This window comes from Phocoena phocoena, chromosome 3, assembly GCF_963924675.1.
Source record: "Phocoena phocoena chromosome 3, mPhoPho1.1, whole genome shotgun sequence".
Taxonomy (NCBI): domain Eukaryota; kingdom Metazoa; phylum Chordata; class Mammalia; order Artiodactyla; family Phocoenidae; genus Phocoena; species Phocoena phocoena.
Genome location: NC_089221.1, coordinates 168,525,087 through 168,586,026, shown reverse-complemented (window position 1 = coordinate 168,586,026; position 60,940 = coordinate 168,525,087). Strand labels below are relative to the sequence as shown.

The window sequence follows — 60,940 nt, the reverse complement described above, 5'->3', positions numbered from 1 at the left end:
ACAGGGGAAGGGGGCAATGATCCATGGATGACAGGTTCTAGCAGAGCTAAAGGATTGTTTGAACAGGAACACCAAAAGGAGTGAGATGGAAAGGAAAGAAGTGTGGGTCAATGAGTGGAGTGTTTGAGAATACGGAAAGGGATGCAATTTCTGTACACGTCAAGGTCTAAAATAAGACCATGAGAGCTGGAGGCTGAGGTAGAGGGGAGGGCGAGGTCATTGGGAGAGAAGAGTTAAAGGATTTGAAAGTCACACACCTGGAAGGATCATCAAGCTCCATGGTTCTCCATCAAGGGCGAGTCTGCCCTCCGGGGGACACTTGATCACATCTATAGACATTTTTGGTTGTCACGCTTAGGGGTGGTGGGTTTTCTACTGGCGTTGGGTGGGTAGGGGTCAGGGGCATTGTTCAACACCCCACAATGCACAGGGCAGACCCCACAAGCAAGAACGACGTGGCTCCAAATGTCAACAGTGCCAATGTTGGGAAACCCTGGCCCACGTGGATCCTGAAATCACTAAGAATTACGCCCGGGGGAGTTTTCAAGAAAAGAACCAGGAGGGAAAATAGTAAAGGAGGGGGTGACCTGAGGGTTGACGGACAAAGCAGCAAGGACAGGTAGTAGAGAGAATTGTTTGACGGCCTGAGACTCGAAGCTGCAGAGTTTGAGGGGAGAGTTAGGAGCAATGATGGGGCAAAGACACCCACTTCATCACAAGAGGCACAAAAGTGCAAAGAGCTGGAGAGAAAATAGCCACGACTTAAGAGCTTCCGGTCCTTGGGAAAGAGCCAGGCATCTGTTAGGGCGAGAAGGTAAAGAGAGTGATCTCTGAAGATGTTGAGAATACAGGGAATTTTGCTTATGAAGGACCATGACTTCTGGCACAACGGAAGCATCTCAAGATTTGAGGAGGACCATTTAAGAAATGAAAAGGCACGCCATTAACTGGAAGAAGGTATTTGGAATACATATATCTGACAGAGGGCTTATTGCCAGAACACATAAAGAACGCTTACAACTCAATAAGAAGAAGACAAGGGAATTCCCTGGGGGTCCAGTGGTTAGGACTCCACGCTTCCACTGCAGGGGGCACGGGTTTGATCCCTGGTCAGGGAACTAAGATCCCACAAGCCACCTGGCACGGCCGAAAAAAAAAAAAAAAAGACAAACAAAACGGCAAAGGGTTTGGAACAGATACTTTGCAAAAGAAGACACAGAGGTGGCCACAAGGCACATGCAAAGATGCTCAGAAGCATTAGTCATTGGGGAAATGAACAGGAAAACCACCATGAGATATCACTACACCACCTGCTGGAAGAACTAAGATTTTAAAACAGTAACTCGTCCATACAAAACGATATTGAGGACGTGGAGCAACCGGAACTCTCAGACGTTGCTGCTAGGCATGGAAAATGGTGCAGCAGTTTCTTCCCAAGTTAAATACACTTTCCATATGATCTAGCCATTCCACATTTGGTATTTACCCATGAGAAGCAAACATGTATGCTCATACAAAATCTTTTTTTTTTTTTTTTTGGTAAAGTTCAGTTCTCATTTCTTTTTCTTTTTTGGCCACGCCATGGCTTGTGGGATCTTAGTTCCCCGACCAGGGATTGAACCTGGGCCCTTGGCAGTGAGAGTGCAGAGTCCTAACCACCGGACTGCCAGGGAATTCCCTCTTTTCTTTTTTTCCCCCACACAGTCTTATACACTAATGTTCAGAACAGCTTTATTTGTAATAGCCCCAAACTGTAAACAACCCAGATGTCCAGAACAGATCAACTCTGGTACATCCATACAATGGAATATTATTCAGCCACGAAGAGGAATGAATGAATCAATGAATATACACAAAGGCACGAGTGAATCTCAAAAACATCATGCTGAATGAAAGAAGCCGGTCACAAAAGACTACATACTATATGGTTTCACTTATATGAAATTCTAGTAAAGAGAAATCTAATCTAGAGTGACAGGAAACTGCATCAATGGTTGTTTGGGGATGAGGATGGGATGGGGGTTGACTGCAAAGGGACCCAGGGGATTCTTTTGGGGGTGATGGAAATATTCTCTGTATTGATTGGGGTAATGGTGACACCATGGATTTGTCAAAACCCATCAAACTGTACACTTAAAACGGATACATTTTATTAAATGGATATTATACTTCAATAGAGTTGACTTTAAACCAACTTGGACAGGGAAGGGAGAACGTAAAAAATAGGGATGTACAGAGTTCTGGTCTTTGGGTGATGGAGTCGTGGCCTCATTGAGAAACTGGCAGAAATGGGTCAGGGGTCCGATGGGCTTAGCTGACGGTTCTACTGGCATTTTGAGGCAGTCATCTGTGAATATCTAGGGCAGCTTACCAGGAGCATATGGAGAAATGGGGCTCCTCTCCCCCCACTTAAAAACAGTGTTTTGCTTTCACTGTATTTTTAATTCAATTTCTGGTATGTCATTCCATTTTTCCATGTATGGCAGTCATTTAAATTTTCTATTTTAAAATAAATGTATTTAAATGTTTTAAATGAGGGGATTTAGAATAAAATTATTCACGATTGTATAGCTGGCACACATTTGAATGACTTAAGTTTAGAAACCCTCATGGTTTCCCACCATTTTTTATTGTGTTCCTGTCATGAATACCGAATTTTAAAGGCTTGGTCTACCAGATGGACTGCATTTTTGAGCCTGTGTGTGTGTGTGCGTGTGTGTGTGTGTGCACGCATGTGTGTGTGTATAGGGGGTAAAGTAACAGAGAGAGATTTTTATGATGTACCTAATCACTTGACCAGAAGAGGATTCTCCCCAGTTATGCAGTTATGAAACGTTCAGATCCTCACCCAAGGCCCCAGGAAATAAGTAGTGGGGTAGAGATTGAACCCAGGACTCTCTCCCCTTACTCCACCACCCCTTAACTATTTTTTATTAATTAATTAATTAATTTTATTTTTGGCTGCGTTGGGTCTTCGCTGCTGTGCGCAGGCTTTCTCTAGTTGCGGCGCGCGGGGGTTACTCTTCGTTGCGGTGCGTGGACTTCTCATTGCGGTGGCTTCTCTTGTTGCGGAGCACAGGCTCTAGGCACGCGGGCTCAGTAGTTGTGGCTTGCGGGCTCTAGAGCACAGGCTCAGTAGTTGTGGTGAAAGGGCTTAGTGGCTCCCCGGCATGTGGGATCTTCCCAGACCAGGACTCGAACCCGAGTCCCCTCCATTGGCAGGAGGATTCTTAACCACTGCGCCACCAGGGAAGTCCTTCACCTCGGCTTTTAAGAAAGCACAACATGCTCATGATATGACCCACAAATGCATAAAAAGAAGAAAATAAAAATTACCTGAACCCCTGCACTCACAGACTCTTAGCATCTAGTCTAGGGGTGTGTGGTCCCACCCACATACATTTGCAACAATGAGATTGTGGTGTCAGCATTGTCTTATTACCTGCTTGTTTCCCCCCTTACAAATTACATCAAGGGAATCAAATGGTGCTATCTTGGGATGTCCAGGATGTATTGACTGAGAAGGGACATGGAGGAACTTTCTAGATCTTGGATGGGGTGATGGTTACTCGGGTACACACCCATCTAAAAAAAAATTCACTGGGCTGTACAGTTAAGATGTTTGCACTTTACTGAGTGTATGTTTCACTCCAATAATTTTAAAAAATACACCATGGGACTCTTTCCATGTCAATAAAAATGCACAACATCATTTTCATTGCCGACACCCCATTTAAATGCCCCTCCCCCTCACAATGGCTTCCCAACGCAGCTGATGCTTCTAAAACTGATGGCTGGGAATTCCCTGGCGGTCCAGTGGTTAGGACTCTTCGCTCTCACTGCCGAGGGCCCAGGTTCGATCCCTGGTCGGGGAACTAAGATCCCGAAAGCCAGCCAAAAAAACAAAACAACAAAACAAAACAAAAAAAGAAGCTGGGGCTTCCTTGGTGGCGCAGTGGTTGAGAGTCCGCCTGCCGATGAAGGGGACACGGGTTCGTGCCCCGGTCCGGGAAGATCCCACATGCCGCGGATCAGCTGGGCCCGTGAGCCATGGCCGCTGAGCCTGCGCGTCCGGAGCCTGTGCTCCACAACGAGAGAGGCCCACGTACTGCAAAAAAAAAAAAAAAAAAGGAGCTGATGGCTGATCTCAACAGCTTGTGCACCTGCCAGATTCGTTCTTCTGCTTGATCCATTCTCTTCCTTGGACCTGTGACTGCCCCCACCCCCAGCCCTGGTTCCCTCTTCTCACTCCAACCTGTTCCTGGGGCAGGGTGGAGAAGAGGAGATCTCACCTTCTCCCATGCTCCCTGAGTGCCAGAATTACAGAACCGTCGGCTTCCTGGAAATCTCCACTTGGATATCCACAGGCTGCCCTAACTCACCAGATCCTAACCCAGTGGTTCTCAACCGGGGATACCGGGCAATGCCTAGAGACCTTTATGGTCGACATGATTGGGGGGATGCTACCGACACCTAGTGGAAGGAGGCCAGGTGCATGGGATGACCAGCCCCGACAGCAAAGAACTATTCAACCCCAAATGTCAGTAGTGCCAAGGTTGACAGACCCTGCCCTAAACTAACTCACCATCTTCCCCCAAACCTACATCCCCATCTCAGTAAAATGCACCTCCATGCACCCAATGGCCCCAGCCAGAAAGATCTGAAGCTTCCCTCCTCTCCTCCACCATAGTCAACCCACTCCTGAATTAATTACGTAATAGTAGCTGCTACAACGAACAAATCCCAAAATGTTTAATGACTCCGATATGGTGGAAGTTTGTTCCTCGGTCATCTAAAATACAAAATGTATGTTCCTGATTGGCAGATGGCTCCCTCCCCAGGCTCCTTCTGCAGTTCTGCCATCTTTATCAGGCCACTGCATTCAGCTGCAAGAGCTGGTGGAAGGGGAAGCGAGGGGAGAAGTCGTACCTGCTTCTAAAGCTCCTTGGCTTGGAAGGGTCATACATCATCTCCTTGCAAGGCCCACTGGTGAACTCATCACATGACTCTTCAGATGCAAGGAATGCTGAGAAATGCAGTCCCAGGATGGAAAGGTGTGGCAACCACCCTTTGAGATGATCTCCAATGATGCCCACCTCTTGGTATTCACCCCTGGCATAGTCCCCGGCCTCACACTGAGTTGTGGCTAGCCTGTGTGGCCACTAGAATACTGTGGAAGTAACAATGTCTGACTCCCAAAGCTAGGTTGTTAAGATATTACAGCTTCCACTGTGCTCTTTTGGATCGATTGCTCTAGGGGGAAGCTGGCCACCATGTTGTGAGGACACTCAATGAACCAAGAGGTCTACACGGGGAAGAACTGAAGCCTCCTGACAGTAGCTAGCCATCCAACTTGTCTGGCATCCAACTTGCTAGCCATGTGAGTGAGCCATCTTGGAAGTAAATCCTCCAACTAGTTGACACTTTATTTATTTAGTTAGTTTTGGCCGTGCCTCGAGGCATGCGGGGTCTTAGTTCCCTGACCAGGGATTGAACCTGGACCACCGCGGTGATAGTGCCAAGTCTTAACCACTGGACCACCAAGGAATTCCCAAGTTGAGCCTTTAGATATGACTACAGCCCTGGCTGATAGTTCAACCCCAACTTTAGGAAAGATCCCAAGTCAGAACACCTAGCTAAGCTGCCTGTAGGTTCCTGACTGACAGAAATTATGAGATAATGTTTATTTTTAATGATAATGTTTAATGTATTGTTATTATTTTAAGTCACTAAATTATGGGGTAATATGTTACACAGCAATAGGTAACTGCTAAAGGAGAAGTATGACTTTTGGAGAATAATTGATCCCACAATCTGCAAGCCCTGTCTGTTCCTCCTAAACGTTTCACAAATCCATCCCCCTTCCCCTATAGATTGTACCTCCACCATATTTCTCTTTTGAACGGCTACACCTGCCCTGTCACTGATCTCCCTTTGTAGAAGATGTCTGTCATGTCTTTTTATTTTTTGTGGGTTTTTTTTTTCTTTTTTGGCTTTCCAACATCCAATTATTTCTTTTGGGAGGGGGGACTTCATTCCTTGTAGCAGTGTCCACCGTGGTGGCTGTGACCTCCTAGCCAAATTGCCCCTAATGCTCAGCCTCTGGAAACTTCTGCCTATTTTTTTCCAAGATGGAGATTCCAGACTGACACAGATGCTGGGAAACCTCTGGTGTCTACAAGATTCCTCCGGGTTTTTTTGGTCCGACACTTTGCACGTATGATATCTTTTAATAAAAAAAAAACCAACCCAAGCAGAGAAGGTAAGAGAAAGGGGGGCTCAAAAGTGAAGGGTGCAAGCTAGAGAAGCACATGAACACCCACAGAGGCCTTTGTAGCAACTAGGTCATAATAATAACAACAGCTCGCCCTTAACAATTTAAAAGGGTTTTCACCTATAATTCTCACAGCACCTCTGGGAAGGGCCTTATTATCCCAGTTTTGCTGTGAGAACTCTCCAAATACAGGTCCATTTCCACAGAGTCAGCCATGCTTCTCTGGTCCTGCTTTAAATATCTCCTATTTTCCCACCTCTTTAAATTTACACGGCTCCAAGTGTTACTGCCTTGATATCTGTGTAGTTTAGGACAGAAAAAAAGATGCCTCTGCTTCAGAGCATTAACTTGCAATGTTTCAGTAGATAGGTCTTTGGTAGGATTGAAAGGGCCCTTGGAAGGATTTCCCCCTTTCCCTTGTAATCGACATTAGATTATGATGGTGTTTCTCGTCATCATTTGCTATCCTGCGTGTTGTATTACCCGGTGATGCTATCTGTACTCCTCAGGTCCACTTCCTTAGCGGTTAGCTCCCCTTGTCAGCTGCCTTCTTTCTGGGGCACATTTGCCTCTTCTCCAGACAAGATTCCCTTTTTGCTTAAGACAATTTCTGTTGCTTTCAACCTACAACCCTGGCTGGTACATCTGCCTCCGCCATTGCCTCACATAACCCACTGTCCACCCATTAGCCATTCCTTCACTGACTTAATAAATGTTTACTGAGTGCCTACTATGTGCCGAACACTGTTCTAGAAGCTGAAGTATAGCTGCGAAAAAAGTGGAGAAAAACCCTTGTGAAATGGAGCAGGACCTTCCCCCCACCCCATGTCCTCAGCCTGCCTTTTGTCTGTAGAAAAACTTTAGCCAAAGAATAAGCCTAATAAGAGAAGTGAGAAAAATGTAGAAGCAAAGGAAAACAGTTCAACAAGACCAAATAATAATAGTTTAGTCATTAAAGTCAAATAACAGTTCAGTCCTTCCTAAAGGAGGAACCTTTAGTTCCTTCTCAAGGGCTATAGATACTATCCTGAGCCATGTCCTTTGAGCTGTTTTGCAGATACTGAAACCACCAGGTGAAAGAAGTTAACTACATGATGACCAGACTGTAGCCATGACATAAGCTGCCAGGATTCTGAGAACTGGCCTCAAGGAAATGGGAACAAACCCACCGTGGAACTGAAGACGAACTGTGCTTAAAACAATCCAGATGACACGGATCAGACCACCGCAGGACCAATTTCAAGATGACTGTGCTGTTTCTGCATGTAGCCCTCTCCTGCCTATACCCCCCGAAACTCCCCTCTAAAAGCTCTTGCCCATTGATTGTCAGTGGGGAGTTGGCCTTTGGACACGAGTCTGCCCTCTCCCCTGGGATGCCAGCCTCCAAAACTTTCCTTTCCACCAACCTTGGCTTTCGAGTGCTGAGCAGCCGGACCCCACTTTCGGTCACACTTGCTCTGGTGAGCTTACGTTTTTATCAGGAGAGACAGACAGTAAACAAAATGAGCAGTCAATGTATCAAATGGGAGCGCTTCTCAAAGTTCAGTATGCCTGCGGATGGACTGGGGATCTTGTTCCAATGCAAGCTCTGAGTCAGTAGGTCTGGGTGGAGCCTAACAGTCTGTGTGTGTGTTTTTTGTGTGTGTGTGTGTGGTACGCGGGCCTCTCACTGTTGTGGCCTCTCCCGTTGCGGAGCACAGGCTCCGGACGCGCAGGCTCAGCGGCCATGGCTTACAGGCCCAGCCGCTCCATGGCATGCGGGATCCTCCCGGACCAGGGCACGAACCCGTGTCCCCTGCATCGGCAGGCGGACTCCCAACCACTGCGCCACCAGGGAAGCCCCAGTCTGTGTTATTAACAAGAGCCCAGGTGATACTGATGCTGCTGGTCGTTGAAGCACACTTTGAGTAGGGAAGGATGAGACTCACAAGTTCTGTAAAGAAAAGTAAAGCAGGGAAAGGGGGTGCAGTGTGCTGGGAGATGATGGTGGGGCTTGTGGTCACAAATCAGGTGTCAGAAGGGGACAGTGAGTATGGACTCGATGGAGGTGACGGGGGTGCCATGGGGATGTCTGAGGGAAGGGCATTCCAGCCAGCAGGAACAGCCAGTGCAAAGGCCCTGAGGCTGATGTGTGCCTGACTGGTTAGTGGACTAGCAAGGAGGCCAGTGTGGCCACGGTGGAGTGAGCGAGGGGGACAGAGGTAAGAGGGGAGTCACGGGGCAGGAGGGGGCATCTATGATCGTGTAGAGAGTTGCAGACTATTCTTAGGACTACAAGTTGAGCCACAGGAGGGTTCTTAGGATGACATGTGCTCATTTAAGTTTTAAAAGGACTCCTCTGGTCCCTGGGGGGAGAACAGTTTGCAAGGGAACAGGAATGGAAGCTGAGAAAAATGGGAGGAGGAGGTGACTGCAATTGTCCAGGTAGGAGATGATGGTAGCTTGGATCAGGGAAGCAGCATGGACTGGTGAGAGGGGGCTGGGTTCTGGGTAAACTTGGGACATTGAACCAACTGGATTAGCCAACAGATCTGGGGAGAGAAATCAAGGATGACTCTAGGTTTTTTAGTATGAGTGTAAGGCTGCAGGAACAATGCACAGGGGCGAGGAATAAGATTAGTAACCCATCTCAAACATTTTGAGGGGCCTGATTAGACCTCCCCGGTAGATGCAGGGAGGAAGGTCTGGGAGAGAGAGAGTTGTCTGGGCAGGAGAGAGAAACACAGGACGCATCTGGTACACAGGTATTCAGAGCCAGGAGACTAGATGAGATTACAGAGCAGATGGATGGAGACAAAGAAGATCAAGCCCAGGGGCTCTCTTCAAAAGGCAAATCTGATAAGGGAAAAGAATCTGAAAAAGTATATATATATATATATACACACACACACACACACACACACACACAGACACACATATATACATAGAAAATATGTATAACTGAATCACTGTGCTGTACACCTGAAACTAACACAACATTGTAAATCAACTATACTTAATTTTTTTTAATATTTTTTAAAAAAAAGACAAATCTAGGAGTTCCCTGGCAGTCCAGTGGTTACAATTCAGTGCTTTCACTGTCGGAGCCCGGGTTCGATCCCTGGTCGAGGAGCTAAGATCCCACAAGCCGCGCAACATGGCCAAGGAAATAAGACAAATCTGATGATTGGTAAGATTAAAAACAAATCACCACAAGAAGATACCCACGAACAAAGGACTGATTCAATAAATTAAAGGTCTTCTTCATACAGATGGCTAACAAACACATGAAAGGATGCTCAACATCACTAATCATTAGAGAAATGTCAATCAGAACTGCAGTGAGGTATCATCTCACACTGATCAGAATGGCCATCATCAAAAAATCTACAAACAATAAATGCTGGAGAGGGCGTGGAGAAAAGGGAACCGTCATGCACTGTTGGTAGGAATGTAAATTGATACAGCCACTATGGAGAACAATATGGAGGTTCCTTAAAAAACTAAAAATAGAACTATCATATACCCCAGCAATCCCACTACTGGGCATATATCCAGAGAAAACCATAATTCAAAAAGACACACGCCCCCCAATGTTCATAGCAGCACTATTTACAATAGCCAGGACATGGAAGCAACCTAAATGTCCATCAGCAGAGGAATGGATAAAGAAGATGTGGTACATATATACAATGGAATATTACTCAGCCATAAAAAGGAACGAAATTGGGTCATTTGTAGAGACGTGGATGGACCTAGAGACTGCCATACAGAGTGAAGGCAGACAGAGAAAAACAAATACCGTATATTAACGCATATATGTGGAATCTAGAAAAATGGTATAGATGATCTTATTTGCAAAGCAGAAATAGAGACACAGACATAGAGAACAAATGTATGGATACCAAGGGTGGAAGGGGGAGGGTGGGAGGAATTGGGAGATTGGAATTGACACATATACACTGTTGATACTATGTAAAAAATAGATAACTAATGAGAACATACTGTATAGTACAGGGATCTCTACTTATGCTCTGTGGTGACCTAACTGGGAAGGAAATCCAAAAAAGAGGGGATATATATATATATGTATGTATAGCTGATTCATTTTACCGTGCAGTAGAAACTAACACAACATTGTAAAGCAACTATACTCCAATAAAAATTAATTTTTAAAAATAAATTAATTAATTAATTAAGGGTCTTCTATAGAATGGAATGCTATGCAACCCCAAAAAAGTGGAGGGGTGAGGGGCAGCCTTCTTTCAAGATTGGCTGGCATGCATCCTTGCCTGTTTTTTCCTCCCTTGCTCCATCCAGCTTCTTGGAATGGGAATTCAGTGCTAGCTGAAGCTGTACTTTGGACCTTGAAGACAGGAGTGGCCCAGCCCAGGGATGGCTGAGGTGTGAGCTGGAAGGAGGAGGTCTCTGGAGACCTCGTGGTCCACAACCCCCCTACCCACCCTGTATGCCAACCTCCAGACTGTCAGGGAGACTGAATGGTTGTCTGGGTACAGAATGGTTGTAAGCGTGTGGTTGTCTAGCCTCACGATCATGCGGCTGGCTGGAAGCTGTGGTTCCCTACTGTTGCTCAGCATCAAGAGACAGTATCGGGGGAACTCCCTGGTGGTCCAGTGGTTAGCTCCCGGCGCTTTCACTGTGGTGGCCCAGGTTCAATCCCTGGTTGGGGAACTAAGATCCCACAAGCCATGTGGGGCTTGGCCAAAAAAAAAAAAAAGAGAGAAAGAGAGAGAGAGAGAGAGAGAGAGAGAGAGAGAGAGATAGTATCGGACCTACCTCTAGCCTGGGAAAAGATCAAAATTCAAAATTCGAAATGCTGAATGCATGTCACTTTCGTACCATTGTAAAGTCAAAAGCTTGTAAGTTGAACTATCGTAAATCAGGGACCATCTGTATTCAACAAATTACTTGAGATATTCAACACTTTATTATGAAATGGTCTGTGTTAGATGATTTTGCCCAACTACAGGCTAATACAGGTGCTCTGAGCACATTTAAGGTAGGCTGGGCTAAGCGACGATGTTTGTAATGCATTTGGCAGGGGGGTGGGCTGCGCGGCATGTGGGATCTCAGTTCCCTGACCAGGGACTGAACCCGGGCCCCCTGCATTGGGAGTGCAGAGTCTTATCCACTGTGCCACCAGGGAAGTCCCCACCCACTTTAATTTAAATCAGTGATTTTCAACTGGAAGCAATTTTGCCCCAGGGGCGGGGTGGGGGGGGAGCAGTGACTTGGCAATGTCGGAGAGGGTTTTGGTTGTTATGATGGGAACGGTGTTACTGGCATCTAATGGGTGGAGGCCAGGGATGCTGCCCCACATCTTATGGTGCCCAGGACGCCCCCCCCCCAACAAAGAACCATGCAACCCAGAATGGCAATAGTCCCGAGGTTGAGAAACCCCAGTTTAAAAGAAATGTAATAGTAGAGGATAAAATAGAATATATCAGAAGGCGTTGCCCAAAGTACGGATAAGTATCATTTCATAAGCCTTCTCCAAGGAGGTGGCTTTTGAGTGGAGACTTTTGGGAACAAACAAGATTCAGGCAGAGGACACGAGCAGAGGTCAGGTGGCTGGACGGCAGAAAGCTGGCCAGTGTGGTCCCTGGAGCCAAGCGGGGAAGGGAGGGTGGAAGGAAATGAGGGCAGAGGTCAGCAGGGGTGATGGGGAACCAAGGGGAGGGTTTTAGGTAAGGGAGGGATATGGTTTAATTAGCTTCTGGGGAGTTCTCTGGTGCTCTAGTGGTTAGGATTCCGCGCTTTCACTGCTGAGGGCCTGGGTTCAATCCCTGGTCAGGGAACTGAGCTCCTGCAAGCTGTGTGGCGAGGATCACTCAGGCTGCTGAATGAAACGACAGCAAGGCCGGGGCAGGGGTGAAGCTGCGACACTCACGAAGGCCTTATTGAGGGTAGTAACGAGGACGGGGATGGCGGATACGAAATGTATAATAGTTGAACTGTGCCTAGATAGAGCAGGTGAAACCACGGCAGTGAGGGCGGGGGTGTGGAGCAGTGTCAGGGCAGGGTGACTGTTGGGGCTGCAGCAACTGACGGCACAGCCCTTCTCCCCGGAGGCACAGCAGGAGCTCAGGCCTCAGGGGAACTGGCTGGGCAGGGCCCCCACCTCCCTCACAGCAGAAACTGGGACAGCCCATGCTGCCCACCCACCTCTTCAGTCACCGCTGAGGAAACACCACTCCCAGCACCAGGGGTGCCTCCAAGGCCTCCTCCAAACTCTTCCACTTCCATATCCTTCCCTCTATCCTGCCCCTGATTCCATAAGGCAGGGGGTGTCTTTGTCCTGCTCTATCCCCCCATCAGGATGGGATCCCCTGTGGGCACGGAGGGCACAAAACTACCCTTATCTAGGGCACCCAGCATCAAGTTTGGAGTCCAGCAATCAGGAATGGTCTGCCTGTGAACTCCTACATATGCATCAAAACCCACCTCAAATGGACTCTCATTTGGGAGGACTTCTTGGATGCCCATGGCTGCTGATCTAACACAGTAATACACATCAGTAGCTAATACAAATCGAACACTTGCTACATTCCAGGTCCCATTCTGAGGACCTTACGCTCAACGACCCTAGGATGTAGGTTATTATCATTATGTCCACTTCATAGAGAGGAAACTAAGGCTCAGGGACACACAACTAGTAAGTAGTGGAGCCAAGATTTAAACTCAGGGGATGTCAATATGCTGCCTCAGCAGCAGGTATCCTTAAATCCTTCCTTTTGAGATTGGTTTGACCATCACCATCTTCCAAATGAGAAACTTCAGACTCAGAGGGGTTAAGCAATGCACCTAAGATCACACAGCAAGTCAGTGGTTGAGCCAGGCTTGCCATGTGGGGCAGCTGCCTCCAAAGCCCTAAACTTTTTTTTTTTTAAGTTTTGAAATATTTAATTTACCCCCAAAAGTTACCTTAAATGGAATAACTTTTTATTTTTAAAATTTATTTTTTATTGAAGTATAGTTGAATTCAAAGCCTTCAGCTCTTAACCTTCCTCCTTTATCACTGCTTCATCTCTGGGTTCAAAGTGTAGTTTATGAGCACCTACTGTGTGCCAGGCAAGGTTCTAGGCTCTGGGGACAAAATAAGGGACAACTCTGAGGCGACATTTGAACTGAAAGATGAAAAAGAATCCACCTTGAGAAGATGTGGAGGCAAAGAGAGGTCCCAACCCTTACCAGGAGCCTTCTTTCTCCCCCACACCTTTGTCCATTGTCTTCTCTCTTGCCAGGAATGCCTTTCCCTACCTAACAAACTCCTATACATCCTTCAAAGCCCAGCTCCAATGCCTGCTCCTCCTAAGAAGCCTTCCCAGACCCAGACCGACTTTCCAGGCCAATTTCGCAACTCCCTCCCTTGGGCTTCCGCATCCTGGGGTCCCTCCCTCTGTCCCACGCGTAACCAGAGACTGATGGGAAGGTCTCAGGAGGAGTCGGTCCCACCAGTCTAGAAGATCACTGCTGAGGCCCAGGCCCAGTGAGAGCACAGATTTGATTTTTTTGTTGTTGATGTTTGCATTGGGTCTTTGTTGCAGCGTGCAGGCTTTCTCTAGTTGCGGCGAGCAGGGGCTACTCTTCGTTGCGGTGCACGGGCTTCTCACTGCAGTGGCTTCTCTTATTGTGGTGCACGGTCTCAGTAGTTGTGGCTCACGGGCTCTAGAGCGCTGGCTCAGTAGGTGTGGCGCACTGGATTAGTTGCTCCGCGTCATGCGGGATCTTCTCGGACCAGGGCTCGAACCCGTGTGCCCTGCACTATCAGCTGGATTCTTAACCACTGCGCCACCAGGGAAGCCCCGGAATTGATTTTTGAAATAAGCAAGGAAGAGCAGAAAACTATGACGATTCTTTGGGAAAGAGACACAAACTGCGGCTTTAAAGTAGTTCCCGACGCCGCTCCAGCGTCCCTTCTCTGGCCACACCCTTTCAGGTTCCGCCCCGCCCTCGCCCCACCCCTAAACGTGCCCCCACGCTTCCCGGAAGTGGGCGGCCTCCTGAGCAAGTGCCGTGGGCGCAGAGCACGCCGAGAGTTGTAGTTCCGGCATCTTACAGAGGAACTTGCGCTGCGATGTGGCCCCAAATATTGGTGCGGGGGGTCCGGGTTGCAGCAGGTCTGTGCCCCGCGCTGGGGTCTCGCCTCGCCGCCCGCTTTCCCCCGCAGCGGACACCCGAGAACAGCCTGGCTCTGCAGCGGAGCCTGCACGCGACGGCGGCCCGGGCGCTCCCCCTCGTTCCCATCGTGGTGGAGCAGACGGTACAGTGGCCAGGCGGGGACACGGCCTGGGGGTGAGAGGGCTGGGGCACGGAGGGACCCTGACCCTCACCCCCATCTTTCTCCTCCAGGGTCGCGGCGAGCGCGCCTATGACATCTACTCTCGGCTGCTGCGGGAGCGCATCGTGTGCGTCATGGGCCCGGTGAGTGCCCCGTGCGCGGATCCTCCCCTGCGCCTGACCAGATCCCCTGCTCCCCTCCCCCTCACACGTCCTTGATCCCCGGACTTACCCCCCTTGACGTTCCTCCCTAGGCTCCGCTCTTGTCCCAACCTGACACCCACACCCACCCCCCTTCCAGGGCACATAAACCCTCTGATCCTCCTTCCTGGCCCTTAGTACCCTTTCTACGCCTTCCTTAAATCCTCTGCTTCTCCCTTCCTAATCTCTGACTCGCTCCCTCACCAATGACCCTCCTCCCCAATCCTGGGCTCCAATCACTCTCCCCAGCCTCCTTACCCCTTCCCTTCCTGGGCCCAGTGTGTACTGACCCCCACCCTTCCTGTAAGCCAAACCACCTGGGTCTGGATCCCCCACCCCCACCCCGCACCACATCACCTCCTGGGTTCTGAAGTCTTCCTGATCCATCTTCCTTGGGCTCTGACCCTCATTCTGGTGCCCTGACTCATCTTCAGCCGACCCATAACTGCCTCCCTTATGCCTTCATCCCTATCTGGGGACACCCCTCCCCGCCCCACTTGCAGATCGACGACAGTGTCGCCAGTCTGGTCATCGCGCAGCTGCTGTTCCTGCAATCGGAGAGCAACAAGAAGCCCATCCACATGTATATCAACAGCCCCGGTGAGCAGGGCCTTCCCCCGGTGCCAGGGTCCTCCTGGGGACTGAGACCCCAATCAGGGATGTCCTTTCTCTGGAGCAAGAAAGGGTGCAGAGCTTCCTTCAGAATCCCCCCAAAATGCCTTGAAACCTCCAAAAGCTGCCTCTTCCCTTGCTTTTAAACAGGCACCTGAACCTGCCTGTTTGATCTCACAGGTAACGTGTTTTGTTTGTTTTGTTTTGTTTTTAATAAATTTATTTATTTATTTTTGGCTGCGTTCGGTCTTCGTTGTTGCGCGTGGACGTTCTCTAGCTGCGGCGAGTGGGGGCTACTCTTCGTTGCGGTGCGTGGGCTTCTCATTGCGGTAGCTCTTCTCTGTTGTGGAACACGGGCTCTAGGCGCGTGGGCTTCACTAGTTGTGGCACGCAGGCTCAGCAGTTGTGGCTCATGGGTTCTAGAGCGCAGGCTCAATAGTTGTGGCCCGTGGGCTTAGTTGCTTCGTGGCATGTGGGATCTTCCCAGACCAGGGCTCGAACCCGTGTCCCCTGCATTGGCAGGCGGGCTCTTAACCACTGTGCCACCAGGGAAGTCCACAAATAACGATTTTACCGACCTGACTTGGTTGTCGAGATTTTTAAATTGGTAGATTCCATCCTGCCCCCACAAGAAAAGGGAGAATAGCCAAACTTTTTGTTTTGTTTTGTTTGGCCGTGCCCCGCAACTTGCGGGATCTTAGTTCCCTGACCAGGGATCAAACCCAGGCCCATGGCAGTGAAAGTGCCGAATCCTAACCACCGGACCGCCAGGGAATTCCCTGAATAGCCAATCCTGATTGATCGTTTACTGTGCCAGGCACTTTTCTAAGCACTTTATAGGCATTTAACTCATTTTATCTTCACACAACCTCACGTGATCGATACTATTTAGTTATTTGCAATCTACAAGGAGGCACTGTAGCTCCAAAAGTCTGAGTAACTTGCCCCAGGTCACACATGAGAAACTGCCCAGCGAGGGGGGTCAAACCCAGGCAGGCTGGCTCCAGAGCCTTCGCTCTTAGCCACTATGCTCCCAATTTCTAGTTTCTCTTGAAAATTTGGCAGATCTGGCCCCCGCCCTGGGCCAACATGCACGTGTGGCAACTGTCAGCTCACTCTGGAGCAAGTCCTCATTTTTTGCTCCCACCTGGCCTGTGTCACCTGCTCTGTCACCTTCCTATCCCTGGTAGTAGTTGTGTTTGGGACCCCGGCTTTAAAGGGCTTCACCAGCCCTCCCCAGGGCCAGAGGCTGCCCTAGGGAAAGGAGGGCACAGCCCCTCACTTGCCCCCCTCCACCCACAGGTGGCGTGGTGACCTCGGGCCTGGCCATCTACGACACGATGCAGTACATCCTGAACCCCATCTGCACGTGGTGCGTGGGCCAGGCGGCCAGCATGGGCTCCCTGCTTCTGGCCGCTGGCACCCCGGGCATGCGCCACTCGCTCCCCAACTCCCGCATCATGATCCATCAGCCCTCCGGGGGCGCCCGGGTGAGTGCCAGGCCCCGTGAGCTGCTTTGGGGATGGGGGTGGGGGCCTAGACAGAAGGACCAGCCGGACAGACGGAAGTCACGTGGGGGTGTGAATGTTTTAAAATGTAGGTTTTGGGGACTTCCCTGGCGGTCCAGTGGTTAGGACTCCACGCTTTCACTGCCGAGGGCGCGGGTTCAATCCCTGGTCAGGGAACTAAGATGCCGCAAGCCACAACAACAAAAGAAGTAGGTTTTATTAATATGCAGGTATAGTGAGGCCAAGAGGTCAGGAGAGGGCTGCCATTGAAAAGACAGTTTGTTACTCACAGATCCCAAGAGGAGGGAGTGTGCCAGGCCACGGGGGCCACGCAGAGAGAGAGGCACCAGGGTTGGTCGGGAGGAGAGTGCAGGCAAGAGCCTTCATTGTGGTTTGTGCGGGCAGGAATGAGCGAGGCTTAAGACTGGCTAGCGTAAGTAGTTGCAGTGGGCTCTGGGGTGTAGGGACTGTCCCTAGTTGTCTGGTACCCTGGGGCGATGGGGCAGGGGGATGGTGACCCAGGGTGTGAGAATAGAGGAGGTGTTGGGGATGTGGGCTTGGATTGGCTGCTTTGCACATGAAAAGTGTACTCTGGGCAGCTGGTTGAAAACCTTTAGGAATTAGCTGCCCTGGGAGGGGCTGTTCCTCCTGGTCAGGGAGGCCCCAGCTGCAGGAAATTAAGAACATAGAGTTAGTACCGGAAGCCCTTTTGGAGGCGGTGAGGTTGAAGCAGGCTGTGGAGGGACTCACAAAGCCCGGTCCCACCTGCTTGAAAACTGGCAGCCGACACCCAGGCAGGCTCCCGAGTCCCGTCTCCAGTCTCCCCGTGAGTGGCCGATGCTGATCCCAACCTTCTCCCTCTTGGGACGTTCCCCCAGGGCCAAGCCACAGATATTGCCATCCAGGCGGAGGAAATCATTAAACTCAAGAAGCAGCTCTACAGCATCTACGCCAAGCACACCAAACAGAGCCTGCACGTGATCGGTGAGCACCCTCCTGCCCCACACCGGCCCCCAGCTGCTGCCTTTTATTGTAACAAACACATATGTACGGGTCAGGCCTCTGGACCTCTGTGCTGCTGACACCAGGGCTGGATCACTCTGTGATGGAGGCCTTCCTGGGCACTGTAGGAGGTGTGGCACATCCCCAGGCACTGCCCACTAGATGCCAGCAGCACCTCCAGTTGTGACGGCCAAAACTGTCTCCAGACATCGCCCAGCATGCCCTGGGGATCAGAACCCACCCCCGTTGAGAACCCCTGTTCTGAGCACTTTAAAAAGACTCATTTACAGGAGCCTCCCCAAAACTTCATTGAACTAGGTCCAGGGGGATTCCCGGGCTTTCCAGTGGTTGGGACTCCGTGCTTTCATGGCCGAGGGCTCGGGTTCAATCCCTGGTCGGGGAAACTAAGATTCCGCAAGCCATGCGGCGCAGCCAAAACAAAAAAAAATGAAATAGGTCCAAAGGTTTTGAACGGGGTCTCCCACAAAGAATATTCCAAATGGTCAAGAAACAGAAGTCAAGAGGCTCATCACTTCTAGTGATGATGTTTAATAATGACATCATCAGGAAAGGCAAATCAAGGCCACGCTGAGATACCATTTCAATCCACTGGAACGGCTCAAATAGAAAATACTGACACCCCCAAGTGCTGAGGGGAGCGTGGAGCCACTGGAACGTTTATCCACTGCAGGCGGCAGTGAAAACCATACAGCCACTTCCGAAAGCTGTCAGGCACTGAGGCTGAACACGCAGAAAGATGCGTGGTTGTTCTGCTCGGCGTATAACCGAGGGAATCGAGTGCTTCTGTCCAAAGATGTAGTCAGGAATGCAGCCCCATTCCTACAGTCCCAAACGGGAAAATACCGAAACGCCTGACAGCAGGGGAGTGAGTGGTCAGTGATGGTGTTTAGTCAAGAGGTGGGATGCTGTACCGCCATGAGGACCGGTCCACAGCCTGGATGAATCTCAGAAACACAGTGCTGAGTGGAAAAAGGAGTAAATGCTCTGTGGTTATGTGTTTCTTTATTTACTTTTTAAATTAATTAATTAATTTTTTTGGCTGTGCCATGCAGCATGTGGGGATCTTAGTTCCCCAACCAGGGATTGAACCTGCATCCCCTGCAGTAGAAGCGCAGGGTCTTAACCACTGGACCACCAGGGAAGTCCCTGTGGTTATGTGTTTAAGGGGCAAAAACTGGCATAACGGATCCATGCCATTAGGCCACTGTTAGGGTAGTGGGTGGGGACAGTTAGTGATTAGACATGGCCCCAACGGGGTTTCGGGGGGCTCTGATCTAGGTGCCAGCCACGTGGGTGGGTTCAGTCTGAAAATCACACTGTCCACTTCCATGATCCACACCTTTTCCTGGATGTGCATTTACACATCAATAAGTTAACACACACACACACACAAAACTGAAACAGGTATTTTACCGATGGGGAAACTGAGGCACAGAGACAGGGAGGCCAAGATCACACAGGGAGGACTTGGGTGGATCGGGGACCCAAACGTGGCCCCAGGTCTCCACTCTTAACCACCCTCATCCCACTTCTGCTTCCCCCGCAGAGTCAGCCATGGAGAGGGACCGCTACATGAGCCCCATGGAGGCCCAGGAGTTTGGCATCTTGGACAAGGTTCTGGTCCACCCTCCCCAGGACGGTGAGGACGAGCCTGAGCTGGTGCAGAAGGAGCCGGTGGCGGCGGCGGCAGCAGTGGCAGAACCTGCCCCAGCAAATGCCTGAGGGCTGCCCCTCACCCTCACCCTCCGGAGGAAAGTGGAGGCGCCAGGCCTGCCCAGCCCTCGACACTGAGCCTAGAGGGCACCCTTGAGGAACTCTGGATTTGGGGGTGCCCCTCCGGGTGGGTATCCCAGCTGAGACACTGTGATTTTAAATTAAATCTTTGTAGACTTTGCTCCCGGCTGTGGTGGCTTCCCTCCATCCTCCACCACGGCACACGTGTGCCTACACCCTGACCTTCAGCTTCCTAACTTCAGCAAAGCTACTGAGCCTACATTCCAGGCACTGCTCCAGAGGCCGCAACTTACTGGGAAGAAAACACAGAAATCCCTGTCTGGAAGAAACTTACATTCTTGTGGGAGTAGACAGTTTTTTAAAAAATCAGGGCAAGAGGTATGCAACGTGTGTGTGTGTGTGTGTGTGTGTGTGTGTGTGTGTGTGTGTGTGTGACAGTTTTAGATGGGGTGGCCTGCAAAGGCCTTGCTGAGAGGGTGACATTTGAGCAAAGACCTGAAGGAGGTCTTTGCAGAGGGTGGGGGGAGCAAGCTTGCTATATTGGGAGACAGCAGTCTAGGCAGAGGGCATGGCAAGTGCAAAGGCCCTGTGGCAGGACTGTGGCTGGCACATGGGCGGAAGCACGAGGAGGCTGGGGTGGCTGGAGAGAGTGAGGGGGAGAGAGGAGAAGATGAGAGCAGGAAGGGGACGAATACAGGTCGTAAAAGGCCTGGTAGGTCTGAGCAAGGAGGGAGATGCCCCGTAGAGGGTTTCAAGAAGAAGAACAAAAAGAACCACAGAGTGGTGGGTGGAGAGCGGCAAGTACAGAAACCAGGAGACCAGTGAGGAAACTTGTAATCACCCAGAGGAAGGCTGACGGCTCCGGACAGGTGGTGAGAGAGGTCAGATTCTAGCCAGCTTTTAAAGGCAGGGCTGGGACTTCCCCTTTGGCGCAGCGGTTTAGAATCCTTATGCCAATGCAGGGGACACAGGTTCCATCCCTGGTCTGGGAAGATCCCACATGCCAAGGAGCAACTAAGTCCGTGCGCCACAACTACTGAGCCCACGTCCCTAGAGCCTGTGCTCTGTAACAAGAGAAGCCACCGCAATGCGAAGCCCGCACAATGCAACGAAGACCCAACGCAGTCAAAAATAATAATAATAATAAATTTTTCAAATAAATAAAAACTAAAGGCAAGGGGCTTCCCTGGTGGCGCAGTGGTTGAGAGTCCGCCTGCCGATGCAGGAGACACAGGTTCGTGCCCTGGTCCGGGAGGATGCCACGTGCCGCGGAGCGGCTGGGCCCGTGAGCCGTGGCCGCTGAGCCTGCGCATCCAGAGCCTGTGCTCTGCAACGGGAGAGGCCACAGCCGTGAGAGGCCTGTGTACCGCCAAAAACAAAACAAAACAAAACAAAAACTACAGGCATGGCTGTCAGCTGCAATGTGAAATTTGAGAGAGAAAGTCATCTCCCAAAACTCCAAGGCATTGGCCCAAAGCAGCTAGAAAGATGGAAGGAAAGATAAGACGTTCCTGGGAAAGTTCAGGAGGAGCAGGATTGGGGGCCACGATCAGGAGCCGGTTTTGGACGTTTGATGTCCAAGTGCCCCAGACATCCCAGGGGATGGGTAAGTCTGGGGTCAGGGTTGGAAATTAAAATGTAGGAGACTTCAGCATGTCTATGACTTAGTGGTCAGGCTGAGAACTGGCTATGGCGTTTGGACCTCGGAAATCACGAGTGGCCTTAGATAAATAAGAACACTTTCGGCGCTTTGGGGGCCAAAAACCAGATTGGAGTGGAGCCAGAGAGAAGGGGCTGGAAAATATTGGAGCTAAACAAGTCTTTTAAGGAATTTTGCTGTCAAGGAGAACAGAGAACTTGGGGCTGTCGCTGGAGGGTGTGTTGAGGTCAATTTCTTTTTTTTTTTTTAATTCAGGGGGCTTTTAAAAATTTATTTGTTTTATTTTTGGTTGCGTTGGGTCTCCGTTGCTACGCATGGGCTACTCTTCGTTGTGGTGTGCGGGCTTCTCACTGCGGTGGCTTCTCTTGTTGCGGAGCGTGGGCTCTAGGCGTGCGGGAGTTGTGGCACACGGGCTCAGTAGTTGTGGTTCACGGGCTCTAGGCACACAGGCTCAGTAGTTGTGGCTCACGGGCTTAGTTGCTCTGTGACGTGGGATCTTCCTGGACCAGGGCTCGAACCCGTGTACCCTACATTGGCAGGCAGATTCTTAACCACTGCGCCACCAGGGAAGCCCCAGAGGACTTTTTAATTTGGCTTCATTCATCAGATACATTTAGCTGAACTTTTCATTGTGCACACCTTATAATGTATACAGAAGTTGAGAAGTTAGGATAATGAGGTCTCACGCACCCATCACACCAACTCAAGAATTACCAATTCACGGCCAATTGTGATTCGTCCCTCCCCCCCACCCCCCATGGCACTGTATTACTTTGAAGAAAATCCCAGCTTTTCATTTCATCTGTAAATATTTCGGTATGTATTTCTAAAAGGATAAGGAATCTTTATGTCTCAAAAAACTAAACATAGAACTACCACATGACCCAGCAATTCCACTCCTGGGTATATATGCCCAAAAAACAAAAACTCCAATTAGAAAAGGTACATGCACCCCAATGTTCATAGCGTTATTTACAATAGCCAAGATATGGAAGCAACCAGAGTGTCCATCAACAGAGGAATGGATAAAGAAGATGTGGTGTATATATACACGGTGGAATACTACTCAGCCATGAAAAAGAACGAGGTTTTGCCATTTGCAGCACCATGGATGGACTTGGAGGGTATTAAGTGAAGTGAGTTAAGTCAGACAGAAAGACAAATTCTGTATGGTATCACTAATATGTGGAATCTAAAGAAGTACAACAAAATAGTCAATTGTGAAAGACAATTTTTCCAAGGACATTGGGGGTGGGGGGATGGTTCAGGTGGTAACACGAGCGATGGGGAGCAATGGGGAGCGGCAGATGAAGCTTCGCTTGCTTGCCTGCCACTCACCTCCTGCTGTGCAGCCCGGTTCCAAAAAGGCCAGTCCGCGGCCCAGGGGTTGAGGACCCCTGATACAGAGAACAAACTAGTGGTTACCAGTGGGAAGAGGGAAGGGGAGAGGGGCAATATAGGCGTAGGGGATTAAAAAAAGGGTTATTATGGGATTATATGAAATCGTGTGTGTGAAACTTTTGAAAATTATAAAGCACTAATGAATATAAAGAATCTTTCATTCAAAAAAATAGTTAATGAAAAATAAATAGGGGGGGACTTCCCTGGTGGCACAGTGGTTAAGAATCCACCTGCCAATGCAGGGGACGGGTTCAAGCCCTGGTCCGGGAAGATCCCACATGCCGCGGAGCAAAGAAGCCCGTGCGCCACACCTACTGAGCCTGCGCTCTAGAGCCTGTGAGCCACAACTACGGAAGCCTGCGCCCCTAGAGCCTGTGCTCTGCAACAAGAGAAGCCACCGCAATGAGAAGCCTGCGCACCACACAAAGAGTAGCCCCTGCTTGCCACAGCTAGAGAAAGCCCACGCACAGCAATGAAGACCCAACGCAGCCAAAAACAAATTTAAAAAATTAAAAAAATAAAAATAAATAGGGGGGGCTTCCCTGGTGGCTCAGTGGTTAAGAATCCGTCTGCCAATGCAGGGGACACGGGTTCGAGCCCTGGTCCAGGAAGATCCCACATGCCACGGAGCAACTAAGCCCGTGCGCCACAACTACTGAGCCTGCGCTCTAGAGCCCGCGAGCCACAACTACTGAGCCCGTGTGCCACAACTACTGAAGCCCATGTGCCTAGGGCCCATGCTCCGCAACAAGAGAAGCCACTGCAATGAGAAGCCAGCGCACCGCAACCAAGAGTAACCCTTGCTCGCTGAAATTAGAGAAAGCCCGCGTGCAGCAACGAAGACCCAACGCATGCAGCAACGAAGACCCAACGCAGCCAATAAATAAATAAATAAATAGGGGGACTTCCCTGGTGGCGCAGTGGTTAAGAATCTGCCTGACAATGCCGGGGACAGGGGTTTTCGAGCCCTGGTCCGGGAAGATCCCACATGCCGCGGAGCAACTCAGCCTGTGCTCCACAACTACTGAGCCTGCGCTCTAGAGCCCATGAGCCACAACTACTGAGCCCACATGCCACAAGTACTGAAGCCCAAGTGCCTAAAGCCCGTGCTCCGCAACAAGAGAAGCCACCACAATGAGAAGCCTGTGCACCGCAATGAAGGGTAGCTCCCGCTCGCCAAAACTGGAGAAAGCCGGCCCCAAAAACGAAGACCCAACGCAGCTAAAACTAAATAAATAAATAAGTAAGTAAATAGGGACTTCCCTGGTGGTCCCGTGGTTAAGAATCCACGCTTCCACTGCAGGGGGTACAGGTTCAACCCCTGGTCAGGGAACCAAGATCCTACATGCCAAGCAGTGTCGCAAAAAACAAACAAACAAACAAACAAAAAACCTCTAAAAATTTAAAAAATAAATAGACAAAAGGATAAGGAATCTTTAAAAAGACAACCACAATATCATTTTCAAACTTGAAAAAAATAACAACACTTACCATGGTCGAATATTCAACCCATGTCAAAATTTCCCTGGTTGTCGCGATTTCTTTTTTTTAGTTTGTTCCAATCAGGATCCCAATAAGGTGCAGGCATTGCCGCTGGTTGATAAACCTTTAAGTGTCTTATTACTGCAGGTTTCCCCTTAATCTCTCAATCTCTCCCTCTTTTTCTTCTCTTTCCTTGAAATTCACCTGTTGGAGAAACATCGTTGTTTGTCTTGTGGACTTTCCCTCTGTCTGAATTTTGATGATGCGATTCTGTCCTTGGTATTTCCGGTAACCTGGTGTATGAATCTAGACAAATCTGATCGGATTCACGTTCCGCTTTTTGGCAAATGACCTCTCAGGTGAGGGTGCCTTCTAGCAGGAGGCACATTAAATCCAGTTGTCCCTCTTTCACGACGTTAGAAGGGAATGAGAGTCCTTGTCTAGAACCACCAATATTCCAATAAGGGCTGCAAGATGGTGACATGACAATTCTACCATTAAAGGAAGAGGATCTTTTGTTTATGTCCTGTTTTTAAGCTGGGAGCCAGCCTGTTTGTATGGGGGTGGGAATGACCCAGTAAAGAGAGGGGGAACGGGAGGCGCCTCGCTTTGACCTTTGACTGAATCCCCTAACTCCACAAACCTGGCCCCAGCCCATAATCACAGCCTTGACGTCACTCCCCTGACCCCTAGATCTCAGCCTAGCTGTACTCTGCCCTTAACCTCTAGCCTTGGCCCAATCCTTCTATGACCCCTGACCTCTGACCCCCGGCCCTATCAAGCCTTCGCCCACCCACCCCACCCCACCCCGCCCTCTGGAAGACGGACTTTAGGCACAGCCATTAGTCTGAGTCACTGCGGTCGATGGCGCCCAATACCGCGGGAGAGGAGGCGGATTCTGGGGAGAGCCAATAGCTCGAGAGGGCAAGCCGAGTAACAACCAGTAGCCTTGAGCGAGAGGCGGGACTCTGAGAAACGCCAATCGCTGGAGGGACTCGGCGTAACCACAGCCAATGGCTCTGGGGCGGGGGCGTGCTCCGGACCCCGGCAGCTTCCACGACCCGGCTCCGGGGCAATGGCCGGGAGTGGGCGGCTAGCGCTGTGGAGTGTGGCCGGGCAGGGCTGGGTGCGGGGCTCGGGGCCGGCCGTGCTAAGCCGCCTACGGGACGCGGCCGTGGTACGGCCCGGCTTCCTGAGCGCGGCCGAGGAGGAGATACTGAGCGGCGAGCTGGAACCGCAGCTGCGCCGCCGTCGATACGAGTACGATCACTGGGACGCGGTGAGGCTGCTGGCGCTGGGGGCGGAGCCACAGCGGGGCGGGACCTGGGACGTTAGGGGCGGGACGGGGTGGAGCCCTGGGTGGGCGGGGCTACATCTGGGGGCGGGACCTGGGAATGGGGGCAGTGTCTTGAAGCTGAGGGGCCTTGCGGGCAGGGAGAGCGCTTTGGACATGAGGGCAGGGTCATAACTGGAGGCAGAACCTGGAACTGAGGGGTGTTTGGGGAACAGGACCAAAGTTAGGGGGGGGAAACGGTGTGGAGGGAGTGAGGGAGGGTCACGTGTTGGGGGTGGACCTGGTGTTGGGTGGGATCATGTTGTGAATATTGAAGCTGGGTCAGCATTAGGGACGGCATCTGGGACTGAATCGGAGCCTGATGGTGGGTAGAAAGGACTGAGGCCAGGGGTTCGATCCCTGGTCCAGGAAGATCCCACACACCACGGAGCAACTAAGCCCATGTGCCACAACTCCTGAGCCCAGACGCCACAGCTACTGAAGCCCGTGCTCCGCAACAAGAGAAGCCACCGCAATGAGAAGCCCGCACGCCGCAACGAAGAGTAGCCCCCGCTCACCGCAACTAGAGAAAGCCTGCGCGCAGCAACGGAGACCCAACACAGCCAAAAATAAATAATTTTTTTTAAAAAAGGACTAAGGCCAGACCCAGATGGGTCAGGGTTGGGGTCTGAGACCCAGCATCATGGGGTAGATTGGACCAAGGTTGTGAGTTGAGGGTGGGGTCAAGGGTCATGCTGGAAAAACCAGGCCTTTGCTTTGCACTTCCACCACCCTCTCCCCCAACCCACCCCAGCCCCACAATGTGCCTTAGTTTCCCTTTTCCCCCGTGGGAGCTTCCAGGCTTGACCTGAGCTCTCTGGGCAGGCCATCCACGGCTTCCGAGAGACAGAGAAGTCGCGCTGGTCAGAGGCAAGCCGGTCCATCCTGCAGCGTGTGCAGGCAGCCGCCTTTGGCCCCGGCCAGACCCTGCTCTCCTCGGTGCACGTGCTGGACCTGGAACCTCGGGGGTACATCAAGCCACACGTGGACAGCATCAAGGTGTGCAGAGGCCAGTGCCTTGGAGTTCCCGGCTGGGGGTGAGCCGGCCAGGCCAAAGCCCACCTGCCAGTGTGTCCCCTCTTCCAGTTCTGTGGATCCACGATTGCTGGCCTGTCCCTGCTGTCTCCCAGCGTCATGCGGCTGGTGCACACCCAGGAGCCAGGGGAGTGGCTGGAACTCTTGCTGGAGCCGGGCTCCCTCTACATCCTTAGGTACTGGCAGCCAGGGAGCCCCCACCCCACCAGTAACTCCTGAGATGCCCACCCAGCACTTTGAGCACCTTCTCTCATTCAGCCCTGACGGCAGACTCTACCCCCCACCGCAGGCGCTCTGCCTTGAACAGGGGCTGCCCTCACCCCACCCGGCCACAGCCTCTATTTTCTCTTGCAGGGGTTCGGCCCGTTATGACTTCTCTCACGAGATCCTTCGGGATGAAGAGTCCTTTTTTGGGGAGCGTCGGGTTCCCCGGGGCCGACGCATCTCTGTGATCTGCCGCTCCCTCCCTGAGGGGATGGGGCCTGGGGAGCCCGGGCAGCTGCCCCCACCCTGCTGACCCCGGGGCCCTCCCGCACAGCTGCTCAAAGACACCGTGTTTGTGAATAAAGTTGGAGAGTGGACAAGCTGGCCTTCCTGGCACCGGCTGTTTTGGGGGGCTGGAATCTGCAGGGGAAGCCTGGGACCCCACCTGCCCACCCATCGGGAGCATCCCCGGCAGGACACACACTCACGAGGCTGGAGGAGCAGTTTCCTTTATTGCGCCCCTTGCTGGCGGCCCAAACCACCTCCCCTTCTCTTCGCCTCGGCATCCAAGCCTCCAATAAATAAGTCAGCTGAGCTCCTCCAGCGGCTGCAGGGCCCCAGGCCGGGCATTCTCAGCCGCCGCAGCCACAGGCTGCCGCCGAGAGCTGGGGCAGCCGCTGCCAGCGGTGGCGGTCGTCGAGGAAGGCCACATCGGCGTAGCGGGTGGGGCGGCAGCAGGGCCCACCGTGGGCTCGGCCCTGGCCCCGCAGCCGGGCCAGCGTCAGGCCGTGCTGGGTGCGGGCGCCGCGGGGACAGCTGCCGGCACAGTAGCGGAAGATGACCGTCTCCTCCGACGTGTAGCCCAAGCCCAGCTCGGCCACGGGCAAGGGTAGGCTCCACAGCTGGCACGGGCCGGCCAGGGCTCGGCGCGGGCGGGTGCCTGCGGGGACAGGGGGCAGCTGACAGCGGGCAGGCTCTGGGCGGGAAGGAGTCGGGGAGCGCACGGCGTTCTGGGGGTCCTTACCCAGCTGCGGCCTCCGGGTCCCTCTGTCCACCACTGGCTCAGACAAGAGCTCCTCCTCTGCCACCGAAGCCCCCCAGGCCCCAGGGCCCCCGCGGAGGTCCAAGTGCAGGGTCAGGAGCAGCAGAGAGCCTAGCAGGACTCGTCCTGTGGCCATGGTGACGGGCAGGTCCTGAGGGTGGAGATGCCCTGCGTCCTCAATTTATCCCCCGGCCTGAGCTGCGGAGATAACCTCTTCACTGCCGGCTGCTGCCGTGTCACAAAGGCCTCCGCGTCCCACACCTGGGGCCCAGGCAGTCCCTTTCCTCCTGCCCCACACCGCACATCCTTCTAAGAGTTAAGGGCGCACACCCCCCGCATACCCCATCCAGACATTCCACAGACCTATTTCCGACACCCCCTCCGCCCCCTGATTTACGAGTGTCGTGGCGGCAGCCAGGGCCGAGCCCAGGGCGGGCAACCAGGGTCCCCACCCGACCTGCCGTCTGGAGGGAGAGGTGCGGGGCCCCGTGGGTCCCCCACTGGGGGCTCTCCCCACTTGGGCAGGGTGCTGGGGCTCAGTAGCCCCTGTGTCATGCACCAGGTAGAGCAGATGTGGGTAGGGGGAAGAGGTGGGTTGGCAGGTGGGTGAGCTGACGGGGAATCCATCATGGCTCCTGCCTGGAGGATTAAGACATCATGCCCCTGTCTCCGGGCCTGGCAGAGCCAGCATCAAAACAGGAAAGGGGAGAGGCCCGGGGACAGCCAAGAGCTGGGACACCAGGGGCAGGAAGCTCACCCCGCAGGGACTCCTGTCTCTAGAAGGCCAACCTGAGCCCCCTGGGACCTCAGTCCTGCCCTAGGGTCAGAGGGCATCAGAGCAGAGGGGCGCTTAGGCCCCACCCTGGTCCCGGTGACCTCCCTGCCCTTCCCATCACCCCAGGGAAGTGAGCCTCCATCCCCAGCCGTGAAAGGGGGCTAAAGCAGAGTCCCTCCCACATGGGGAGGACAGACAGAAGACGCATTTAGTGTGTAACGTGGTGCCTGGCACTGTGCAGTTGTGAGAGCTTCTGAGGCAAGGGAAATACGAACAGCTTGTGGAGGTTTGACGAGGTGCTCGATCTCACGCAGGTGAGACTGGGTTAAAACTCGGATGAGACTGTGCACCCAAGATTGGCAGACATCAAAGTCTGCTTATACCCGGCTGGGGCTGTGTGTGCGTGTGTGTGTGTGTGTGTGTGTGTGTGTGAGACACGGGCACGCCTGTTGGTGGCACTGTAAATCGGTAGCCGCTGAGCATTTGCTACAGAAAGTGCAAATCACATCCCTCTGATCCAGGACACCTGCTCAGGAACTCATCCTCCTCAGGTGAGGCAAGATGCAAGCTCAGGGTTATTCGCTGCCTTTTGTATCAGCAAGAGACTGGAGAGGACCTCAACTCCACCCACAGGGGACCGCCTCAATGATTTTGGTGTGGTTGTTCTTGCGCTGTTTATGGAGACTACTTTCAGATGGGGGGTGGGAGTGTCACTTATCCAAAGTCACCCAGAATTAAGAAACACCGGTGGGATTTGGACCCAAGTCAAGCTGAATGCAAGACCCCTGCTCTGAACCCCCGGGGCACATGGCCTGGCCTGGTGGGGAGGCCTTACACCTCGGTCCACGTGGCAGGCAGAGCAGGGGTGAAATTGCCAGGGCAAGGGGCCATTGCTTCTCTCCCAAAAGGCCTGGCGGAAGGACGGGGAGGGAGGGTGGAATGACCTGGGACATTCCTAGGAATTAACCTGGCGTCTCAGGCATTCCCGCTCGGCAGCCAAGGGCCCGTGGAACTGGATGGGAAAGTTTTCCACCCGCAGCCTCCAGCTTGGGCAGGACGGAAGGCCGGCATCCTGCCCCCAGCTGGATCACTCCAATGGGGGTTCAAAAGTACTCCTGCTGCCAAATTCCGTTTCCAGCAACGTGACTGTCCACGAACTCAAAAAGCCCTCCTGCTACAGCACTCCTAGCAATGCTAGATAAAATAAACGCCTAACCAGCTTGTAAGAATCTAAGGGAAGCCCCAGAAACATCACTGGGAAGTTGAAAAATAGGGGCCAGATGCCAAGATCAGCAAGAAGCGGGTATGGGATTTTGTGGCCATGTAGGGACAGAGCCACAAGCTGAGAACCACACCTAAAATGGGCTCAGGACAGGACTTCTGGGGCACCTGCTGGGAGCGTATGCAAAAACCATCTGGAAGGACTTGCCTGCAAAGCAGACCATGCGGGAGTCTCACAGATAGAGGCCCGAGCTGGCCATGAGTCCGCCATCCCAGATCCCAAAACATGAGAACAGATCATGAAAAGGAGTCAGGATACAGCAGGATGCCCGTGAGCTTCAGGTCCTAGGTGAGTGTGATGGAGACTCTAAGTCAAGGATGCTTAAAACTAAAACTGCAAAAGAAGGGACCAAAAACAGAAGGGGCCAGACACTCAAAACAGACCTGCTGATCTGAGAAAGAAACAAAGATAACTTGGAGAACTGGAAAACAGACGTGGAAACTAAGTACTGAATGGGTTTAGGTGGTGGATAAGCCACAGCTGAAGAGAACTGGTCAAATGGAAGACCTGAAAGATGTCACCCAGCAGAAGCCCAGTGGAGGAGGTTGAGGGGTAAGGAGAGGATTAAGTTCTAGAGGTTTCAGAAGCAGGGGACTGGAGACTGAGAGAAGTAAACTGTGGAGAAAACACTGGGGTCCTCAGACGCAGAGGGTGGGGTGACAGACGGGCAGTGGGAGGAGGTGGTGAGTGTGGGAATCAAGAGCCCGAGGATTCTAGAAAACAGAGCATGTTTATTGCGGGGGAGCCTCACTCCTTGAGGGAGAAGTGCATCTTGTCGTTGATCATCTTGTGCTCGGGGTTCAGGCGCTTGAGGATCTGGGCCAGCACGTTCACCGTCTGCTCACTGCTCAGCCCCGTCTTCTTGGTCTGGAACTTTTTCAGCAGGTCTTTGGTGGTCATGGGCTTCCGTGTCAGGTAGCGGCGCACGGCATCCTCGGTCACCTGCACGTCGCTGGAAGTGGGCAGGTGGGTGTCAGCAGGCGGCCCTCCGTCACCAAGGCCCCCTCCGAGGCCCCCCCCAAGCCCCCTCCCTGCTCCTGCCATCCTCGCCAACTTACCCGCTGCTGGGAGTGGACTTCCCGGACTGGGGCTGAGGGGTGGACTTCCCCGACAGGCTCTGGGGCCCGGTGTCCAGCCGCAGCCGCTTGGCCGCCGGCGTCTCGCTGGTCCGCTTCCCTGTGGGAGCAGAGGCGGGGCTGAGCCAGGGCGGGGAGGCTGGACCCCTGGGGGAACCCCGGACCGGCGGTGCCAGGATTACATGTGCAAGGGGTTCAGGGGCAGGCAGACAGGATGCTGAAAGGGAGGGCAAGTACGGGGTCAAGAGGTTGAGGTGGGCAGGGTGGGATGGGGCGACTCACCCTGCTCCAGCTTGTTGGCGGCCGCCCTCAGGGTGGAGGAAGTGCTGCCCGTCTCCGTGCTGGGTGTGCCGGGCCGGCTGTTGCCCCGGGAGCTGCCGCCCGACTGCTTCCGCTCCCTCTTGGGGGGCGTCTTCTTCTTCTGGGACACCGGAGTTGGGGATGTGAGTCTGGAGAGGGACACGCCGTCCCCCCGCCCCGGGCTGGGCCTTACCGCCATGAAGAGCGCCGAGGAGGCCTCGCTGTCGATGTCGCTCTCCTCCGAGCTGTCCGACTCCTCGCTGCTGTCTGCGTGGGGCCAGAGGAGGGGCGTCAGGAGCGGAGGCCCCGCCCCCCCAGCCCCATCCCAGATCAGGGGCCTGGGCCACGGCCGGGGGAGGCGCACCCACCTTTCTTCCGCTTCTTGTCCTGCGGCGTGGGCGCCTTCTTCTCCTCCTCGTCCTCCTTGTCCTCCTCGGGCGGCTTCTCCTCCTCGCTCTCCTCGCTGCTCTCGCTCTGCTCGTCCACGCCCTTAGGGCCCTCCTCCTGCTGGGTGACCTTGGGCTTGCCCTCCAGCTCGTCCTGGGAGCTGCTGCAAGGCGAGCAGACGAGAGCGGGCAGAGGGTGAGGGAGTGCGTGTGCAGGCCGGCCCAGGGTCTCACACCCGCCTCCTGCCTGCCTCACCTGGAGCCGTCGGACATGTAGTCCACCTCCTGGCCCTCGAAGTCCCCGTCGTCACTGTCCTCAAAGGCCTCGTCGTCTGACCCCTTCTTCTTCTTCTTCTTCCTGCCCCCCTTGCTGGGTGGTGCCTTCTTCTTGGCTTTGAGGGCTCGGCCGCCTGGGGAAGGGGAGACAAGGGGAGGGTCTCGGATGGGCACACTTCACGCTTTGTGTATCCGATGACACCTGATGTCTCTGGGGCCTTTGCCTCCTGGGGAGAGACACCAGGACCAGCCCCAATTCCTCTAAGAGGCAAAGAGCTGGCCCAGGGGCGCACCTCTCACCCACAGGCCAACCCGACTCCACACCCCCACCACCCCCTTCTCTCTCACACGCAGGGCCACCATCCCTGCCCTGTATCACCTGGGCAGCCAGAGACCATGCCTTGGCCCAGAGCCCACTGGCATGACTCAAACTGGCCAGTCCTAAGCCGTTTCCTTGGAGACCCCAGTTGAGGCTGTGGCCGAGGCCTTCCTATGGCTCCCTGCTGCCTCCTACCAACCCTGGCGCTTCCCCAAGCGGACAAGCTCCCGGGCCCAGGGGCCCATGAGTAACCGAGTTTTCCTTTCAGGGGCATTAACCTCTCAGTCATCACACAGCCACCTTGATCAATTATGACCGGGCACTAATCAGGCAGCTGTGCCGACCACCCCAGCCACGGAAGCTCTGCCAGCCTCACCCTCCTCGCCACTGGCCTCGCTGTCGTCAGAGGACATCTCCAGGTCATCCTCCAGGTCGTGGATACGCAGCTCACTGGCCTTCTTGCGCCCACGCTTCTCCTTCTCCTCGTCCTCCTCGTCCCGGTCCTGGTCCTTGAGCCGCCGCTGCTGCATGATGCTGAAGTGGTTCAGGACTTTGTTTCTCCTGTGGGTGGGGGGCACAGCAGGGGCTGACAAGGGGCCTGGCTCCAGAGCCCGCCTCCAGGAGCTGGGCCTTGTCCCGGGTGCCACCCTGCACTTCCACCGGGCATTCCCCAGAGGGGAACCACAGACACATGTAGGTGAGAAGAGGGACAAGCTGACCCCGCACATGGGGACGCACATGTGTGGCAGCAACAGCCTGAGATCACACAGGGAGAGCTGGCCCTCCTTCAGTTCCCGCTCCACCCAGAGTCCCTCAGGAGAAGGCCTCACGCGATGCTGATGCCCCAGCACCTCGCTTGGGCTCAGGGCCTCTCTCGGGCAACAGAATCGGGCCATATGATACAGTCACATCCGTCACTTTTGTTGTAGTTCATGGGTGCCTTCTTTTTAATGGCAGGGGGTACTGGTGTTTCCATTTAGAGTGCTGATGAAAGTTTTTAAAAATGTGATTGCATTTAAAGACAGTCTTAGGGGACTTCCCTGATGGTGCAGTGGTTAAGAATCTGCCTGCCAATGCTGGGGACATGGGTTTGAGCCCTGGTCCGGGAAGATCCCACATGCCACGGAGCAACTAAGCCCGTGCGCCACAACTACTGAGCCTGTGCTCTAGAGCCCACAAGCCACAACTACTGAGCCCGTGTGCCATAACTACTGAAGCCGTGTGCCTACAGCCCGTGCTCTGCAACGAGAGAAGCCAATGCAGTGAGAAGCCTGTGCACTGCAACGAAGAGCAGCCCCCGCTTGCCACAACTACAGAAAGCCTGTGTGCAGCAACGAAGACCCAACACAGCCAAAAATAAATAAATTTATAAAAAATTTTAAAAATACTAAAAATAAAGAGAGTCTTAGGATTGTATATAACAACAGGAGCAGAATTCATGGGTAGTATATAAAAAAGAATGAAGCTGTATTCAACATGGTACTGGAAGTCCTAGCCACAACCATCAGATAAGAAAAAATAAATACAAGGAATCCGAATTGGAATGGAAGAAGTAAAACTGTCTGCAGATGACATGATACTATATACAGAAAATCCTAAACACACCACCAAAAAAACAATTAGAACTGATAAATGATACTGCAGGATATAAAACTAATATATACAAATCTGTTGTGTTTCTACACACTAACAACAAACTATCAGAAAGAGAAATTAAGAAAACAATCCCATTTACAATCGCATCCAAAAGAATAAAATACCTAGGTATAAATCTAACCGAGGAGGTGAAAGACTTGTACTCAGAAAACTATAAGAAAGAAATTGAAGATGACACGAACAAATGGAAAGATACACCATGCTCATGGACTGGGAGAATGAATATTGTTAAAGCGACCATTCTACCCAAGGCAATCTAGAGAGTCAATGCAATCCCTATCAAAACACCAATGGCATTTTTCACAGAACCAAAAAAATAATTCTGAAATTTCTATGAAAAGACAAAAGACCCCAAGTAGCCAAAACAACTTTGAGAAAGAACAACAAAGCTGGAGGTATCATGCTCCCTGCTCTCAAACTATACTACAAACCTACAGTCATCAAAACAGTATGGTACTGGCACAAAAACACATAGACCGATGGAACAGAATAGACAGTCTAGGAATGAACGCACATTATATAGTCAATAAATCTATGACAAAGGAGGTAAGACTATATAATGAAAAGAAGACAGTCTCTTCAATAAACGGTGTTGAGAAAATGGGACTATTCTCTCACACCACACACAAAAATAAACTCAAAATGGATTAAAGACTTAAATGTAAGACCTGAAAGCATAAAAATTCTAGAAGAAAACTCTTTGACATTGGTCTTAGCAATATTTTTTTGGATATGTCTCCCCAGACAAGGGAAACAAGAGCAAAAATAAATAGGGCAACACCAAACTAAAAAGCTTTTGCACAATGAAGGAAACCATCAACAAACAAAAAAGGTTGCCCACTGAATGGGAGAAGGTATTTGCAAATGATATATCTGATAAGGGGTTAATATCCAAAATACAAAGAACTCATACAACTCAACATGAAAAAAGCAAACAACCTGATTAAAAAATGGGTAGAAGGGCTTCCCTGGTGGCGCAGCGGTTGAGAGTCCGCCTGCCGATGCAGGGGACACGGGTTCGTGCCCCGGTCTGGGAAGATCCCACATGCCACAGAGCGGCTGGGCCCGTGAGTCATGGCCACTGAGCCTGGGCGTCTGGAGCCTGTGCTCCGCAATGGGAGAGGCCACAACAGTGAGAGGCCCGCATACCGAGAAAAAAAAAAAAAAAAAAATGGGCAGAAGACCTGAATAGACATTTTTCCAAAAAAGACATACAGATGCCAACAAACACATGAAGAGATGCTCAACATCACAAATGATCAGGGAAATGCAAATCCAAACTGTAATAAGAGGGCTTCCCTGGTGGCACAGTGGTTGGGAGTCCACCTGCCGATGCAGGGGATGCGGGTTCGTGTCCCGGTCCAGGAGGATCCCGCATGTCGCGGAGCGGCTGGGCCCATGGGCCACGGCCGCCGAGCCTGCGCGTCCGGAGCCTGTGCTCTGCGGTGGGAGAGGCCACAGCAGTGAGAGGCCCGCGTACCGCAAAAAAAAAAAAAAAAAACTGTAATAAGATATCACCTCACACCAGTCAGAATGGTTATTTTCAAAAGACAACAAATAACAAAGGTTGGTGAGGGTGTGGAGAAAAGGGAACCCTCGTGCACTGTTGGTGGGAATGTAAATTGGTGCAACCACTGTGGAAAACAGTATGGAGATTAAATTAAAACTACCGTACAATCCAAAATTCCACTTCTGGGTGTCTTTCCGAAGAAAAGAAAAACACTAACTCAAAAAGATATATGCACCCCTATGTTCATTACAGCACTATTTACAATAGCCAAGATGTGGAAGATAAATACTGTACTATATGTGGAATTAAAAAAAAAAGAACGAACATAACAAAACAGAAACAGAGTCATAGATACAGGGAACAAACAGGTAGGTGGTCGCCAGAGGGAAGAGGAGTGAGGGGATGAGTGAAATAGGTGAGGGAGATTAAGAGGTACAAACTTTCAGTTGCAAAATAAATGTCACGGGGATAAAATGTACAGGATAGGAACAGAGTCAACGATGACACAGTATCTTTATATGGTGATGATGCAACTCGACTCATCGTGGTGATCATTTTGAAATGTATAGAAATATCGAATCAATAGGTTGTACACTAGGAACATAGTGATGTAGGTCAATGATACTTCAACCAGCAAACTCACAGAGAAAGGAATCAGATTTGTGGTTACCAGAAGTGGCAAGAGGGGGAACTGGATGAAGGTGGTTAAAAGGTACAAACTTCCAGTTATAAGATAAATAAGTACGAGCGATGTATAGTGTATGACATGATTATGATTAATTACCACTGCTGTACGTTATATATGAAAGTTTTGAGAGTAAACCCTAAGAGATTGCATCACGAGGAAAGAATTTTTTTTTCTTTCTCTGTTATTTTATACCTATATGAGATGATGGGTGTTCACTAAAAGTTACTGTGGTAAACATTTCATGGTGTATTGTAAGTCAAATCATTACGCTGTACACCTAGAACTTAGTGTTGGATGTCAATTACACCTCCATTAAACTGGAAGGAAAAACAAAACAGGAATGAAGCTCCATTACACAAGAATGTAAATGTACTTACCACCACTGAATGGTACACTTAAAAATGGTTAAGATGATACATTTTACATATTTTTTTACTACAATTAAAATTTTTAAAAAATGAAGCAGCGATACACACTACAATGTGGATAAAGCTTGAGGACACCATGCTCAGTGATATAAACCAGACATAAAAGGCCAAACACTGTCTGATTCCACTCCCTAGAGGACTCAGATCCAGAGACAGGAAGTAGATGGTGGGGGCCGGGGGCTGCGGGAGGGGCTGGGGAGTCAGTGTTTCATGGGGACAGAGTTTCAGTCTGGGAAGATGAGAAAGTTCTGGAGATGGAGGGGGCGGATGGCTGCACGACAGTGTGAACGTACTTAATGCCACTGAGCTGTGCATTTAAAAATGGTAAATGTTATTTTATGTGTATTCTACCAGCAGTTGATCCAGCTGTGAGACCTGCCTGGGGGAAGCCATGTAGGCCGGGGGAGACCCCACCCTGCTCGCCAATTCCTGCTCCAGGGCTCAGCTCAGCCACTCCCCCATCCCTGGCTCTTGCACCGCCCCGTGCATCCCTGATGGTCCCACGTCCATTCCCCCACTGCACTGGGAGCTCCCTGAGGGGCTGGTGAGATCTGGCTTGGTCACCACTGAGTCCCCAGCTCCCAACCGGGAACGATGTTCGGGGGATGCACCTCATTTCCAGTCGTGCCCCCTCACTCACCTCTCCCACTCCTCCTCGGCCTCCTCGGCCGTGAGCGTGCGGTGCTTGGCCAGCGGCGTGAAGTTGTACCAGTTGTGCACGGGGAAGGCCTCAAAAGCCCCATCAGGGCACTGGGTAAAGATGTAGTAGGATGTGTTCTCTGTCACACCTCCCTTCTTTATGCCCTTGAACCTGCATGGAGTTCAAGGTTACTGTCGGCCAGAGGAAGAGGCACCAGCCCCACCCTCGTACACCCCCCTGCAACCCCAGGCCTACCCCCTCTCCAGAGCCACCTGAGTCCTCCCAGCAGAATCTGAGGCTGGAAGGCCTTGGGCTGGCCCTTCGACTGTCTGAGCCTGGATTTCCACATCTGGAAAGCACAGCTCCCCACCTTGCAGAGCGGGCTTAGGGTTCCTTTGCATTATACATGTCATGGTCCTTTCTGGCCGTGAAGAGCACAGGGCCCTACAGTCAGACCCCTCCGGATATGCCTCCAGAATCTTCCTGGGGGCTGAACCACTGCCAGCCCCCTCCTGGCCTCTGGCATCACCCGCAAGTGGAGGCAATCTTACAGCGTGCCCCTTCCCTGCCTACAGCCTTCAGGCTCCCCTGGGCCCCAGCCCACCCACAGTCCAGCTGCAGCCTGGCACCCACCGCCCTATCCATCTGCCCACCCTGTCACTGTCATGCGCTGTGACAGTCCCTAGGGCTCGGCGCTTCGTGCCTTCGTGCTCGCTGTTCTGCCGGAGTGCCCTTCATCCCCCTAACCTCTGTCCTCCCCACCCCCCGAACCCCAGGTGGCCCCTCGCTGGGTGCCGCAGTACCAGAGCCCGGGCTTCGGGCATCCCGGCCCTCAGAGCTCCTGCCCGGGCATCCCGTCAGCTCATCCACCCAAGTAAAACCCTTCGCAGGAGGATGAGCTGTCACTCCTGGGCTGTTACTCCCGCTGTACAGCAGGCACATGAGAGTTCAGCCGAGGGCACCCGCGGAGTGGGGTCGAGAGCGGCACTTACTTCCGGCCTGATTTGCCATTGACTCGGAGCAGCCAAGGCTGGTCCTCGGGCCGGAACTCCTTGAGGACTATGCCGTACTTCTTCCTCCGCGCCTCCTCCCGGAGCCTGCGGTTGAACTCGCTGCCGGCGCCCGACTCAGGCATCTCCTCCTCTTGGTAAATCTTCTTGTTGCTCAGGTCGCGTTCCAGCCGGGCCTGGGAGGACAGGAAGCAACACCTCTCATCCGGGGGCCTGATCCCACCACCAACACCCTTTCCTCCCCCGAAGCTGCGCGGCGGGCACTCAAAGCCACCTGGTTGGCGAAAAGGCGCTCGGTGAAATGTGGGTGAAGGGATCTGGGCAAGCCCTGTATTATGTCAATTTTTGCAGCTTTTTGAAAGTTTGAAATTATTTCCCAGTGAAAAGTTAGAAAGAAAGGAAGGAAGGAAGAAAGAAAGAAAAAGATTGGCACTGACATATATACACTAATATGTAAAAAACAGATAACTAATAAGAACCTGCTGTATAAAAAATAAATAAGTAAATAAAATTCAAAAAAAAAGAAAGAGAAAAGAAAAAGAAAGAAACCCCAGAACCCAGCCACTTCTCATAACCTGTTTGCTCCAAACCCCATCATGGCTCACCTGGACCAGAGCCTTCACCTCCGCCCTGTCCCCTTCACCTGCCCTCGACCCCACATTGGCAAAATCACTTTACAGTTCTCTGTTTCTAAGCCTTTAATGGCTTCTGCTATGGACGGATGTTTGTGTCCCCCCAAAATGCCTTTGCTTTGTTTGCTGCGCAGCTTGTGGGATCTTAGTTCCCCAACCAGGGATTGAACCCCGGCCCTCGGCAGTGAAAGCGTGGAGTCCTAACCACTGGACCACCAGGGAATTCCCCCAATATGCATTTGTTGAAGCCTAATCTCCAGTGTGATGGTATCTGGGCTGGGGCCTTTGGCAGATGATTAGGTTATGAGGGTGGAGCCTTATGAGTGGGATGTGCGCCCTTATAAAGGATTCCAGAGAGCTCCGTCCCCCTTCTCCCAGGTGAGGACACAGTGAAAATGTACCAGCTATGAAACAGGAAGCACACCCTCACCAGACACCAAATCTTGTTGGCACCTTGATCTTGGACTTCCAACCTCTGGAACTGTGATAAATCAGTGTCTGTTGTTTATAAACCACCCAGTCTCTGGTATGCTGCTATAGCAGCCTCTACAAACTAAGACAGTTTCCAAAGACCTTTCTACAGGGGACGCGGGCTTGTGCCCTGGTCCGGGAAGATCCCACGTGCCGCAGAGCAGCTAGGCCCGTGAGCCGTGGCCGCTGGGCCTGCGCGTCCGGAGCCTGTGCTCCGCGACGGGAGAGGCCATGACAGTGAGAGGCCCACATACTGCAAAAAAAAAAAAAAAAATGCCCATCAGTGGACACAACTTCTCCTTTCAGGAGAAACCTCCTGCAGGGCCAGACATATCTCACCCCTAGGGATGCCCAGCAGCTCAGCCTGGGCCTTAGTCATCACTTAGCTCCACCCAGGGACAGCTGAGGATACTAAGCCTTAGTTACTATCACAACTAAGCAACTATTACAACCACCAAGGCCAGGATCAGGTTCTCTCACGCCCTCAGAAACGGGACTTACCTGATTCCAAGTAGCGAGGTTGACTTTATCGGCTGCATTGAAAGCCATGATATTATATTTTTTGGTGGTATTTCTGGAATGGACAAGAAAAGGCAGTGCTCAATCATTCATTCATGCAGTAAACCCTCCCTGGCTCAGCCCTTTGTGCCTGCGCTCATGCTGGGGACCCATAAAAGAACCCAGGGGGACCCATAAAAGAACCCAGAGGTTCCCAGTCTGTCAGAGAAGTGGGATCCATACTCCCAAGCCCATTCAGAGAAAAGGGACAAAGATTTCTAGGAACCCAAGATGTGGGGATAATTGGGAGCTCAGCCCTGGGCCGGGAGGTGGGCAGGCAGGGAATGCCTCCTGAAGGAGGAAAATCCCATACGTGAATTTTGCAGGATCAAAAAGAATCCACCCAGCAGAGTCACAGTTGGCATTCCTGCCAGAGGGAATGCTAGGCAGGGGGCTGCGTCTTACTGTATATTAATGTACTCGTTCATTCATTCACTCCATTCAAAAAAGTGATGCCCCAGAGGCCTCAGCTCAACCCCAGCCCTGGAAGGAGAATCAGGAGGTGCCAGGCACGTCTGGAGGCTCGTGAAGATTTTAATCCCTTTTTGAGGGAAGAGGGGGAGGTGAGGGTCAGGGACTTACTTGGGGACTCGGACGACATACTCAGTGACATTCTGGCTGCTGGGGCCCTGAGGGGAGAGAAAGCAGGACGGTGAGTGAGGAGCTACAGAACCCACCACCTGGACCCCCCCGAGCCGCCTCGCCGCACACTTACGAGGGCCGCCATGGGCGATGGGCGATGGTCGGGGACCGGTCCGAACCTCGTCCTTTCCGCCTTCCCCGGGGTCCGCGTCCCTCGGTCCCGCGGAAGCCACCCTCAAGGTGTCGGGCCTCTGGCTCCGATAGAGGACACCAAGCCCGGGGTACAGCAGATCTGGGAAAATCAATCCGGAGGCGGCACTGGGTCAGCGGTCAACCTCGGAGGCCTCTAGTGCCACACCTGCGCCTGCGCGGCCGCCTATACCGGAAGCGAAGCTCTCTAGCAGGCCGAGTCGCGGAAGCCGACTCTGAGCTAAAGACAACTCTTTCTACACCTGGAGCGCTGGCTGACCGCAATATATAGCGCCGATAACCCCCATCACGCCGCGTGGGAACGCCCCCCCACGTGACGTCCCACTTACCACCGCGGGCATCTTGGGAGGGGAGGGAGAAACTCGCCCAGCTCTTGGGCTCTTGGACGCCTTTGCGCACGCGCTATTCCGCTCCGGAAATGAGTCAGAGGAGGCTGCGTTACCACAGCAACCGAGGCCTTCTTCGCACCCAACTGCTGCGGCACTACCTGAGCCACTTTCGGGTTCATTTCTTACCCCTAACCCCGGGGGTAACCCTATCGTCTCGCCAAATGATCGGGCCAGGGGCCCTTGGGACGTTGAACCGAGCCAGGAGGGGTCAGGGCCTAGGTGGGGATGGGGCGCGATCACCCCATGGGCTGCTGGCAGGATGGGTCTGTGCAAGTCCAAGCTGCCCCAAATGGGCAGGCCCCTGAGGCCCCAGGAGAAGGGTAATATCGCGGGGGTGGCTGGCTTACTGGGGGGAAGGGAAGGAGACTGTGTAGGGCAGGAAAGTACAGGTACCCCACCCCCCCAAGTCCACCCCCCCACGCCCCTCCTCCCCCACCGTGGTAGTCACAGAACTGCGCATGCTCAGGGTCAGTCATTCAGCGATCCACTTTAGCGGTTGCTGTGCAGGGTCCTGGGCAGTCCACGGTGAAATGTGGCAAACCAGCTCCCTGTCCTCTTGGAGATTACAGTGTGGTGGAGACAGTCTCGGAAAACGCTATCTACAACCCAGGAAGAACAGGGCTGCCACAGGGAAACAGCAGGTGGCCCTGAGGGCTCAGGGAAGAGGGAAGGTTTAAACTAGGAGTTGGCTAAGAAAAAGGGGAGGGAAGCAAGACAACAAAACTGCATCATAGACTACAGCACTCCATAGATGTGTCTGATAGTTACGGACATTCATCTATTCCTCATCCACTACGACGTGTCAGAAACCATGCCAACTACTAGAAATATAGGGACGAGAAAGACAGATAGACCCTGTCCTCGTGGAGTACAGAGTCTGGCTGGGGAGACAAACAAGAACAAGTAAACAGGCAGAGTCATTACTGATTGTGGCCATTGCTGGAGGGAATGGGATTCTAAGACTGGGAATGGGGGACTTCCCTGGTGGCGCAGTGGTTAAGAATCTGCCTGCCAATGCAAGGAACACAGGTTCGTGCCCTGGTCCGGGAAGATCCCACATGCCGTGGAGCAGCTAAGCCCATGCGCCACAGCTACTGAGCCTGCGCTCTGGAGCCCGCGAGCCACAAATACTGAGCCCGCGTTCCTAGAGCCCATGCTCCACAACAAAGAGTAGCCACCACAATGAGAAGCCCGTGCACCGCAACAAAGAGTAGCCACCCCTCGCTGCAACTAGAGAAAGCCTGCGCACAGCAACAAAGACCCAGCGTAGCCAAAAATAAATAAATAAATTTATTAAAAAAAAAAAAAAAGACTGGGAATGATGGAGTGGGAGGCTCTTTGGGCAGAGCTTAGAGAAGACCTGATGGGTGAGCTGTGTCCTGAAGGGAACTAGGGTAGGGAATTCCAGGGGTGGGGAGCAGTGGGGGGTGGGTACGACAGCAGCGGGGTGATGAGTTCAAGGGACAGCCAATTCCACTGGGCTGGAATGCAGTAAAAGTAGACGGGAAACGGGTGAGACGGGAGGGATGGACAAGTCCCTGCCCCTCTCTGAGCCTCAGTTTCCTCAGCTGTAAAATGGGATGATGGGGCCGTTGTGACGCTTCAAGGATATGCTGCGTGCAAAGGGCCTGGCCTGCTTGGGTTCCCATCCTCATCCACACAACCCGCAGCAGCACTAATGTGTGCCATGCCTGGATATACCACTGGGCGTGGACCCACACCCCCAGATGCCACCCTAGGGCAGAAGTAGTTCTGCTAGCAGACCTGTGTCCGGTGTCACCAAGTACACACACTGAGCTATGGACACAGTCACCGTGGTGCCCGCTCGCTGGCCCCTACAGGCACCAACCCCTCTCCCTCCTTCCTGCCTGGGCACTGCAGACATCCTCAAGTCCTCCCTGATCATCTTCGTGATGGGCGGCCCAGGCTGCGGCAAAGAGACAAAGTGCAAGAACATGGCGACCAAGTACGGCTTCTGCCACGTGGGGCTGGGCCAGCTGCTGTGGCAGAAGGCCCAACAAGGCACCCGGCGGGGCCAGAAGATCCATGACGTCATGCTGCAGGGGCTCCTGGTGCCCACAGTAAGAGATCCCAGGTGCGGGGGCAGAGGGATGAAGGGCATACATCGGGAGGAGCTTCCCAGAAAGGCCCTGTGGGAGCCAAGGGGCCTCAAAGTCTGGGGCCACTGGCTGCTGCTTTGCTGCCCTGAGCCTCTGTGTCCTCAACTGTAAAATGGGAGAGCAGCTGGACCCCCAGCAGAAGGCTGGGTGAGGGTCAGGTGATGTCATTCCTATAAAGCACTTGGCAGAGTTCCTGGTCCTTAAGAAATGCTCAGTAAACTTAGCTAGTATTTATTCCCTTTGTGACCCCGGGCCTGTATGTCAGTGGCCCCTTCTGCCCCCGATTCCTCACTGTAAGATGGAGGTCACCCCAGTTCCTCATGACAGTGATGAGCAAACGAGCCCAGCAAGCCTGGCATGTGGCAGACACCCGCCCCGAGGACCATGGCCGAGCCCCGTTCTCAGAAGTGCTTCCAGGGCTTCCCTGGTGGCGCAGTGGTTAAGAATCCGCCTGCCAATGCACGGGACACGCGTTCAAGCCCTGGTCCGGGAAGATCCCACGTGCTGCAGAGCAGCTAAGCCCGTGAGCCTGTGCTCAAGGGCCAGCGGGCCACAACTACTGAAGCCCACACACCTAGAGCACGTGCTCCGCAACAAGAGAAGCCACCGCAATGAGAAGCCCGCGCACCACAATGAAGAGTAGCCCCCGCTCACCGCAACTAGAGAAAGCCCACGCACAGCAACGAAGACCCAACACAGCCAAAATTAATAAAATTTTTAAAAAGTGCTTCCAGAGACCCCAGCAGTGGGTGTTCCCCCAAATACACCAGAACTTGCCAAGGTGACCTTGCAGGTGAGGGGCCCTGGGCCCCGAATGCAGCCTCCCCTTCCCTCCCCAGGGTCTCATATCCTTGATATGATCAGTGACCACATGCTGTCCTGCCCGGACAGCCGGGGCTTCCTCATTGACGGCTTCCCCCGGGAGCTGAGGCAAGCCAAGGAGTTTGAGCACATTGTGAGTGACCCCAACACCTGCGAGGGTGCGAAGCCGGGTCTCCTCCCCACCTTGGATGGAGATCTGAAGGGGCAAGACCCCGGGGGAGAGGAGTTGTTGACAGGGAAATGGAGTTTTGCGTTATCTAGGGGACAGTGAGGAGATTGTTGGAAGCATCTAGAACCCGGGTGAAGAGCTGGTGAGCTCTCCGAGGGTGGGGACAAAGTCATTCTGTTTGGTTTGGGTTTGGTGTTTTTGGCCGCACCGCGCAGCATGCGGGATCTTAGTTCCCCAACCAGGGATCGAACTTGTGCCCCCTGCAGTGGAAGCGCAGAGTCCTAACCACTGGACCGCCGGGGAAGTCGTGGACAAAGTCATTTTAACATCTCCCCGCACAGTCCCTGGTGCCCGGTAAACAAACTATTTGCCCACTGAGTGGCAGGTGGATTTAGCATCATTTCTGGGCCGTAAAGATGGAATGTAACTCTCCGTTCATCTATTTATTTAACCTCCTGTGCCCGAGATAGTTCTTGAGGACAAGCTAAGTCCTCTGGACTTCACCAGACACATGGGGTCCCTGCTGTTAGGATGCCGCAGACAGGGACCAGCAACACGTTCCGTACAAAACACATTTCTGGTAGCGGTAAGTGCAGTGAAGAACAGGACACAGAATGGCATCTGGAGAGGTGCGAGTGGGCTACTTCAGTTTGGGGGTCCAGGGGGGACCCCTGTGCAGAGCTGAGCGGTGGAGTCATCCAGACGTGCAAGACCAACATCATGAAAAGTCATCCATCCGGACACCTGAGTAGGAAGAGAGAAACTGCGGCAGGCTGGGGGCCTCTGGGCTTTCCTGGGACTTGCTGGACGCCAGTAGAAACACATTCAGGCACGAGGGAGGGAATCAGACAAAGGTCGTGGCGTAGCGGGGCGCCGACAGGGGCTGGGAAATCCGTCGGTGGGGCCCCGCCCTCTGTGCGCACCTCCACTAAAGCAATTCTGTCGGGCTCCCTGGGATGAAGGTAAACGGCAAATACTGGGCTCCCTCTCCTGGTCTGGGAGCCTGGCGGGCAAAGGCCAGGCTAATGACTGGCTCAGCGCCAGGCCAGCGCCTGGCCTAAAGTAGGCACCCGGTCACCCATGCCAGCTGGATGGGCTCCCCAAGTGGCTGCAAAGCATCAGGGCAGAGGCTACAAACTCCTGGCCCTCGCGCCCCATGGAATCCACCAATATGTTCAGTTTGGACTCTTCGGTGTTTGACACTTTTTTTGTTTTAAATTAGTGGCCAACCTTCAAAAATCCAGAGATGCCACATCAAAACTCCCAGCTTCTGTTGAAAAACATCTGACTTGGCAACACAGGGGCCTGCACATCCCCATGGCAACAGCAGTGTGAACTCCTCCAGAGCTTTTTACCAGCCCGGAGCTGGTCTCGACCCTCTGCACAGATGAACTCTGATCTTCTGGAACGTTCCAGGCGCCCGCACAGTCAGCACCCTGCTTTTTTCACTGAGGGATCCGGGAGCTTGCCCGGGTCACACCATTTAGGTGGCCAAGCCAGGATAGAGGCCACGATTTTCACCATGTGGACGGGATGTGTCCTCTGTGCCCCCCGCCATCCCCCCTATACCCACCCTCTCCCTCTCCTTCACAGAGGCCCATTTAGGGTCCTGCTTGCATGGTGGCTTCACACTAAGAGGAACAGGAGACATGCTTTTCTTTGGTAACTGTGTGTCTCTCAGAAGTGACAAAATGAAGATAAATGGGGCTCTGGCTTAAAAGAGTGTTTTTTGGTTTTTTTGGCCACTCTGAGCAGCTTATGGGATCTTAGTTCCCCAACCAGGGATCAAACCCGGGCCCTCAGCAGTGAAAGCGCAGTCTTAACCACTGGACCTCCAGGGAAGTCCCACATGATCATGGTTTGGCCACACTTACTTTATTGGTGCCAAACGTCAAGATTGCCGATTATGTGTTCTGAAGCCCATCCCGAATCCCATTATGAGCGTTTCTTCACCCAACAGCATCTCAGATGATTAATGTGAATCCCTTGAGACTACCCGATTGCCCCCATCCACATCTGCATTTCCCCCACAGCTGAAAAATGTCTCTTTGATTCCCAGCTGGTCAGATTTATGAGTAAAACGAGGTCCTCACCGGGTGTCTCCTAATCCAAGGCGGACAGTCCTCCCTCCCTGCTTCCCTCCTGCCCTTGACTCGTTGAAGACTCTGGGTCATTTGTCTTGTACAAACTCTCATCCTTGGGATTGTCCCGTGTGCATTATTTGTCTCCTTCCATTCGTCATTGGCCCTGTACACTGAACGTTAACTACAGGCGTTCTTACAATAGATTCAGGTTCCATCCATTTTGTGCTTTTTTTTTTTTTTATACAGCAGGTTCTTATTAGTTATCTATTTTATACATATTAGTGTATATACGTCAATCCCATCTGCTCTTCTTTTTAATCCATGAATATTCTAGTATATATTTCCTAAAAGGTAAAGACTTTTGTAAAATTGTATCACGCTTCTGTTATTCACCTTAATATCCTTCGTGTCATCAAATAACCAATCATTATGCAGATTCCCGTGAACACCTCAAAATCTTTTTCTTTTCGCATCTTGTTTTAATCGGGATTTAAGTAAGGTTGGCCCACTGCGATTGGTTGCTTTGTCTCTGTCCTTTTCATCTACAGGCAGACCTCAGTTTGATGCTCTTTGCTTTATTACATTTTTTCACAGATCGAAGGTCTGTGGCAACCCTGTGTTGGGCAAATCTATCGGCACCATTTTCACAACAACTTTTGCTCAGTTCGTATCTCTGTGTAACGTTTTGGTAATTCTCGCAATATTTCCAACTTTTTCATTATGATTATATTTGTTACGATGAGCTGTGAACAGTGATCTTCGATGTTACTATTGTAGTAATTGCTTTGGGGTGCCATGAACTGCACCCATATAAGACGGCGAACTTAATCAATGAACGTTGTGTGTGTTCTGACCGCTCCACTGACCAGCCGTTCCCCCATCTCTCTTCTTCTCCTCTGGCTTCCCTATTCCCTGAGACACAACAGTATTGAAATCAGATCGGTTAGTAACCTTACAATGGCCTCCAAGTGTTCAAGTGAAGGGAAGGGTTGTATGTCCTTTACTTTAAATCAAAAGCTAGAAATGATTAATCTTAGTGAGGAAGGCACGTCGAAAGCTGAGACAGGCCAACAGCTGGGCCTCTTGCTACAAATAATTAGCCAAGCCGTGAATGTAAAGGAAACGTTCTTGAAGGAAATTAAAAGTGCTACTCCAGTGAACACATGAATGATAACAGAGTGAAAGAGCCTCCCTGCTGATAGGGTAGAAGTTTTCGTGGTCTGGATAGGAAGATCAAACCAGCCAGAACATTCCATTAAGTCAAAGCCTCATCCAGCGCAAGGCGCTAACTCTCTTCAGTTCTTTGAAGGCTGAGAGAGGTGAGGAAGCTGCAGAAAAAAGTGTGAGGCCAGCCGAGGTGGTTTCATGAGGTTTAAGGAAAGAAGCCGTTTCCATGACATCGAAGTGCAAGGGGAAGCAGCGAGCGCTGGTGTAGAAGCCGCAGCAAGTTCTCCAGAAGATCTAGTTAAGACCATTCAGGAAGGTGGCTACACTAAACAGACTGTCAATGTAGATGGAACAGCCTTCTATTTTTTTTTTTTTTTTTTGGCCATGCCGCGCGGCATGCGGAATCTTAGTTCCCTGACCGGGGATGGAACCCGTGCCCACTGCAGTGGAAGCATGGAGTCCTAACCACTGTACTGCCAGTGAATTCCCGTCAGCCTTCTATGACTGGAAGATGATGTCATCTAGGACTTTCATAGCTAGACAGGAGAAGTCAGTGCCTGGCTTCCAAGCTTCAAAGGTCAGGCTGGCTCTCTTGTTAGGGATGTCAGCTAACAAGATGCAGCTGGTGACTTTCAGTTGAAGCCAATGCTCACTTACCATTCCCCAAATCCTAGGGCCCTTCAGAATTATGCCCCATCTACTCTACCTGTGCTCTGCAAATGGAAGAACAAAGCCTGGATGACAGCACATCTGTTGACAACATGGTTTACTGAGTATTTTAAGCCCACTGTTGAGACCTACTGTTCAGAAAAAAAGGTTCCTTTCAAAATATTACTGCTCATTGACAATACACCTGGTCACCCAAGAGCTCTGATGGCGATGGTCAAGGAGATTCCTGTTGTTTCCATGCCTGCTAACATAACATCCATTTTGCAGCCCATGGATCAAGGAATCATTTCAACTTTCAAGTCTCATTGTTTAAGAAATACATTTTGTAAGGCTATAGCTGCCATAGACAGTGATTCCTCTGAAGTCAGCTGGAAACCTTCTGGAAAGGATTCACCGTTCTAGATGTCATTAAGAACATTCATGAGGACTTCCCTGGCGGTCCAGTGGTTAAGACTCCGCGCTTCCACTGCAGGGGGCATGGGTTCGATCCGCGGTTGGGGAAGTTCCACATACCTCAAGACACAGCCAAAAACAAACAAGAAAAGAAAATTCATAATTTGTGGGAAGAGGTCAAATATCTACACTAACGGGAATTTGGGAGAAGTTGATTCCAACCCTTATGGATGACTTTGAGGGGTTCAAAACTTCAGTGGAGGAAGTCACTGCAGACGCTGTGGAAACAGCAAGAGAGCTAGAATTAGAAGTGGAGTCTGAGGATGGGACAACTGCTGAAATCTCAGGATAAAACTTTCACAGGTGAGGAGTTGCTTCTTATGGATGAGCAAAGGGAGTGGTTTCTGGAGATGGAAGCTACCCCTGGTGAAGACGCTGTGACGATTGTTGCAATGACAACAAAGGATTTAGGATATGACAGAAACTTAGTTGATAAAGCAGCGGCAGGGTTTGAGGGGATTGACTTCAGTTTTGAAAGAAGTTCTGCTGCAGGTAAAATGCTATCAAATAGCACAGCACGCTACAGAGAAATGGTTCATAAAAGGAAGGGTCAATTGACGCAGCAGAGTTCACTGTTGTCTTACTTTAAGAAGTCGCGGCAGCCACCCCAGCCGTCAGCAACCATCACCCTGATCAGTCAGCAGCCATAGAGGCCAGACCCTCCACCAGCAAAAAGATTACGACTCGCTGAAGGCGCAATGATTAGCATTTTTTAGCAAGAACGTATTTTTAAATGAAGGTATGTACATTTTTAAAAGACATAATGCTATGGCACACCTAACAGACTACAGCGTAGCGTAAACGTGCTTTATGTTCCTTCCATCTCTGTCTCTTTTATTTTTAAAACCTATTTTCAAAAATAAATTTTATTTATTTGTTTGTTTGGCTGTGTCAGGTCTTAGCTGCAGCATGTGGGATCTTTTTCTTTAGTTGTGGCATGCGTGCAGGATCTAGTTCCCTGACCAGGGTTGGAAGCTGGGTCCCCTGTAATGGGAGCGTGGAATCTTAACCGCTGGACCACCAGGGAAGTCCCCTGTCTCTTTTTATTAATTGAAGAAACCTAGTCTTTGGTTCTCTTTATTTTGCACAGCAAGGATTTTGCTGATTGCAGAGTGTTTTGTTTTTTGTTTTCTTATCATGCTCCCCTCTCCTCTATGTGTCCTGTGAATTGGTAGCATGTCTAGAGTCTGGCTCGGAACTTAGATTCCATTTTTTCAAGTGCACTTCATAGGTGGTGATGTGAACTCCTATCGGATAGCACACAATGTTTAGTTGTCTCTTTGCCATAGTTGGTTTTTTTCCATGTGTTTCAATGTGTTACTTAAGAGGACCCAGGTCTTTGAATGTTCACCAGGGCCCAGGCAGTGAACTTGGGAAAGTGGGGAAAACAGAATTCGCATTGTGCTTGCAGTTCTTTTCTGTCCAATTCAGTGTGAATTTGGTGCAGAGCACTGTGGTTCAATACCTTGGTTGTACTGCATCATTCAGGAAGGAGGCTCCTTCATGCCCAGTTGCCCGGCTCTTAGTAAGTGATCTGTTATGGGCTGAACTGTGTCCCCCCCTCAAATCCATATGTTGAGGCCCTAACTCCCAGGACCTCAAAATGTGACTGGATTTGGAGATGGGTCTTTAAAGAGGTGATTACATTAAAAGGTCCTCAAGATCAGTCCTAACCCAATACGACTGGTGTCCTTATAAGAAGAGATTAGGACACAGACAAAGGAGTGACTGTGTGAGGACACAGGGAGAAAACGGCCATCTACAAGCCAAGGAGAGGCGGCCGGAGGAATCCACCCTGCCAGCACCTCCATCTCAGATGTCCCATCTCCAAGACTGTGAGGACATGGAATTTCTGTGGTTGGAGTCACCCGGTCTCTGGTACTTGGTGTGGCAGCCCTCACAAACTGATGCAGGGTCAGCTAGGGGCTGCTGTAACATGTCCTGTCGGCCTCTTATCTTACAGTTTCATTTGTTGTTGACATCAATTAATTCATATTCTGAATCAATTCGAAAGCTGTACGTTTCTCTTTTAGTCATTTTCCCCCCCACATCAATTAGCTGGAATTCTTCCCTAAAGAAGAAATGTCCTTCCTCAACCAGGGCTGTTTGGTTATCCTGAAATATAGTTCCTACCAGACAGGTGGGATACATGCTTATCTTCTTCCCTACCAGGGCCCATTTTCAGACTGAGGTTGGGTGTACTACTCATCTCTGATGGTGACCGTGAGGCTCGTTATTTGGTCTTCCTTCGTTTTGTTCTCTCTCATCCTTACTAACTCAAGCATCTTTGTGTGTTTAAAGTGCTTCAATTAGTCTTTTAAAAAATTTATTGAAGTATAGTTGCTTTAAAATGTTGTGTTAGTTTCAGGTGTAAAGCAAAGTGATTCAGTTACACCCATACATATATTCTTTTTTTTTCAGATTCTTCTCTCATATAGGTTATCACAGAATATTGAGTAGAGTTCCCTGTGCTACACGGTAGGTGCTTGTTGGTTATCTATCTTATATATAGTAGTGTGTGTGCGTTCACCCCAAGCTCCTGATTTATCCCTCCCTGCCACATTTCCCCTTTGGTATCGTAAGTTTGTTTTCGACATCTGTAAGTCTGTTTCTGTTTTGTAAGTAAGTTCATTTGTGTCATTTTTTAAAAAATTAGATTCCACATATGAGTGGTATCATATATTTGTCTTTCTCTGTCTGCCTTATTTCACTTAGTATGATAATCTCTAGATCCATCCATGTTGCTGCAAATGGCATTATTTTGTTCTTCTTTATGGCTGAGTAATATTCTATTGTGTATATATATATAGGTAACACATTTTCTTTCTTTCTTTCTTTCTTTTTTTTTTTTGCGGTACACGGACCTCTCACTGTTGTGGCCTCTCCCGTTGCGGAGCACAGGCTGCAGACGCGCGGGCTCAGCGGCCATGGTTCATGGGCCTAGCCGCTCCGCGGCATGTGGAATCTTCCAGGACCAGGGCACAAACCCACGTTCCCTGCATCAGCAGGCAGACTCTCAACCACTGCGCCACCAGGGAAGCCCCACATTTTCTTCATCTATTCCTCTGTTGATGGACACTTAGGTTGCTTCCATGTCTTGGTTGCTATGTAACAGTCCTGCTATGAACACTGGGGTGCACGTAGCTTTTCGAATTACGGTTTTCTCCAGATATATGCCCAAGAGTGGGATTGCTAGATCATATGGTAACTCTATTTTTAGTTTTTTAAGGAAGCTCCATACTGTTTTCCATACCGGCTGCACCAATTTACATTCCCACCAATGGTGTAGAAGGGTTCATTTTTCTCCATACCTTCTCTAGCATTTATTGTTTGTAGTCTTTTTTTTTAATGTATTAAGCCCTTTTAAAAATATATATTTATTTATTTATTTTTGGCTGTGTTGGGTCTTTGTTTCTGTGCAAGGGCTTTCTCTAGTTGCGGCAAGCAGGGGCCACTCTTCATCGCGGTACGCGGGCCTCTCACTATCGCGGCCTCTCTTGTTGCTGAGCACAGGCTCCAGACGCGCAGGCTCAGTAGTTGTGGCTCACGGGCCCAGCTGCTCTGCGGCATGTGGGATCTTCCCAGACCAGGGCTCTAACCCCTGTCCCCTGCTTTGGCAGGCATATTCTCAACCACTGCGCCACCAGGGAAGCCCCATGTAGTCTTTTTGATGATGGCAATAATCAATCTTTTTTTGTAATACATTTATTGATTGCTGCGTTGGGTCTTCATTGCCGCACCCAGGCTTTCTCTAGTTGTGGTGAGCGGGGGATACTCTTCGTTGCGGTACACGGGCTTCTCATTTCAGTGGCTTCTCTTGTTGTGGAGCACAGGCTCTAGGCACGTGGGCTTCAGTAGTCGTGGCACGCGGGCTTAGTAGTTGTGGCTCACGGGCTCTAGAGCGCAGGCTCAATAGTTGTGGCGCACAGGCTTAGTTGCTCCGTGGCATGTGGGATCTTCCTGGACCAGGGCTCGAACCCGTGTCCTCTGCATTGGCAGGCAGATTCTTAACCACTGTGCCATCAGGGAAGCCCCAGTCTTCTTTTTTGTTGTTGCTCAAGCTGTCCCATCTTTGGCCAAAAGTAGCCCTCTCTCATTGCATAGCGTCCTCTGGACACAGCCCCATTTCACACTCACCCTCTTGCTTTCTTACTGCACAAGACTTCACACCCGCCCCCCGCCCCTTCACATTTCCGGTCCAGCTCTGGAATCGGCCATTTCTCCATGAAGGCCCTTTTTCAGTGGTGTCCCATCTGGGTGCCAGGGGTACTCATTGCTACCGGGTGGTCATCATTTCCAGGCCTTTCCAGTGGACAGAGCTAGGAAACACAGACTTTTGAAAGGAAAAAAAAAAATCACAAGTTCTACTGTTATTTCCAGCTCACACTTAATGTCACAGTGTTTTACTTCTCTTTTCTCTTTTCCCTAAAAAATCTGGTTCCTAAAACCACTGACGTTGTCATTTGCATTATTCCATTAGATGCAAAATAGTTTCCAAATAACATACCGATTTTAACTACTGAGAATAAAACTACCAAAGGAAGATCTGTTTGCAGCTCTGGTTTTCCTTTACAATAGGTCTCACTGTGGACATACCACAAAAACACTGGGTCCCTTGAGATAATTATTTTCTGTGTGTAGTTGCAGCGTGACATTGACACATGGGTTCGTTCATTTCACCTTGGCTTTCGATGTTTAGGGATTGCTTTTTTTTAATTAATTAATTAATTTTGGCTATGTTGGGTCTTCGTTGCTGCACGTGGCCTTTCTGTAGTAGTGGTGAGCAGGGGGCTACTCTTTGTTGCGGTGTGCATGCTTCTCATTGTGCTGGCTTCTCTTGTTGCAGAGCACTGGCTCTAGGTGCGCGGGCTTCAGTAGTTGCCGCACGCAGGCTCAGTAGCTGTGGCGCACAGGCTTAGTTGCTCCACGGCAATGTGGGATCTTCCTGGAGCAGGGATCGAACCCACGTACCCTGCACTGGCAGGTGAATTCTTAAACACTGCGCCACCAGGGAAGTCCTGGGGATTGCTTTCTTAAATTAAAAATTTGAATTTGCACTACATGTAATGATTCCAAAGTCAAAGTCACATAAAAAGGTAGATCCACCCCCACCCCAAACTGTGCTCTCCTTTCCCTGCAGGCAACCGTTTTAATTTTTGGATTGTCCTTTTTGCAAATATAAACCGTGTGCGTGCTTGTGTGTGTCCCTCTGCACACAGAAAGTAGCATTCCACATATAGCAGGCTTCCTTTTTTTAATGTTCAGATATACCCTGAAGATGTCACATCAGTGTCAAGAAGTCCTCCTCTTCCTTGCCCCATTTTACAACCAGAATTCCGCTGTGTGGCAGCGCCACTGTTTACTCCTCTGACGGCCCACAGACAGCAAGCCGTTCACAATCTTTTCCCACTACCAACGACGCCCCACTCAATCACCTTCATGTAGCGCTTCTTATTTTTGCTAGCGTCTTTAGTATGGGTTCTCAGGAGTGGAATTGCGGGGTTAAAGAGAAATGTGTCGATGATTTTGATTGATGGCATCACTCTCCTCTTTGCTCCGCATTGCCACCAGCCATTTGTCAACCTGCTTAGGTGTGAAATGGTATTTCGGTGGTTTTAAATGGGCATTTCTCTTATGATGAATGAGGTTGGGCATCTTTTCCAAAGTTCTAGGGCCATTTTCACTTCTTCTTTGGTGCAGTCTTTACATCTTTTGCTCCCCTTTTTTCCCCCCTAGTAGACTGTTGGTCTTTTTCTTCTTGATTTTTAGGAACTCTTTGTATATTAGCTGTTTGTGATATGGTTTGCAAATTTTCCCCCCAGTCCAGTTTGTCAATTATTTTTTGACCTTGATTTATTGTGCCTTTTTTTTTTTGGTTTTCTTTTTTGCCACGTGGCACAGCTTGTGAGATCTTAGTTCTCTGACCAGGGATTTAACCCAGGGCCATGGCAGTGAAAGCTCTGAGTCCTAACCTCTGGACTGCCAGGGAACTCCCTATTGTGCCTCTTTCACATGCAGAAATTATTTTTAAAACTTTCATCCAACTTATCAATATTTTCTGTTATTTCTCCTGAATTTTGAGACATCATGGTTGTTGTTTTTCTCAAACCCAGGTTATAAGGTAATTAATTCATCCATGGTTTCTTTAGTACTTGTATAGTTTTATTTCTTACATTTATGTCTGTGATCCATTGGAACATATCCTAGTTGGGGAAATTTGGTAAGGATTCCAAATGGTGAATACAGTTGTCCCCACACCATTTATTTAAAAGTCTGTCCTTTCTCTGTTGACTTGAGGTGGCACCCCAGCCACATACCAACTTTCCATATTCACCTGAATCTATTTCTGGACTTGCCATTCTTTTCCAAAGTTCTAGGGCCATTTTCACTTCTTCCTTGGTGCAGTCTTTACATCTTTTGCTCCCTTTTTTTCCCCTCTAGTAGACTGTTGGTCTTTTTCTTCTTGATTTTTAGGAACTCTTTGTATATTAGCTGTTTGTGATATGGTTTGCAAATTTTCCCCCCAGTCCAGTTTGTCAATTATTTTTTGACCTTGATTTATTGTGCCTTTTTTTCAGGGGTCTGTCTGTCCACCTGTGCACTGGTTTAAGGATGGCGGCTTTACCATGTTTTGATATCTGGTAGGTTGGATGCCCCCTTCCCCACCTCCACCGCCCATTGCTTTTCTTTGCCTTGTTTTTCCTGGATAGTCCTGCTTATTTTTGTAGACGAATGTTAGAATCAACCCATCTCCACTAAAAAACAATCACATTTGGATCACATTAAGATTATAAACTCATTTAGAAACATCCTGACTGCTTTGTAACGTTGAGTCTTCGTACCCAAGAACATGTATCTCTTCCTTTTGTTCCAGTCTCCTTTTGAGTCACTTAGGAATATTTTACCTAAGTTTTCCTTAAAGATCTTCCTTTAAAGACAGTGCACAGTTTTGGGAAAAGTTTTGCCTGAGTGTTTTATATATATATTTTTTGTTGTTGCTTGTAATGTTATTGTAAACTGGGCCTTCTTTCTTTTTTTTTTTTTTTGCGTTACACAGGCCTCTCACTGTTGCGGCCTCTCCCGTTGCGGAGCACAGGCTCCGGACACGCAGGCCCAGCGGCTACGGCTCACGGGCCCAGCCGCTCCGTGGCATGCGGGATCCTCCCGGACTGGGGCACGAACCCATGTCCCCTTCATCAGCAGGCGGACTCTCAACCACTGTGCCACCAGGGAAGCCCACGGGGCCTTCTTTCTTATCTCTTAACTGGTGATTTTCATATACATGTAAGCTTCTGTATGTTAATACTACATCCGGTTACTTTACCAAATTCTCTGAAGTCTGTACTAGTTTGTTGATTTTCGTGAGTTTTCCAGAAATAGAATCACACCATCTGCAAACAGACATGATTTTATCTCCTCCTTTCCAATTCGGGTTTCTCCCATTGTTTTCTTTTATCTCGTTGCTTTAGCTAATCCTCTCATATCTTACTAAGTCATAATGTCAAGAGTGGGCAATTATTTTAAAATTAATTAATTTTTGGCTGCATTGGGTCTTCATTGCTGCATGCAGGCTTTCTCTAGTTGCGGCGAGTCGGGGCTACTCTTCGTTGTGGTGCACGGGCTTCTTTTTGTGGTGGCTTCTCTTGTTGTGGAGCAGGGCTCTAGTTACATGGGCTTCAGTAGTTGTGGCTCACAGGCTCAGTAGTTGTGGTGCACGGGCTTAGTTGTTCCACGGCATGTGGGATCTTCCCAGACAAGGGCTCAAACCCATGTCCCCTACATTGGCGGGTGGATTCTTAACCACTGCGCCGCCAGGCAAATAAGAGTGGGCAATTTTATCTTATTCCCAACTTCAGCAGGAGAGCAAGTTTCCATTAAATAAGATGCTGGCTGAGGATATATTTACCAATTTCGAGTGTTGTTTTTTTTTTTTTTTCAAATCAGGAATGCGTGAATTTTGTCTTTTAAATTGTTCTGTGTTTCTGAGAATTCTCATATGACTTTTTCTTTACTTAAGATATTAACACAACTGTATCGAACCATCCTTGCTTTCCTGGTGAGTGAATCCCACTTGGTTGTGTTTTTGTTGTTGTTTTAAAGTGCTGACAGATTCTATTTTGCAAGGAAATTCTGGAGGAAGTAGGAGGAGGTGGGGCTCACAGTGGGCGGCCTCGGAGACCCAGGGAGGTCTCCCTGCAGTGGGAGGCAGCGCAGTGGTGAGCTGGCAACTCTTGTACTTTCCCCAATGAAAGTGTCTAGGCAAGAGGAAGGCAAGGAGAAACTGCTTAAATCCATCTGAAAAGGGATATTTCAATCTAAATACCCATCGAGGAACCAGTTAAGTAAATCATAACACGTCCACACAACAGCATACTATATAGTGATTAAAAAGGATCGGGAACTTCCTCGTGTGCCAATGTGCAACCATCTCCAGCTTACTAAGTGAATAAAATCAAGGGCAAATCAATGTCTTTACCATTGTATGAAAAAGGAGGAAAAAGAACATCAGAACCAGATCTGCCTGGCAAGTGCGTAAAATACTTCCGGAAGGAGACGCAAGAAATAGAGAACTTGGTTGCCTCCAGGGAAGGTGAAACTGGGTGCCTGGGGACAGCAAGGAGACTCTTCGCCCTTTCCCAGTGGTGTTGTTTTGCCCTACCTGTCCAAAAAATAAACACATAAAACAAAAACTTGGAACTCCAGAAGTAAAACGGACCCAGGGGCCTGGTTATTCTTTACTGGGCCACACCACCCTAGATTCCTGATCTCTGGGGCAGGGGTACACAGGGGGCCAGTGCGCCCAGCCTCTTCCTCACCCAGCCCCCTTCCCGGGTGCCTAGGCGGGCCAGGCCCCCAACCTCATCATCGTGTTTCACTGCTCCATGGAGACAATGGTCCAGAGAGTGCTGCACCGGGGCCAGGTGGAGTGCCGGGCCTCTGACTGCAAGTTGGCCATCTGCCAGCGCCTGGACATGCATTACACCCTGTGTGAGCCCACCCTGGCCCTTTACCAGCAGAAGAACCTGCTCTGAAACTAAGTACTCCCTGCTTGCTGCTCACTCCCCTGGCCCTCCAGGGGAGCAAGTCCATTTGAAACAGCACAGGGGTTATACTGCAGCCCTGAATCCCAGAACTCTGGGCCTCAGTTTCCCCAGCATGTACACTGGGGAGTTCCATTTCTTCCATTAGGCAGAATGGGTGCAGTCTGTGGCCTCCCTGGTATGACACGGAAGGTCTAAACAGAATGGCTCCAAAACTGCAAAATTAAATACATTTTAGAATCTATCTACAAACACACACACACACACACACACACACACACGTACGTGTTAAGATTAGGACAACTGGTCAACCACAGCTCAAATCAAAGCCAGCCATGTGTTTTCAAGGTAGAAAGCAGGGATATCTTAATCCTAAAGTGACCCATGCAACTCCTGTACTTTCACTGCTGTGAGGACAGAGAACTCTGGTGTCATTCCTGTTCCCCTCCCGCAACCAAAGGTAAGAGCAAGAGAGAAACTAGCCTCAACCACCAAGGATGGGATGGGAAGGGGGTGAGCTAGCCTGGCACAACCCTGGTCCTATGGCCTGTTCCCAGGGACAGCATCCCACAGTTTGTGCCCAGCTGTTAGTAACGCATAGCCTTGCAAGGCAGCCCTCCTGACCATTTCCGTCTCCTCATCCACACGGCCCAGGGGTGCACCTCTCAGTCCTTTACCAGCAACTAAAAGGGGCCTGTGAACCTGTCACCCCCTCCGTCAGGGGGTGGAGGGCAGTGACCCTGCGATACTCAGAACGTCATGACCCCTCTTTGCTCCCCTTCTCTAGATCTTGGCAGAAGCAGCTCCAGAAAACATTTTTGCCAAGTGCTGCTCTGTCATCAAAAGTCTGCAGTGAGTCAGTAGAGGGCCGGGGGCTCCGACTTTCCCCTTGCCCCAGAGCTCAGAGAGGGTGCACTGGCCTGAGGTGAGACGCCTGGTGAGGGGAGCCTGGGGTTCCGATCTAAGCTGACTCCCCCATGTGACCCCAGATCGACAACCTCCCTCTTTCCTAGGCCCACTGCCCCACAGGTGGTCTGACTGGGGGCCACCAAGGGGCACTCCTGCTGGGACAGGTCCCTAATTAATCTGGAAGGTCATGGGGGCCATGAGCAGCCCCACCTGGAGGCGGCAGCTGTTGCTGCTCCTGCTACTGAAGCCTGCGGGCCCAGACATCCACATTCTGAATGTGACTGCCGAGTTTCTCAGTGCTGGGATTTCAACCCTAAATCCCAGAGGAACACCCCAGGCAAACAGCATGCCCCCGCACGCTCACCCCTGGGCCCAGCAGCTCAAGTGGCCTCTCAGACCACCGTCCCATCTCCTGTCCTCGTCCTTAGACTGCCACAAACCACTGGAAAGGACGCCCTTCCTTTCAACAGGCCAGGTTCCCACCTCAGGGCTCGCTAGCAAACAGGCCACAGCTAGACATGCCATCAGGGCCAGGCCGAGTCCCGCAAGGCACGGCCGGCCATGGGTTTGCTGTGGTGGCAGGCTGTATCCATGGGAACACCTGTCCCTGGGGACCCTCCTGGGGGCCTTGCTCCCCACGTTCCCAGAGGCGGGAACGCTGGGGGAGGACTGCACTGCTGGGGCTCTGCCTGCTTCTCCCTTCCTACAAGACCAGGCGGCCAGTCTTTGGGGGGCCAACACCCCACTCTCATGGGCCAAATTCCTCTTCAGCTTGTTTCCTCTGCAAACACAACTGCGGCCAGCACGCCGTTTTAGACAAAAAGCACTTTATTTAACCAAAAAAGGGGTGGGGGGCAGAGTTAGGAAAGCACAATGCGCCTGCAGAAAACTATCTTTTCTTATAATTCCGGTTAAAAAAAAAACAAAACAAAAAAACCAACACAACACAAAGCTTGTAATTTCCAGTCACCGTCATCAGGCTTTTACAACATCTATAAAGAACAAACATCTGCTTCAAAAGTCTACGGGGAGAGAAAGAGAGAGACGGCACCCGGCAGACACGGGGAGGTTTTGTCATCATTTATTTGTGAAGTTAAAAACGAGCGATAAAAAGTAAAAACTGCCATACAATTTTTTGTTTGTTTTGTTCTCAACTGTTTTCAGTTTCAGTGTCCTCTTGAACCGATGAAACACGACAGACCAGTCCTGGGGGTGGGGGGGCGGGAGGGGTGGGTGGCAGGGGAGCTGGGCTGGGGTGGAAGGAAGAGCGAGAGGAGGAGCAGAGAGGCTGAGTGCGGGGCTGCCTGACGCGGGGCGGGGTTCCTGCAATACCAATACCTGGTCCATGGAATGTTCCAACTCTAACTAAAAAAAAGAAATAGCAAGAGTGACTTTTTTTTCCTTTTTAAAAGTTTATTTTAAAAACATGAAGAGGGCCAAGGGTGGTAGTAGGGAGTGAACGAATTGCTTTCTCCTGAAAGAGGCAGTGTCAGGAACGCTGGGGTGGGGCGGGGGGGGGATGATAGAGATTTTTTAATATATATATATATAATTTTATAGGTTTTGTTTTGCTTTTTAATTTTTAATTTTTTTTTTTTTTTTTTTTTTGCAGAGATTTAGTTCTCGCTATCTTCTATGGCTGGCTCAACATGAAAGATCCCAATTTTGAAAGAAAAAAAGCATGTAAGACACACAGAATGAGCGAGAGAGCGAGAGAGCGAGAGCCCGGCACCGCCTGTGCTGCAACCTCCAAGCCACTCACAGCGAGGGCTCCCCAAGCACACCCCCTTGGCAGCCATCGCTCTCTCGACAAACAAACGGAAGAAAAACAAACAAAAAGCCCCCAAACAGAACAAAATGGAAAAAAAATAATAATAGATTTTCACAGATGAAGAAGTTCACATTCATTCGATTCATTGAGCCTGCGGAGAGGGAAGAGATAGGAATTGGTCACTACAGGAGGGGAGGCGGGAGACTGGGGGACAGGGGCGGGGAGGGGGCCAGGAAGCCCCTCTCCCGAGCCTGTGGCGAGCGCAGGCCGAAGGATGTGTCTGTAGCTGTCTAGTCAGTGCTCCGGGGCTCGGCTGAAGTCAGACTGGCTCCCTGATGGAGGAGAGAGTGACACAAAGGAAGGAGAAGAAGCAGGGAGAGAGGGAGGGAGGGGGAGAGAGGGGGAGGGAGAGGGAGGGAGGAGGGGGGAGGGGGAGAGAGGGGGGGGAGAGAGAGAGAGAGAGAGAGAGAGAGAGAGAGAGAGAGAGAGAGAGAAAGAGAAAGAGAGAGAGAGAGAGGGCGGGAAAGAAGCACTCAGGGCTGGGAGTGAGGGAGGGGAGGGGAGGGGGGAGGGGCCCTGTCTTCAGGAAGGAGGGCTGGCGGCCCGGCGCATCACAACATGACAGTCAGAGATCACGGTGTCCCCACAACACCCCTGTGAGGTAGGTTGGAAGGTGGCAGCGATCGTCATGCCCACTTCACAGACAAGACCAGGACACAAGGCAGGCACGGGAGCAGAGAGGCCGAGCCTGGGCGGAG

The 60,940-nt window shown here is 51.2% G+C and overlaps 5 protein-coding genes across 5 annotated transcripts; 3 read left to right on the top strand and 2 right to left on the bottom strand.

Moving 5' to 3' along the window:
• The first annotated feature begins 14,323 nt into the window (after positions 1-14,323).
• Positions 14,324-19,792, top strand: CLPP (caseinolytic mitochondrial matrix peptidase proteolytic subunit). The gene is made up of 6 exons (XM_065875291.1): positions 14,324-14,537; positions 14,627-14,698; positions 15,259-15,355; positions 16,670-16,857; positions 17,754-17,859; positions 19,445-19,792. Exons 1-6 carry the CDS (start codon positions 14,352-14,354, stop codon positions 19,618-19,620), a joined length of 825 nt encoding a protein of 274 aa, XP_065731363.1. The 5' UTR covers positions 14,324-14,351; the 3' UTR covers positions 19,621-19,792.
• A 5,442-nt stretch (positions 19,793-25,234) lies between these two features.
• ALKBH7 (alkB homolog 7) lies at positions 25,235-27,127 on the top strand. Its single transcript, XM_065875155.1, has 4 exons — positions 25,235-25,454; positions 26,334-26,507; positions 26,595-26,719; positions 26,898-27,127. The coding sequence occupies exons 1-4, from the start codon at positions 25,251-25,253 to the stop codon at positions 27,058-27,060; spliced, it is 666 nt and encodes a 221-aa protein (XP_065731227.1). The 5' UTR covers positions 25,235-25,250; the 3' UTR covers positions 27,061-27,127.
• A 252-nt stretch (positions 27,128-27,379) lies between these two features.
• On the bottom strand, positions 27,380-27,925 carry PSPN (persephin). Its single transcript, XM_065873844.1, has one exon. It carries the CDS (start codon positions 27,923-27,925, stop codon positions 27,380-27,382), a length of 546 nt encoding a protein of 181 aa, XP_065729916.1.
• A 2,632-nt stretch (positions 27,926-30,557) lies between these two features.
• On the bottom strand, positions 30,558-40,734 carry GTF2F1 (general transcription factor IIF subunit 1). The gene is made up of 12 exons (XM_065873892.1): positions 40,512-40,734; positions 40,379-40,425; positions 39,740-39,812; positions 38,118-38,311; positions 37,126-37,296; positions 32,580-32,764; positions 31,865-32,018; positions 31,591-31,772; positions 31,416-31,489; positions 31,205-31,343; positions 30,905-31,022; positions 30,558-30,798 (listed from the first exon to the last, which is right to left on the bottom strand). The coding sequence occupies exons 1-12, from the start codon at positions 40,521-40,523 to the stop codon at positions 30,594-30,596; spliced, it is 1,554 nt and encodes a 517-aa protein (XP_065729964.1). The 5' UTR covers positions 40,524-40,734; the 3' UTR covers positions 30,558-30,593.
• Positions 40,735-42,776: 2,042 nt separating this feature from the next.
• LOC136120433 (adenylate kinase isoenzyme 1-like) lies at positions 42,777-57,493 on the top strand. The gene is made up of 3 exons (XM_065873843.1): positions 42,777-43,072; positions 43,989-44,052; positions 57,302-57,493. Exons 1-3 carry the CDS (start codon positions 42,777-42,779, stop codon positions 57,491-57,493), a joined length of 552 nt encoding a protein of 183 aa, XP_065729915.1.
• The last annotated feature ends 3,447 nt before the right edge of the window (positions 57,494-60,940 follow it).

Bases quoted from the DNA above. Each gene is read 5' to 3' on its own strand.
- ALKBH7 (XM_065875155.1), top strand. From the start codon at position 25,251: ATGGCCGGGAGTGGGCGGCTAGCGCTGTGGAGTGTGGCCGGGCAGGGC. The intron at 25,455-26,333 runs GTGAGGCTGCTG...CTCTCTGGGCAG, and splicing joins AGTACGATCACTGGGACGCG to GCCATCCACGGCTTCCGAGA. The intron at 26,508-26,594 runs GTGTGCAGAGGC...CCCCTCTTCCAG, and splicing joins CACACGTGGACAGCATCAAG to TTCTGTGGATCCACGATTGC.
- GTF2F1 (XM_065873892.1), bottom strand. The intron at 32,765-37,125 runs GTGAGTGAGGGG...CCCCACCCACAG, and splicing joins GCCGAGGAGGAGTGGGAGAG to GAGAAACAAAGTCCTGAACC. The intron at 32,019-32,579 runs GTGAGGCTGGCA...CCCCTTCCCCAG, and splicing joins CGAGGCCAGTGGCGAGGAGG to GCGGCCGAGCCCTCAAAGCC.
- PSPN (XM_065873844.1), bottom strand. From the start codon at position 27,925: ATGGCCACAGGACGAGTCCTGCTAGGCTCTCTGCTGCTCCTGACCCTG.
- CLPP (XM_065875291.1), top strand. From the start codon at position 14,352: ATGTGGCCCCAAATATTGGTGCGGGGGGTCCGGGTTGCAGCAGGTCTG. The intron at 14,538-14,626 runs GTACAGTGGCCA...TTTCTCCTCCAG, and splicing joins CCATCGTGGTGGAGCAGACG to GGTCGCGGCGAGCGCGCCTA. The intron at 14,699-15,258 runs GTGAGTGCCCCG...CCCCACTTGCAG, and splicing joins TCGTGTGCGTCATGGGCCCG to ATCGACGACAGTGTCGCCAG.
- LOC136120433 (XM_065873843.1), top strand. From the start codon at position 42,777: ATGGACACAGTCACCGTGGTGCCCGCTCGCTGGCCCCTACAGGCACCA. The intron at 43,073-43,988 runs GTGCGGGGGCAG...CTGCCCGGACAG, and splicing joins CCCACAGTAAGAGATCCCAG to CCGGGGCTTCCTCATTGACG. The intron at 44,053-57,301 runs GTGAGTGACCCC...CCGGGTGCCTAG, and splicing joins CCAAGGAGTTTGAGCACATT to GCGGGCCAGGCCCCCAACCT.